This window comes from Cavia porcellus, unplaced genomic scaffold (assembly GCF_034190915.1).
Source record: "Cavia porcellus strain 051 isolate PalLab524CR breed Dunkin Hartley unplaced genomic scaffold, mCavPor4.1 scaffold_20, whole genome shotgun sequence".
NCBI lineage: Eukaryota > Metazoa > Chordata > Mammalia > Rodentia > Caviidae > Cavia > Cavia porcellus.
Genome location: NW_026947503.1, coordinates 4,900,589 through 4,972,677, shown reverse-complemented (window position 1 = coordinate 4,972,677; position 72,089 = coordinate 4,900,589).

The window sequence follows — 72,089 nt, the reverse complement described above, 5'->3', positions numbered from 1 at the left end:
CTCCTTTGAATTATTTATTCCCTCTACGCCAGCATTTTATAGTACTAGCTCTTTTAAAGTATCTGCTGGATCTGAAATCAGGCATTATTGGCTCACTAAGGGGCACATCCAACAGACAGCAGCACATACCCATGCGGACAGAGGCTGCATAGCTCTGTCTCCGGGTGCCTCTGTCCTCACAGATTTGGGCAAATCAGCTGGAAACTGATTATGAAATCCAAGATTTCTGTTGCTGTTATTATTGCTATAGTGGAAATTAACTGTAGAGTCTCACCCTGCTAGGTAAGTTCTCTATTACTGAGCTACACCCCAGTCCTTTTAAAACATTTTGAGAAAAGATCTCTCACTAAATTACCTAGGGTGGCCTCAAATTTGCGATTCTTGTGACTTAGACTTAGTTTTTTAGTGTTTTCATAAAGGGTGAGGACAAAGGGGAGCATCAGAATGAAGAAATCAAGAAGGGAAGGGGGTGCCAATGTCCAGCAAGATCCTGGTAGCTCCTCAAGGAACAGTGTTTCTGGTTCTGTGTCACTTAGAGAATCCCTTCCTCACACTCAGTCTTTAGATAACAGGCAAACTGATCCTTCAGTAACTAACTGTTTTTCAAAGTCTAAATTCAAAACAAAGAGGAAAACATAGAAAAGCAGATAGAAACAAAAGTATCAGGCTATGAAGACGATACAGAGTTATGTCACTGGGAACAACGTTCCATCGGCCGTGCGTCTGGATTTTGCAGGGTGTTTAACTGTTCTATCATAGCTGCTTTCAATTTACTTTCCAATATGTTAGTTTGATGGCATTTTGTATTTGTTGAGGCAGGATTCCTGCCAAGGAAAATGTGCAAAACACAAGAAAATCAATTTGACCTGTTTTTTTAATTAATATATTTATATGTGTATTTTTTTGGTTAGATAGATATCTTCAGAAAGTCTCAAAACAAAACCAACTATTTTGTACCATGGAAATACTATATAAACACATTTGACTCTCTCGTCAGATTGCCTAGTCCATTAAACTACAGAATGCCTCTAGTAGTAAATTTTGAGATATAAACAGAAAGAACTTGATGTTTTTCCAGTCTCTGGGATAGGCTTGTTGCTGGGTCTGGAGTAGACACTCAGATGCCTTGCAAAGCTTCATAGGAAATTACGCTGGACTCTCTGCCTTCTGCTGGAACCCACTACCCTGCCTGCCCACTCATCAGTGTGCAGATGTGCCGAGAAGTCTGCAAGCAGCCTTTCAGGTGCTCACCCTGGTCCTTGGGCTGCTAGCATCCACTGCTGGCCCAGCTGCCAAGCACATATCCCCCAGGTCCCAGCTCCAGGCAGCCCAAAGCTGATAATGTGAGCCAGGATAGAACACAACGAGCTGCACTAACCAGCGTTGATGGGAGATAAGTGGCTTCCCTTTGTGTAGCCAGTACCTAAATACAGAGGGTTGGGATCCAGGATCCAGGACACAGGATGCAGGCCCAGCCTGCCACTGCCAGCCTTCCATCCTTTAGTTGCCTTGAGGCCTGGCAAGGCAAAAAGAAATAGGGGAATCCAGAATGAAGAGCTCTGCCAGTTCTAGCATGTGGCAGGAGCAGCCTGAAGGAGGGAAAGATTGGGCAGGTCTCATAAAGCTTTCCTCCTTTCTCTTCCTAGCTTGCTATCATCAAGATTAAATGAAGAAGCAGTTATTGATCTGTGAAACATAATCTAATTTCAAAAGAAAAACTCTCTAGATGCCCTATTCATTCTCCAATGGCAACAGCAAGAATTTGGTCAATAGCCTAGACCCTAACTGATGCTTAGAAAATCCTTGTATCCTACAGACAGAGAAGAGGACAAAACGGTGAAACACAGGGCACCCTAGGATCTTTGCAAACAGGTTTCCCCGGGCACAGGTACTTGATGAGCTGGGCAGCCTCAGGGTAGCCATCTATGTGAAGGCGACTTCGGGAGTGTCCCCTGGAGTGACAGCTGACAGCATCAGATAATGGACAAGGGTTCAGCCTCTGCATTTGTGCTGATGTGGACATGGTCCCTTCCTGCCTCTGCTGATTGTGCTGCAGGAGCTCCTCACAAGCATATGCCAGCAACAAACTCAGTCTGGATGAACATGCACTTATCTCTCTGTGGCTAGACGGAGGCTCCCTCAGAAAATCAATGGCAGTAAAGGGTGTTGCCCAATTAAGGAGCAGCCCTGCCCTGGTTATCGCATCCCCGAGGCCCTCGGAGGTGAGGCTTAAGGGCTCCTTCACTGTTTGCAGCAGTAGAGGTGAAGTTCAAGAGCACTAGTAAGAAGCAGAAACAATTCCCAATTGCCCTGCTGGGATTTCCCTAGGCATATAAAGCAGGCAGGTGCAGGGTCTAGGGTGTGCTCCCTGGGGTTGCATTGAAGAGAGTTGGGACCTAGAGGAGCTTTAGATCAAGATTTCTGGAAGACTACGCAAGAGCACCCTAAGACCTAGAGCTTCCTCCAGTGTTTTCAAAGAAAATCACCATAGAATCTTCCTTAAGTATTTGCTAAGATTTCAGGCAAGTGTCTCTTGATACACCACCTAATTAATACCCACTAAGCTCCATGCATTTCATTTCCAACGAAGCTCTATTTCCTAAAGATCTCTTCAGCCTTGGAAGGAGAAGACTTTTGTATAGCAATATTCTTTCTGAGCAAACACTTATAAAGGCTTAGAATCTGGCCCAAAATGTGTTGTTTCTTGTGCAGATTGCTGGTAGCTCCTGCTGCCTAATGCTCTGAAAATTCTGCTTGAGAATCCTTGTAGATACTGTTCTGCTTCACAGACTGGGCACAATTTCAGGATTACATTACTCATTATCTAGATCCAAAACAGGGGGACTATTTGAACAAAATAATGCAAAGAAGAGGAAAGCAATGTATAATGGCTGTTGTGTGGGGGGAGTGTCACCTCTCATTTGTGTGAACCTATGAGCAAAGCAGGAACAGAATTCAGTGGACCTACAGGGCATTTCTGTGGTCAGCTTGTGAAAAAGCAGCTGCATTTCCAGCAGACTGGACAGGACTTTCTCTGCCAAATGTTTCTTTATAGAAAATAATGCTTGGCTATGTTTGTTATGTGAGAAATGTACATACAATTGTTTTCAAAAATTATGAGCTAATTAGAGCATATTTCTGTCAGAACTCCACTAATTCTACTATAGATGATCAGATCTATCAACACCACCACTGTCCTTTCGGTCAGCCCTCAGTCATCCTCAGGAAAGCTGGTGATGCTTTCACTCATGGTTCAAGTCATTGTGTTTCCCTGTAGCACAGTGCTGAGCTTGTCTTGCTGATGAACTCCCCACTGCCCCACCCCAAGAAGTAGGGGGAAAGGGAGGACACCAGTTTAAAGGATGTGGAAGAAGGAAAGAGTGTTTTTCTTGGATTATATGTGTTTAATCATATCAACTAACTGTAAATCTGGTCGGCTCACAGAGGGGTGTTTTTCCTTTGTGGCATGTGTGTCAATATGTCCCAATTCTTAAACACAAGTTTTCAGAAACGTTCAGGTTTATAGCCATCAGCATACTTTTTTTCTAAAGAGGGTAAAATTAAACAGAACAAAACAGGACAAAATAGATCATAAGGAAACTGTTTTAAGAAACACGGATTTCAAAGCAAGTCCACTGGAGATCTTCACTGTCTATCACATTGTATCTTGCTTTCTTCCAAATATTTGTCCACATCTTCACACATAGTGAATACATACTGAACATTATAGTACTAAACTAGGGATGACAAAAGCTTTTTAGGGCTTCAAGACCAGACAATAGGGAAGTCAACAATGGCTGCCATAATGCTTCTCGTTTTCTTCAAAATAGCTGTCCATATCTTTACGAATGTTGAAATTAAATGTAAGGGAATAGACTAATATCACTCTGAACAGTGAATAATAGTATTGCTAGATTTTATATCATAATGCTACATAATTAGCACTGGGGATCGTGTCTCTTCTTCTTCAGAGATCTGTTCATTATGGCGTGCATTATATAATCTGTTCCTGTAAACAGTTTAGAAATTCTCCACATCCTTTCAATCCAGGAAACTGCTGCTGACTGGGGTGAGTCCTGCGTGCCATCCCAAGATCCGGGAGAATTAAGATCATCACTTCCACTGGTCAAGACCTGCCCAGCTCCCAGCCACACTAGTTTGGGCTCTGCAGGTTTCAGGCCTGCCTGGGTCACACCCAGTGACCTTCTTTCAATCAGGAAAACTCAGCTGCTGGCTGGGGTGAGGGCTGCATGCCATCCTGAGCCTGAGAGACTTTAAGATCATCGCACCCAGTGGTCAAGGACTCTCCCAGCTTCCAGCCACACTAGACCAAGCTTGGGAGATTTTGCAGCCCAACTAGATTATACCCAGTGACCCTCTTCAATCAGGGGAGTTGAGAGCATGTGAAGTGAGTTCCAGGGCATTGGTCCTTGCCTGGGTAGAGCTTTAGACCATTATTCACAGTGGTTAGGTGCCCGCACAGCTTCCTGGAACACTGCAGGTGGCGTAGAAGGGCCTGAGGGCCTGATAGCCTGACTGGACCATGCTCAGCAATCTCCATTCAGTCCCAGGAGCCCAGGGCATAGGAGAGGATTTCCAACACACCCAGGGGAAGCCTTGGAACAACACTTCAAACACGGAAATATAGGAAAGTGACAAAACGAAAGACCAAATTACAATCTCAAACTTCCAGACCATCCCAAAAAAGCCTAGGACAATGTACATAGAAGAAACTATATGCCATACACCTGAAATACCTGAAATAATAGCAACTGAAGAAGCAACTCCAGGAAGCTTTAAAGGAATTCAAACAATAAATAATCTCCCAGGTAAAAGAAGCAATGATAAAAGTAATGAAAGAGATACTGAACAGATCTAAAGAAGACACAGTTAAAAAATTAGAGGAACAAACCAACAAGATAGATTCCCTGGATGAACATTATAAGAAACAAACAGGATACATGAAGCAGATTCAAAGAGATATACAGGAAATCAAAAATTCCATTGAAAGTTGTCAAAACCACCTCAACAAAAGTGAAGATAGAATTTCAGACCTCGAAGACAAGATTGTAGCCAGTGAAAGGAAAGATCTTTTAAAAATAACAAGGAATCAGGAAATAACAATTCAACAGCTTCAAGATGATGAAAAGAAAAACAATGTAAGATTGATTGGGATAAATGAAAAAGAAGGGGACAACACAAAAATATCAAGAGGCTATTTACAGAAGTCATACCTGAAAATTTCCCAAACATGAGAATGGAAACTGACATAGGATCAGTGAAGCATATAGAACTTCAAATAGCCATAACCAAAATAAAACTACACCCAGACATATAATAATCACCATTCCAGAAATCCAGCATAAGAATAGAATATTAAAAGCTGTTAGAGAGAAAAGACAGATCACCTATAAAGGAAAACTATAAGAATCAAAGCAGACTTCTCAACACAAACAATGAAGTGAAGAAGAGCATGGAGCGAGGTGTTTCAAATCCTAAAGGACAATGATTTCCACCCTAGACTGATGTACCCTGCAAAACTGTCCTTCAAAGTCAATGGAGAAATAAGATACTTCCATGACAAAGAACAGCGGAAGAACTTCATGATCACCAAGCAAACCCTGCAAAGAATACTGAAATACAGTCTAGATACAAATAGGAAAAAACCACTAAGCAAGACAGACAATTAAACAAAATGGAAAGATAAAGATGCAACAGCAAAAAGATAACATGTCAACAATAAACCAATATATAACAGTTACAACCATTAATGTAAATGGCCTCAATTCACCAATTAAACAAAACAGACTGGCAAAAAAGATCAAGAAACAACATCCAACCATATGCTGTCTGCAAGAAACCCATCTAACCCAAAAGGAAACACACAGACCGAAAGACAAAGGATGGAAATGAATACTTCATGCATCAGGAACCGAAACAAAGCAGGGGTTGCTATTCTGTTTGCAGACAATGTGAACTACAAACCAAGAATGATGAAAAGAGAGAAAGAAAGACTACACACTGGTTAGGGGAAAACTTCAAGAGGAAGAGATAATTATCTTAAATATATATGCACCAAATTCCAGAGCACCCAGTTATGCAGAGCAAGTATTAATAGAAATGAAAAATCATATTAACAATAACACAATTATAACAGGAGATCTTAACACACCATTGACACCAATGGACAGATCAACCAGACAGAAAATTAGGAAAGAAATTACAGAGCTGAATCACACTTGTGAACAAATGGACTTGATAGACATATACAGAGTGCTACATCCAACAACATCAGAATATACATTCTTCTCAGTAGCACATGGGACATTCTCTAAAGTAGACGATATACTAGCTCACAGAACATATTTAAATAAACGCAAAAGAATTGAAATTATCCCATGTATATTATCAGACCATAGTTCCATGAAACTAGAAATTAATAATAAAAGAAACTGCAAAACCCCCACAAATACATAGAAATTGAAAATATACTCTTGACCAATCAGTGGGTCACAGGAGAAATTAAAGAAGTTAAACAACACCTACCAGCAAAGGAAAATACAAACACTACTTACTGGAATCTGGGGGATGCAATGAAAGCCATTCTCAGAGGAAAATTTATTGCACTGAGTTCCCACATCAGGAAAACAGAACGAATACAAATAAACAACCTAATGCTACATCTCAAATATCTAGAAAAAGAAGCACAAGTCAAACCCAACACCAAAAGAAGGGAGGAAATTATAAAAATCAGAGCAGAAATTAATGTAATAGACATGAAGAAAATAATCCAAAGAATCAATGAATCAAAGAGTTGGTTCTTTGAAAGAATAAATAAAATTGATAAGACCCTAGCCAATCTTATTTTTAAAAGGAAAGAAAAAACTCAAATTCATGCAATAACGAATGAAAAAGGTGAAATCACTACAGACTCTATAGAAATACAGAAGATCATCAACATTTATTTTGAAAACTTCTACTCTCAAAGGTTTGACAGCACAGAAGAAATAGACAGATTCCTAGAAACATATGAAGTATCAAAGTTAGGTCATGAAGATGTAAAACTGCTGAGTAACCCAATTTCTATTAATAAAATTGAAAATGTAAGTTCTTACCTACAAAGAATAGCTCAGACCCAGATGGAATCACTGCAAAATTCTACAAGAAGTACAAAGAAGATTTAATGCGGACACTCCTCAAACTCTTCAATGAAATCAAAAGGGAAGCAATTCTCCCTAAGTCATTCCTGGAAGCAAATATTACTCTAGTATCAAAACCTGAGAAAGACTCAACTAAAAAAAGAGAACTACAGGCCAATCCCCCTAATGAACACAGGTGCAAAAATCCTCAAAAAATATTGGCAAACAGGATGCAGCAAATCATCAAGAAGATTATACACCACAACCAAGTGGGATTCATCCCAGACATGCAGGGATGGTTCAACATATGTTAATCAATAAATGTAATCCACCATATCAATAAATCCAAAAGTAAGAATCACATGATCATGTCTATAGATGCAGAAAAGGCTTTTGATAAAGTCCAACACTAATTCATCACAAGAACCTTACATAAAATTGGGATAGATGGTCTTTACCTCAATATGATAAAGGGCATCTATGCCAAACCAACAGCCAGCATCATATTAAATGGGCAAAACTGAAGGCCTTTACCTTAAAGGCATAAGACAAGGATGTCGCTTATCACTTCTTTTATTCAACATAGTACTGTAAATAATAGCCAGAGCAATTAGACAAAAGAGAGAAATAAAAGGGATAAAAATAGGATAAGAACAAGTTAAATTTTCTTTATTTGTGGATGACATGATACTCACATAGAAGACCCCCAAAACTCCATTGAAAGACTCCAAGATATAATAAATAAATTCAGCAATGTATCTGTATACCAAATCAATACTCAAAAATCAATAGCATTCCTATACACTAACAACAGAATCACTGAGATAAAAATAAGAGAAGCCACATACATTAGCATCCAAAAAGATGAAATACTTAGGAATTAAACTCATGAAAGAAGTAAAAGATCTATACAGAGAAAATTTTAATACCCTGAGAAAAGAAATTGAAGAGAATCTCAGAAAATGGAAAGACATCCCTTGTTCATGGATAGAAAGAATAAATATTGTGAAAATGGTCATCCTTCCAAATTTGTTATACAGATTCAATGCAATCCCAATGAAAATACCATCAACATACCTCATAGATCTAAAGAAATCACTCCTAAAATTCATCTGGAAGCACAAGAGAACTAGAATAGCAAAGGCAATTCTAAGCAGCAAAGGCAAGGCAGGATGCATCCCAATTCCTGACTTGAAGTTATACTACAAAGCTACTGTAATAAAATCAACATGGTACTGGAATAAAAACTGATCTGAAGATCAATGGAATAGATTAGAAGATACCCCAACAACTTACCAACACACTCAACCACCTTATCTTTGACAAAGGGGACAAAGAGGTTCACTGGAAAAATGACAGTCTCTTTAATATATGGTGCTGGAAAAACTGGCTCTTCACATGCCAAAAACTAAAACTAGATCCATGCCTATCGCCACATGCTAAACTAAAATCTTAATAGATTAGAGATCTGAATATTAAAATAGAAACACTAAATCTGTTGGAAGATAAATTAGTTAAAAATCTTGAAGACATAAGGGTAGATAGAGAATTCATGAACAGGAATCAAACCACATAGGAAATACTTCCCAGAATCAATAGCTGGGATCACATCTTATTAAAAAGTTTCTTCACATCAAAATAGATCTCCAGCATAGTGAAAAGAAAACCCGCAAACTGGGAAAAAGTCTTAGTAAACTGTCCCTCAGACAAAGGAATCCTGTCTAAAACATATAAAGAATTAAAAAAATTGGACCCCCAAAATTCAAAGATCCAATCCAAAAATGGGCATCTGAGATGAATACACAGTTCTCAGATGAGGAAATACAAATGGCAAATAAATACATGAAAAAATGTTCATCATAATTATTCATTAGAAAAATGCAAATTAAAACAACACTGACATTCCATCTCACTCCTGAAAGAATGGCCAGGGTCAGGAAAACCACCAACAACAAATGCTGGAGAGGCTGTGGGGAAAAAGGAACTCTTCTACACTGCTGGTGAGAGTGTAGACTGGTGCAATCACTGTGGAGATCAGTCTGGAGACTCCTCATAAAGCTGGGATTGGAAGCCCCATTTGTTCCAGGTATTCCACTTCTAGGCATATTCACAGAAGAACAGAGAACATCATACCATAGTGATATATGTTCACCCATGTTTATAGCAGCACAATTTGTAATAACCAGATCTTGGAAACAATGTAGGTGTCCATCAACTGAGGAATAGACAAAAAAGTTGTGGTATTTTTATACAATGGAGTACTACTTTATACAATGGCGTACTTATAAAGAATGATCACATTGATATATTTATAAATAAATGGATGCAACTTGAGACCATACTCATAATTGAAATAAATCATACTCACATGTATAAATATCACATAGTCTCCTGAGTGTAAGAAATGGTAAGAGTACATAAGAGTTTACGGTAATCATGATTCCCCATTGCATTGCTTTGAAGCCTTATAATGTTTGCATTCGTTAAGTTGGTATGGTTTTTTCCTGGTTTGTTTGATATTATTGTCTGTGATGGTATGAACAGGTATTTTGAAGAAAACAAGACGTTGTATAGCCAGTGCTGATTTAATATCATCTTACTCTGAAGTAATACCATGCTTTTGTTTTCCTGTTTTCACTGGTTCTATCATATTATATCTTATTGGATTTTATTATGTGTGATAGTATAAACAAATTTTCTATGGAGAAAGACATAATATAGTAGCCATTTTTTGTTCTCTGTTATTTGGTTCTGAATGCCCTGTAATGCTTTCATTCTTTTGAATGGTCTTACACTGTTTTGTTATGTTTGATACTACTGTATATGAAGTTATGCTCAACTATTTCAAAGAAAGAAACATTATGGTAGTTACTGTTAATTGTATGTTGTCTTGTGGTAAAATGTATGTTGCTCGCATTGTTCTGATCTCATCTGCTTTGTTGTGTCATCTTTTGTGTTAATCTCTTTAAAATAAAAATAAAAATATAAAAGAAATTCTCCACATGTGTGAAAATCTACATATATACCTATCCTTTCTGTATTATAGGGGAAAAAAGATCAAAACAGGACAACAAAACAAATTCCTAGAAACATATGAAATGAAAAAGAATATAAAACCACAATATTTGGTGATCTACAGTAGTTACTATGCTGTCTCTTGATATTTTCAATAGAATTGTCTACATCATCTGACTTAATATAATTGAATATAGCATTACATAGCAATTTTAATAAAACACAACATTGCAGACATTGTAGGACTTCAAAAGCAGTTAATAATCAAACCAGAATGGGTATCTTATTACATCTTGTCATCTTCAGAGCAGTTGCCTCTACTTTTAGACTTGATACTATCAAGCATACCAAATTCGAATAAAAACAGTCAAGACAAAACAGCCGTCTAACAAACCAGATTCAAATAAGATGAGTCATAGTAAGACAATGTAAGTAATACAGGGCTTCAGTTTAAGTTAAAAGGGAATTAAGGATATTTACCATAGTATATCCTGCCATTTTTTGGGATAGCTGTCTGTGTCCTCAAATCTAGTATGATTAGACAGACTGGAACAAAATAAAATCAAACTAAACAGAGCGATAAACTAATGTGGCTTTTAAATCCTGATACACTGTTAACAATGACTTCTGCCTTCCTTTTTTAGACAATTCCTCCCCATTCCCTTTCTCAAGGTGCTCTGTATATTTTGGGTCCCACTAACCAATTATCTATCTAAGTGGTGTTGAACCTTTTTACCCCTGAGCTTGATCTTGAGCTGTATTCCTTTACTTACTAAAGCCTCAAGGTTTTCCTTTCTTATAGTGGAGTAGTTCTCTACTGCACAAAAGTGTCATGACTTTCCAACCTATCTGCAGCTGCTGGATGAGTTGTCCCTATTTTTCTCTGATTTTTTGTCACATAGAGCATCATTTTCCATCCTTGACTTTTGGTTTATTAACTATCTTTCAAGTTGAGTATATTTCCTATTTAGAGCATCTCGATGGATCCTATCTCCTGACCTACTCTGTCTGTTTTTCTTTTTGTTAGTGTATCAAGGCCATCTATATTAGAGATTATAGCCCACCTTCTCTGCCTCATCTCTGCTATCCTATTATTCTGCTATTATTTGTCCACTTTTCTCCTTCATTCCACTGTCTGCCCCATTCATTGAAGTCTCTCTGCCACTGTTGCTGGAATCCTGGTATTTTTTCCTCTCCCTCTCTGGAATGTCCTTCAGTATTTTTTGTAGAGTTGGGTTGGTGGCTATGAACTCCCACAGTTCCTCCTTGTCTTGGAAACATCCTGTTTCTCCATTAATTTTGAGAGATTTTTTCAGGATATATCAATCTGGGTTGGAGGTTATTCTCTTTCAGGGCTTGGACTACTTCACTCCAGGCTCTTCTTGATTTGATAGTTTGTGTTGGAAAGTCTGTCCTTATTTTGATGGATTTTCCTGTATAGGTATCTGCTTCTTTTTCTGACTGCTTTTAATATTCTATTCTTGTGGTGAATTCTGGGATCTTTATTATTATATGTCTGGGTGTAGATCTGTTTTGGTTATAGTTGGTTGGAATCCTGTATGCCTCATTTATCTGGATATCATTCATTTTCCTGTGCTTGGGAAGTTTTCCTTAATTATTTCTGTGAATAGTCTTTGTAATTCATTTGTGGTTACTCCTGCTTCTTCGCTCATGTTTTTTATTCTTAAGTTATAGATCCTCTTGTCATCTTCTAGCCTTTGTATTGTTAGTTCCTGGTTCCTTGTTGTTTTTAAGAGGTTTTTTCTTTCATGTTCACACATTGCAAATCCATCTTCAAATTTTGAATGGCTAACTTTAGTTTCTGTCAAGATTTTCAATGATAATCTCTTTAGATATGTTTCATGTATTCTAGATTTTGTTTATATACTTCACCAAAGGTTTCTCTTCTTTTTCTGGGTTCCTCCATTCCTCTATTTATGTCTTCTTAGAGGGATTTAGCATTTCTTTTATTAATCTTTTTATATCTTGCCTCACTTGGATTAGAATTTCAGTTTTAAGTTTGTCTATGAGGGCATGAAGGTCTTTGTTTATGTCCATTGATGCTGTGGCTGATATTGCATGATTGCTGCACTGGATCTGTATTTGCCTCTCCTGGACTTATTCTCCCAGGGTCAGTGGCTGGAGGCTTTTTCTTATTTCTTTCTCTTGTCATGTTTCTGGTTTCTTTCAGACAGTTGTATGGTGGAGGTCTCAGGCCCTCTCTGTATTGCTTACAGTTTTTCTAAAGCATGCTGGCTGGGGGCTTGCTGCCTTCTCCAGTTTACTGTTATCTGAGGTGCACACGGGGATGATGTTGGCTGGCCCCTCTTCTCAGAGCCAGTGAGCTGGCGAGTGCCTTCAGCATCTTAGTCTGTGCTGTGTGAACATCACAGGTTTGGGACAGTTTTGTCCCTCACCATTGGGTCCTGACCAGGGACATGACTCAACTCAAGCAGATCCCAACAATCCTCTCTGGGCCAGGGGCAGCTGACTGATGCCATCATGATTCTGAGTTCAGGCCTTGTTCTGCCCAATTCCAATATGTCTTCTAGCTGGCCCCACCTGTATCAGAAAGCAGGTAAAAACCTGGGCAACAAAATATAATCCTACACTGTATTTTTTGGCTCCAGCTAACCAAAGAAATCAAGGTTTCCTACTCTCATCCCTGTGGACACACTGCCTTTGCCCTGCCATCACCATCTCAGGTCCAGATGACTTACCCAGCTCCCACTTCCTCTGCTGTCTCCCCATGCCAGTCCCTTCTATTCATAGCAGGCAGAAGCTTCTAGCCTGAGTTGCATCCTCTGATTTAGGCATCATTTACACACATATGTACACACACACACACAGACACACACACAAAAAAAAAAATATACATATCTGCACTTCATCATGATTCTGTGTAGAACTGAGTTCATTTTGCTTCCTTGCAAGATATGATCATCTCAATCACCACTGTAATTTTCTGAAAATTTTCTCATTTCTGGCCTGTTTTCCCTTACTTAATAAGTTCTGCTGAAACATCTCACAAGTCAGTGAATGGTGAAAATACATAAATAAAAATCCATCCAAGGTAGACTGTGGTAAGTGAGATTATGAATGAGAAAACATCCTACAAAATATATTTGAGAAAGTGAAACAAATGTAGACAAATTTGTCATCTTATTCATAATCCTACCTAACTGGCTTACATGCAGATGAAATAAGTACTAATTCTGCATTTTTAGGTTTATTGTTATATCATCAAAGACACAGTGGGAGAGCAAGAGTCACAGTCCACAATATTAGGTGACCCAGCATGACTGCCTGTGACTCTTTAAGCAGTATAAGTGACCATGAGAACAGAGGACCGTGCCAGAGTTCTGTGTGGGGCTCTTATCTCATCTAAGTGTCAGATGCTGAGCTGGAGTTTCATCTGCACGCAGCTGCAGTTTCACATAACATGTGAATGCTGGCACCAGTTTCTGACCCAAGATCCATGTTGTAAGATTGCAGCTTTGCTCACTGTGCTTTGAAAACTTAATGTGAGATTTTCATGAGAAGGGATGTGGCAAACGTCATGCAGAAGAACTGAATCCAAAGACATGAAAGAGGGGAGTGTAAAAACTCCATTCATTTGCTAAGACACTGTTACATTTATTTTAACCTTCCCAATCCCCTTTTTCCAAAGTTCCAGAAGTAAAGAGTCTTCATTAATTTTAAATAGATATGTGTCACTAAAAACCCATGTCTACTAGATAGCAAACTACCCAGCCTTCCAGTATACTGTAAGTTGAAAACAATCACTAGCATTATTTGCTACTATATTTGTGTGTGTGTGTGTGTGTGTGTGTGTGTGTGTGTGTGTGTGTGTGCAAAAAACAATAAAAACTTCATGGGAGAGAAAGACAACAGCTAACCATGAGGCAAAGGTGAATCCAAAATCACCAATAGAGAGAGAAAATCCCTAATCTCTTGTCCGTACAAAACGAAAGGAATCCTGAGAGGTCAGACACTCCAGAAAAGACTGCTAGATGCAGTGGGTCAGAGACAGCAGTCTTTAATGAGAGGATTGTTCCTAGGAGAAGAATTTACAAAGAAATGTGAGAACATTTTGGATAGTAGCCATAAAACTGAAAATAAAATGATGTGTTTATGGGCCTGTGAGAATACCTCCATGGATAAAAATTCTCCTAAGTAAAACAACCACAGTGCAAAATAAAACACCATACCCCAGATTGAGCATACATCCTAAGAAGAATGAGTATGTGGATGTCCCTTCAAATGAATGATCACCATTCAGCAGCCACCATGGCTACGATTCAGTTCTGAAAGATGCAACATGCAGAGAATGCCAAGACTTATGGGGAAAAGTTCAGTGAGTAAGAGGATCATTGCATGGTCTTGAAGGGTCTTCCATAGGAAGCTCATTACAAAGGATTAAAAAATAAGTAGGACCTTCAGAGTAACTGCTTTTAAAAAAAAATAGTAGCTTTGGATTGGAGAAACTTTCAAAGCTCCTGTGAGCCAGACAGTAAAGACAAGACAATCTACATGAGGTGCCATATAGTATGATACACTATAAAAATGCATCATGGTGTAGTATTAAATATATATAACCAGGATTTAATTGTGAGAAACATCAAGCATATTCAAATCAAGAGCCACTCTATCAAACGAATGACCTGTCCTCATTAAAAATATCAAAGTCATGAAAGACAAGGAAAACCTAATGAGCCTTCTGAGACTAAAGGAGGCTCAGAGCCATGATGGCTAAACACCATTTCTGGTTCCAATATTTTTCCCTTTTGTTTTACTTTAAAGGGAAATTACTAGAAAAATTGATAACACTTGAATAAAATTTGCAGATTAGCCAATAGTATAATATCAGCATTAAATTTTTTATTTTTATATTTGTCCTATATACTGGTAAAACAGAATGCTGTTGTTTTTAGTACTAATCCTGACATGACTAAAGGTAAAAGACAAAAATGTCTGTATTTACTCTCAAATAGTTCAAGAAAAAAGCATATATACAGGTAGAGAATATAACACAATGTGGTAAAATGTTAATAGTTGAAAACTCTGGTGGATAAATATTCTTTGAATTATTTGTATGGTTTTCCTAAAAGTCTAAAATTATGTCAAAATCAAATGAAAAGCAAAGCTATATAAATTAGATCTTGTCTATTCTTTGATAAACTTGTCCTGCCTAGTGATTTACCACTGATTTTCTATTAAAATGAATTTTGCACTGAAATAAAATTTGTGAGATTATTTCACATGTTTGTAGAAGGCCCTCTAATATATAACATTTTAGGTAAACTTTCATGTGTGAAGTTCATCTCACTGCTACAGCGTTTCAGAGCAACACCAAATTATCTACGCTTTCATTGTTGCTCTTCCTGCTAGTTCCACTTCTAAATCATCTTCGATTTTCTAATAAACAATTATCTGATTTTGTTTGATTGGATTTTTTATTTCTACAATGGTTCCCAACATCTTTAAATCCAAATGAATGCTTACTGGTTTTTGTTTAGGTTGGTAATGTCTCTTAATTAAGTACCATCTGCAAACTTCATGAATCTGTTGTTTTATCTCCTTATATTGGAGATAAATTAAGAAATAAATTAAAGCTTGTCTAAAAGGCAATCACAGAGGTCAAGTAGGAGCTCTTCTAGATGCTGGATACAAGGTTGCTCATGACATTCTCCATAGAGCCTCTATGAATTTTGATTCCAATTACTTACACAACAGGGCTTCAGTCAACACAGGGCTTGTTTTTATCTTCGTAAAAAAATATGCAGTGCTTCCCTGAAATGTCATATATATAATCACACCAAACCCCTTAATATCCTTGCTTTATAATCTGCTGCAAAAACAAAGCCATCATGTCAATATTTCATAATTGGCTAAATTCATGAAATTAAATTAGTGAATTTTAATAGATTATGATAAGTTCTATCTCTGCAACGTACATTCAATTATTGTAGCCACCCAAAATATTTATTTATTTATTTATGATATATGTACTAAGTTCAGGACATTTTGATTGATACAAGAATTGAAAGGGAAAAGAGTTATAAAGCATCACAGTTGTAAAGCATTACTCTTACCATATTCTTCTGTAATTTCTTGTGTCTCTTACTGACTTTGTTACTGGAAAGAGAAGTGAAGATTTTTTTTTATGTTCAAACCTAGTTAATGAGTACAATGTCTAACACTGGCACCTGTGTTTTAAAAATAGTTTAAAATCAACTGAAATAAACATACAGAAAGTCCAACATCAATGTACAAAAGACAAATAAGATACCAAAAGAGCCTGGAAAAAATGGGTGTTAGGATGAAGAGAAAGTGAACAGTCTGAAAGCGTGATTGCGTGTTGGGGTGGAAAGGTAAACATCCCCCAGGACAGCGCCCAGGCAGGACTGTCAACCATGCTCCCAGCAGCACACGGCGGGAACTTTGCCTCCTATTAGGAGACATAGGAAAAACACCCTTCTGGTGGTGGTGAAGCAGAGGCCAAGATTCACATTCAGTAAGGAGCCGACTGCAGACTCCTACTGTTCAGTATCCCTGGGATAGGGTGGGGGGTGGCTGGGGCAGGGTGGACAGTGGGTATTAGTATCACTGTTCTTCATTCTGCTCTTTTTCCATCCTCCATCGTCCTTTAATAAAACAGAAAGGCAGAGATGAGATGGCCTAAGAGAGGTGGAAAACATGCCAAATAAAAGGATTGGAGCCAGACTTGGTGATGCACGCCTGGGATCCCAGCATTGAGGAGGCTCAAGTAGGAGCAACACTACGCATTCAAGGCCAGCCTGGCTACAAAGTGAGTTCAAGGTCAGCCCGAGCTGGGTAGTAAAATCCTGTATCAAAAAAACAAAACAAAACAAAAACAAAAACAAGAAAAAGAAAAAGGGACTGGAAAATTTTGTGTCTGAGTTTTAAGGGAATGGCACAGATTACAGGTGCCAGGCAGGGATTAAGATACAGCACAAACAAGGCAAAACCAGGAAATTTTCTGACAAACTGCCATCATATACGGCCTTAGCGGTACGGGAATGCTAACAAGAGAGGCATTACCATGATGCGGGAGAGCCACAGGAAGGTATTTAGATAAGGCAGGACCTGAGATGCGCTGAGCCCTGAAGAATTTGCACCACAGTTACATTGGTACATACAAGAGAGGCATTGTTCTTAGTGCTGAGCAGTTGGAAAATGAGCCCCGGGCATATATTTGAGCCCAGATTCCTTCCAATTCCTTTCTTTCTTTTTTTCTTTCTCTGTCTTTATTTCTCTTTCTCTTTTTTTTCTTCCTTCTTTCCTCCTTCCTTTCTTTTAACAATTCCTTTCTTAAATTTCAAGATCAGAATAATTTCTTTTCAGCAAGACATTCTAGTACAATAGAGACAAGCAAATGGTACATAGTCTTATATCCCAAGTTCCACAGGAACTACTCAGGAACAATGATTAATGAGCCACATCTACATGAGCTTTAACTATATTAGTGCATTTATTCAGCAAACATTAATAAATGCTCAAAAAGCACTCAGATATACAAAATACTCTGCAGTTAGGAATACAGAATTGAATAAGAGCATAGAATTTAATCTATAGACTCATATTTGGGGGAATAAAAAAAGCTGTTGATTAAAATAAATTTCTACTAGTTTAAATATACATGTAAATAGAATATAAGTATATACTAGAGTGTGAGTAATCTGCCACAATATAAATCTGGTACAGAAAACTAGAAAGAGGAAAAAAGAAATATTAATTTTAGAAAACAGAAAGAAAGGAAGTGTAAACATTTAAATTTGTATGATAGAAATATATCTGAATATATCATAACTCAAGTCAGCATGAATGGACTAAACCCTTTGGGAAATGACAATGTGAAAGTATATTAAATTATCCCAACTCCATTCTTCTTACTAAGATTCACTTACCATAGAATGCTGAAAGAAATGAAAGAATCCAAATTATATACCAACAGCCAGGTGTGGTATGGTACATGCCTAGAATCCCAACATCCTAAAGACTGAGGCAAGAGGATTTTAAGTTTGAGCGCAACCTGCCTAACTGAGTGAATTAACAGCAATCTATCTCAAAATAAATGTTATCTTAAAACGACTAGTGTATACTCTATGTGACGGGCCTGGGTTCAACCCCCCGCACTACAAAAATACACTTATGTATATATTTATTTTATACATAATTATGTATAATCCATTATATATTTATATAATATAATATTTACTTTTAATATATAAATTTTTATATTTATTAATAAAATAAATACACATACAGAAACCAAGAAAATGACAAAACTGGTATCATTTGATTAATGTTCAATAAGTTAAATCATAAAACAAAAAACTTTACTTTCACTGCATATTGAAATTCACCAGGTAGATCGAAATATTTCTGAATCGATAATAAGAAAAATTTCTTCTAAAAACCTGTGATGCAAATGTGACAGCACTGCAAGGTGAGAGTTGAAAATTCCCCGTCGCAGAGGCAGTTCTGCTGTTCTTTGTATGTCCATCAGGCCAGGCCTTCAAGTTGTCAACCATCTGAACTGCAAAAGTAACAAGTTTAACCTAATGCATAGGTGTGTATGGCAGCAATCTCCTCCAGACTTGATATTCTTTTCCATGATAAACTAATGTTTAGAAAAATTAACTATATATTAATTTGTAGGACTTGTGCTCAAGGAATTTCCTTAAGCTCTTAAACAGAATATAAAAAATTTAAACCTCCTTAAAACAATGAAAAGTATTTGCAGAAATTTCTTTAAAACAAGAATAAAGCAGATATGCCTGCTTTTCCATTTAACATTGCTTTAGAGACTCTAGACTGCAAAATAAAGGAAGAAAAATAAGTTAAAAATGTAAGAAAAGTAAAAAAGAGTACCAAAAAATGGTTCTTATATAATATTACTGACCATGTAGAAGATGTCAAAAATCTCTAGGTTTACTTTCTGAATCCACGAGAAGTTTTAGTAAAAATTTTGGATTAAAAAAACCAATCTACAAAAATAAACTGAATTTTCATTGGGGAGCAAAGATCTCAATGTGTACTTTAAAGAGACAGCATTAAAATGTGAACAAAAAGTAAGAATTCTAAAAACAAATCAGTTATTAGATACTTAATGGAGAAAACTCAAAAACTGTATTGAAATGCTAGCAATTACCTATATGAATAGGTACATAAGTATCTGTATAAATTATAAGGTCAGTGATAATCTATACAGAGACATACCGTACACATGTGCAGGAAAATCACACACAGGCCTTCTTTTCTTTAAATGCTTCTCATACTGCTATGATTTGAGGTAAAATGTCTCCCCAAAGTCTCATGTATTTGGAAAGTGATTGGATTGTGGGGTGCTGCACTCATCAGGGGACTCATTTACTGGGGAGTTCTGTAGCGGGACGTGCTGCTGAGGAGTGGACCAGGTTGGAGGCGGGTCAGCGGGGTAATGGCCTGGGAAGGTGTGTTTTTGCATCACCACCCTCTTCTTCTCTTCCTTCTTCTTTCTCTTTCTCTTCCTCTTACCCTTCCCCTCCTCCACCTTCCTGTCTTTCTCTCCTTTTTCTATTTTCCTCCTCCTCCCTTTTCTCCTCCTCCTTCTCCTTCTCACCTTCTCTCCTTCTCTCCTGTTCCCTTTCTCTCTTTCTCTCTCTCTCTTCCCCCCTTTCTGAATAGCATCAGATGAACGGCATTCTTCCTCCTGTTCCCTTTCATCATGCATTTGTTCCTTGAGCCAGCCAACTTTAGACTGCATCTGCCAGAAACTGTGAGGGAAATACTCCTCTTCCCCTTTAGGTTTAGATGTTATATATTTGTCTCAGGAATGTAGAAACTTTAGTTATGATGTCCTAGTTAGATAACAATCATTCCCAACAGTATGTTTCAAATTTTAGTTCACACAGCACTTTTTCTGGGAGTAACTGAAGACAGTACAAACTTTGTGAGTGGATTTTCAGTCCACAGGTCACTACATAAATAACAGATTGCATAATGGGCAGTGACCAATCATGTCTGGTAGTGGTGAGCCATTGTGTATCTGTTCTCCAGCTCACACTGAAAGCAAATCATACAGTTATGTTGCTTCTTTGTCTTCCAGTAATAATCCCATGTGTTCTACAAAAATGGATAATGGAAGATGAAATTGGCCAACAAGGATGAAAGTGTAAGGTTTTCACTTTCTATTGCTGCTATAGCAAATCATATCAAACTTAGTGACCTAAGGCAAAAGGAATGTATTCACCTACAGCTCTGGGAGTCAGAATGAATTTTGTGAAGCTAAAATCAAGAGACTGGCAGGGTTGGTTATTTCTGGAAGATTCTGGGGACAATATGCTCTTTCCCTATTTCAGCCTCTGAAGGCTGCCAGTGACTCCTTGGTTTGTGGCTATGTCACTTTGATCTCTGCTTCTGTCTTCATATCACCTTATCTCCCTGATATCCTATGTCCTGCTTATAAGGAATCCATCCTTTGACAATCTGGAAAATTGCCTATTTTCAAGTCTTTAATTTAAACACATCTGCACAAGCCTTTTCTGTATAAGATAAAATTCACGGTTTCTGATGGTGGTGCCACACGTTGGTGGCAGATGGGCATTATTTAGTCTAGCATATGCAACCAAGAAGCAAAAAGCAGCTACACTAGGAGCACTCTTAGATGAAATTAGAGGGCAGCTGACGCAGACTGTTGACAGTGCTATCCTTGAAGAGGTTCTGGATGAGCCAGAGGAACAGGGAGCAGGAAATAATAGATCATCACGAATGGGGAGAGTTTATGATGACAAGCTGAGCACTTCCCAGATGATGTGGCGAGCTCTTCCATTTACAGACAACTCCTGAAGACATTCACCACAGTGAAGGTACAAAGAATGAGACTTTGGGAACTGATCCACACTTGGAAAGGAATACGATTCTCCAGGCTTGGCAAGTTGCTCCCTCTGTACGAGGAGTTCTACGATGATAACAAGGTAGTGCTGTCCAAACTACTCCTGGTGAGCTTTCTGCAAAGAAAAAGACCACTATGATTCTCAGTGTTTTTATGTCTTTAGTTACACTGTAGTAAGCAAGCATTAGTTTTACTATTTTTCACTTCCTGTACATTTATAGCTGATAAAAGAAGTTTTGATATTTTGACAAGGAATTTTAAAGGTCACAGGACCATCATAATTATTAAAATTGTTCTGCATGGCTTCAGTTCATACAGTCATTTTTACATTCCCCACAACCTTGCAGAGGGAGGGCTGCCCTTGGGCAAAATGTCATTTCACTCAAAACTGAGTTGCAGATTTAATGCAGATCTAACCAAGAAACTGATAGATGTTTCTCCTAGAAACCAAGCAATTGCTTCTAAACTGTGTGTTGGAAAAGCTTTGGAATAGTCATGGAAACTTGGCTCTTGTCAAAGGCAGAAGACTAAGGAAGAGATTGACTTTACCAGATGTCAGTCGTAAATTCAGCTACTGTAACCAGATAGTGCAGTGTTAGCTTATGGATACCTACACCACTTGAAGAGATCAGATTCCCACAAATATGGCACTGATATTGCATATCTATCAGGAAATGAGGGACAGTTTTCCATTATGCTACATGGAAAAAGTAACTGGACTTGAAAGGCAATCTTAAACATATCAGAAAATATAAAAAAGAAATTGTGGTGAGTAGAATAGGGAATTATTTATTCATAAACAATATTGTAAAGGAAAACATTGATACACTGGATTTTGTTAAAACTAAAACTTCTGTTCATCAATAAGGATAGTAAAAATCTACAGAACAGAACACATGGGGCTCTTATATAACAATAAAAGTTTTAGTGTATAGAATACATAAAGAATTTCCATGAAACAGAAAAAAGAATAATTGTTCAAAAGAAAATGGAACAAAAGGTATCAGCAGACAATTCACAGGAAAAGAAAAATGAGTGGACTCTAACTATGTGATTGATTCACCAAAACAGTAATTAAGACAATACATATTAAAACTACTATCTTAAGAATGACAAAAGCAATAAATTTGATAATGGCTATTAAGAAGATAAAACTCTCATATAATGGCTATGATAGTGTGAATAAGTACAAGGGTTTGGAAAAGAATTCAGCATTATTTAGGAAATCAATTACTCTATGACTTAGCAGTTTATCACTCTATGCCCTAAAGAATGTCACCCAGGTATAAACAAGAGGACAAACACAAAATGTACAGAGAGCACTGCTAATATGCATGAAGAGGAGCAACCTGAGTTGTCCATGCAAAGAGACAGAAAAAAGATGAACACTGATTTATCCATACAAGGCACTCACAAACACACAAGTGAACAGAGTCATAACTACAATTGCCAGCACAGATTAAACTCAAAACTAAAGTTGAATCTGTGCATAATGGCACATGATTGAAATCCTAGTACTCTGGAGGGCTAAAGGAGGAGGATCAGAAATTTAAGACAACCTGAGCAACTTAACAAGACTATATCTGAAAAAAAAATTTTTTTTGAGAAGAAGGCTAGGGATATACCTCAGTTCAAAGGGCTGGGATCCATCCCCAGTTCAAAAAAAATTCATTTTTTAAAATTTCATTTATGTAAGATCCAAAAGTAAGAAAAACTAAGCTATGTGTTTCTTAGGATAACACACACAGGATTATATTCAAGAAAAAGAAAATTAGCATAAAATTCAGTGTGGGGGCCATCCCTGTATGAAATTCACGAAAGAGCACTAAAATTCCAAAGTGGTTCACAGTGGTTTAAGGGGTACTGTTAATGTTCTATTTCTTAAGTTTAGCAGTGAGCTAAAGCACACTCAAAAGTCATGTACCACATAATGATGTTTCAGTCATGGGAGTCTTACGGGAGTCAGAGCTCCCAAAAGATTCCAACAAAACCGAAAAGTTCATCTTGCCTGGTAATGTCATTGCTGTCACAATGTCACAGGGAGGTGCTTTGCACATGCATTAGTGGTGATGCAGAATGCACTGCCATCATTAAGCAACACACCATGTATGTGTGTTTGAACTTTTCAGCTCAAAAAGTAATAAGGTTTGGAATGTTTTGTAAATGACTCTGTTTAAAAGTCTCCGCAAATATAATACTAAATCAATAATAATAATAATTAAGCTAAGGTTACATAGAGAGTAGTAAAACTAAGTCAGTGTAAAGTTTTCTTGATTTTTTCTCTTTGCCATATGACCAGAAGGGTACAATAGTAGGAACAACAGACATCACGGAAAGTCTAGAATGTTCTAAGGCCTTTAGAGATTGATCTATCATCTAGTAATGCCAGTGACAGATGTTTTTCACTAGAAAAAAGACAAATCTAGAAACATACTTCCAGCAAAAAAATCTGAGGTGCTTTTGTTTGTTGGTTTCTTTCTGAAGCTCAATTATGTGTAAAACTGTGCTGTGCAGTTAATCACATCTCACCCGTTCAAATTATAAAGTCCTAAAAGAGGGAGCTTGAAACTCCCAGGACAAATCTGAAGCAATTTCAGCAAAATACCAATTATAGTAATGAATCATAACATATAGCTTTTATTAATTTTTTATTTTCATTAGTGCATATTTGCAGTACATGCAATTTACAACCATCTTGGGGAGAGTGGGTACATAACACATTTTGTTTCTTGTTTTAATCTTCTCCCCCTCCCTACTCCAAATCTGCTTTCTCTGTTTTCATTCGTACTGTTATTATTTATCTTGGCCATGTTTATGGCATCTAATGTTTCCATTCATTGAGGCTGTTAGGTTCCTATACATGAAGTACCCTAACTTCACTTATTTTCCCTACCCTCCACCCGTGTTTTGTGGGACTCCTTCCCATTTCTAAGAGATCCCTTTCCTCCTTCTATCTATCCTTTATTATTCTCTTTGTACTTTATCCTGCTCAAGAGATACGATACAGTATTTCAACTTACATGTCTGGTGTTTTTCACTCAACATTATCTTTTCCAAGTGCATCTATTTTCCTATAGATGTCTCAAATTTATCCTCCTTTATAGCCAAGTAGTATTCCATTGTATATAGCTATCACATTTTCTTTCTCCAATCATCTGTTAGTGGGTAGACTGGTAATTCCAGGATTTAGCTACTATGCATTGTGCTGCTATAAACATTGGTATGTATGTGTCCCTGCAGTATGATGCCTTAACATCTTTGGGAAAGATACTCAGAAGGGAAACAGCTGGGTCATGTAAGATTTCCAGTTATAGTTCTTTAAGAAATCGCCACACTGATTTCCATGACGGTCGTACTAGTTTACATCCCCACCAACAATGTAAGAGGGCTCCTTTTTAAAATCATAGTCATGCCAGAATTTGTTATTTTTATTTTTTGATGATTTCCATTCCTGCTGGAGTAAAACAGAGTGTTAGTGTTGTTTTAATTTGCATTTCTCTAATTTCTAAAGACATTGAAGATTTCTTCACATATTTGTTTTCCATTTGCATTTCTTCCTCTGAGAAGTGTCTGTTCACCTCACTTGCCCATCTCTTGACTGAGTCTCTTATTTTAGTAGATCAATGCTTTTAGCTCTTTAAATAAATAGTAAATTACTCAGATGTTTAAATGTTATTCAAGTAATTGGTAAACAGAATTCCAGTTAATAAATGAAAAATGAATATGGTAAATAGAAAATCACTGTCAGGCAAAGAGCATGTTGCAGACACACAGAATTTAAAATTGTTGGATGAAAGTATAATAAGAAATAGAATACTGATATATTAAAATAGCCAATGATAGAGAGAAATGATACCTTTGTAGTAATATAAAATCTTAGTGGATATTGCCTTCCTCACATGATCAAAGTTCACATCAGCAGGGATGAGACCGACGTACGGCCTCTCCCTGAGGCTGTCCGAGGGGACACATCACCCTGGAGTCCCCCACTGCTGCACAGCCTCAATACCTCAGGACAAAACACCCAGTGAACCGAGATTGAGGGGTATTCTTCAGAAGAAATAATCACTTCTCTCAAGTTCTAGGGGCAAGAGTCATAGACTCTCTGAGTCGCTCTTGCAGATCAGAGAGTGCTGAGGAGAAATAAGGACTATGCTCAAAGTTGAGTTCTGAATTTGATTCTGGACCAGAAAATGGAAATTAACAAGAAAACTAGAAGAATTTGAACAAATATGAGGGTAGAATTAGATGAGCATTAACTCCCAGATTAACAGTTCTGCTGTGCCATGTGAGATGTCTGGTTTGAGGACCCTGGGGGAAGAGGACAGAACTCTCTGCAGCACTTTTTCAATGTGACAACTATTTTTTAAAAGCAAAATTACATGATACTGAAATTCTAGAAAAGACAGAACACAGTGAAGAAAGAGAGACCGGATGGGGTAGGGCTTTTCCTTGGCGAGAACCTAGGACAGAATAGATGCAGGAAAGATTCTTGCTGTCAGAGGAAATGGAGGACGGGCTCTGGTTCACATTTTCTCACCTTGCTTCTAGAGAGTGCTGCGGGTGGGGGCAGACAGGAGACAGAAAGACGGAGTCCTGGCTCCCCAGGAATCCAGGCTGGAAAAGAAAGCAGAGGGATCTGATCTCCTTAGGAGAGGGTGACAAGGATGTCAAGAGGGGTCTTGGCGGTCGCAGGGCTTGGTGACGAACTGGGTGAGGATAGCAGGGCAGATGAGAGCAAAGCTGACCAAATAAATTCCACACATATAGCATAGGAACTGGAGAAGTGAAGTGAAGTTTGGAGAGAAAGATTAAGAATTAACTTCCATGTGGAAAGAGACAGAGAGACAATTCATTTTCCTTTTACACATATTTCTCATCTTGAAATTATGGCTCTAGGATTGTCCTGTGTAGATGACTATATTTCCTGTCGTGCATACAGTTGTGCAGAAAACCGTCACACTATATCATCAGCAACTTGATCCCCTGTAGTCCAGGCAGTAGCTTCTCCTTGTAACTTCACCCTTAGGTTGTAGGCATCTGAGACCGCTCTGCCTTGGACCTCTCTCCCCTGTAGAATAGAGGGCTGTCTTCTGTGTAATTTAGAAATTTCTAACGTTGTCTATTTGATGTTTCTGTAACCCAACAAAGTCAGCTGCCTCAGGTGACTGCACTCATGGTTTCTGAGGGTTAATCCACTTAGAAAAGGTATTATTGATTTTTGAGTGAAATATGTAACAAAGACCACATTTGCTATTCCTGTGGCCTTTGTAAGCCATGTTACTTTGTTAGTCCTAGGCTTTCTTACCTGAGAAGTGAAGGAGATATTGCCTGTCTCATGGTAAAAAGTTTAAGAATTAATTAATAACATATTCTGAGCAAATAGTCTAGTATCTAGTGCTCAGAAAAAGTTCCCCTTGAACACTGATTATTACTTTTATGGTTTGAATTTTTGTGTCTGCACTAAATTCTGTGTTGGATCCTAACTCTCAATGTGATAGTATAAAGGGGCAGGGCCTTTAGGAGGTAAGTGGTTAGATGATAGGGCAAAACCCTTGGAAATGGGATTAGTGCTCAGATGCAGGAGGCCCAGGAGTTCCGCCCTGCCTCTTCCACCACATGAAGACACATAGGAGCCAACAGATGTATACCCTTATAGAAGGAGAATTTGCTTGAACCTGAATCTTGGGCTTCCAGCCCCCAGAACAATAAGAAATAAATTTATGTTGTTTATAAGCTACCAAGCCTATGGCATTTTGTTACAGCCCTCTGAACATTCAAACTCACCTGTATTCTGATCTCGTGACTTTACTTGCAATAGTCTTCTTACTCTAGCCATGGTAATGCATTCAATCATTGTAATCCTGTTCATTTGACAAGGGTGCTAGTACTCTTGAGTGAGTTATATTAGCAAACACAAGCTATCTGGAAGTTTAACACTTTACCACAAATACGAGTAGGATGTTAGGTACTAACAACATGAGAGTGGACATGCCAGCAAAGGACGCACTTGGAAAATTCTTGAGAAGTGTGAATTCTCAGAAACAAGTATAGCAGACAGTTGACTCTTCTTTCTGCATCTTAGAAGGAAAGAGAAGGGCTCTTTTCAGGGGCATTGCCAGCTCGGGAGAGCAAAGCTGAGGCTGAATAGGCACACCCTAAGGGTCCTGAACCTGGGAAAAAGCCTGAATGAACCCGTGTCCCCAGCCACCATTATTTAAAGCCACGGAGCAGAAGCAGTGTCTCCTAAAGCCAGGAGCACAGGGATCTAGATGTGGGGAGCTGAACTGACTCATCTGCAGAGCTCCTCAGAATCCGCGACAGGAGTGTGTGTGTGTGTGTGTGTGTGTATGTGTGTGTGTGTGGTATGTGAACAGGCAGAAAATGCACAGGCTCTCTGGCCTGTCTCAGACAGACCATAAAGAACTCCTTCCCAAAGAGCACCCACTGTTGCTTACCAAAGCTGATACCAGCCTATTTCAGAGGACCCTAAATGCAGAAAATCTGAGCCACAGAAAAGGAAACAGATCAAAGAAGACTATACATTGTGTGCGTGTGTGGGGATTGTAAAGTTATATTCTACTGTTATCTGCCCTGTCCCTTTGAATTTTATGCAAGGATTAACATACCTGAATTGTCTGAAAATCCATGCTCTGAACAAAACATTTAAATCTGTACTTTTGTTTTATATGTTCCTTTTCCATGGCCATAGTAGGGCTAATATGTAAGAGTCCCTTAATAAATGTGTTTGACTGAAAGGATGTCTTTACATTCAAATGACATGAAAACAAATAGACAAAAACATGCATACATAGGAGCTCAAGTCATTCTAAAAATGGACAATGTTATGCGTGAAACTGCAAAGAACAATTAGATTCCCCACCCGTGGACCACAGAATATCACTGAAAACACTCTAGCCCCGTTTCCAACACACAGATTTCCATAGATTTTCTGTTTGAGGAATTATGAATGTGGGTCAGATAAAAAATTTGTCCTCACTTCTGAGCATCACTGGTTTATCTACTGCAAAAGAAGGTGTTTATGCTTTTTACCTTTCCATTCTCCAAATCTGCATCATTTATCAAATATTTGTTTTGGCTGACGAGCACAGAGGCCACCCTCTTTACTTGGTGTCCTTTCCCCATTACTGTTTTGTGCTGCCTTTTAATTAAAAGAAGTTTAAGATATAATTCAATGTGTCAGGGAACAAAAGGGAGAAGAGATTTGTAAGCTAGGAAAAGAAAGTCACATATTTGCAGATTTTTAATGAAGAGGTTTTTAAAATATTTTCTTACATACACAAAGTTAATGCTTCGGTAGGTGAGTTGTAAACCCTCCTTTTCGTTCCATAATTATAAGTGAAATGTTCTTTAATGTGCAATAATAATGTTCAAGCTCTGCTATTTTGCAGCTAATAATTATACACAACAGCGTGGGGCATGATAGCTAGCAGAAAGATTTCCCTCTTAATGTGTTTTCCACTCTCTCCTCTCCCTGCTACCTGCCTGATTTGCAGTGACTATACTTTTTAATCCCCTCTTTATTCTCAGAATAGAAGCATTAGTTAGTTACTTTCTTAAGAAAAGAATGTGAGGCAAGACTGCTGACTGGATAAAATTGCTCCCATACAAAGTGAAGTCTATAATAGGCTGGTTTTAAAGAAGAAAAGAAATACACACTCAAACTACAGCTAAGCTTAAAATGTGCTCACTGAAATCCTCGGGCTTAAAATGTCAGAAGTCGACTGTACATTTTAACACAGTGTTACTGAAACAAGACCAGAAGTTGGCAATAAAAGCATAGGTCATCAAGCTTGGCACCAGGTGCCAATTTCTCTACAGATGGAGGAATAAATTTATCAGGAAACAACCCCATTTGTTATTATGGACATGCACCATTTCCGAGGTGTCTTGGGGTTAGCCAGCTATGTATCCATGTCAGCTCCTTGACTGCCTTCTCAAACACAGTGCTGCCTTGAAATCACTTAATATATCATGTCATTTTCTTTGACTCAAAATAAAGAAGAAGCCATGCCTATTAAATGAACCCATGCCAGAAAAACCTACATGTGGTTGAAGTTATTTGAGAAAACCAACTCACCTGAAATTGAATATTCTAAATGATTGAAGTGAATTAACCTCTCCATAAATTTGAATAAGTATAAAAGAAATGTAACCTGGACGCAGCAATTGATTCAGCACAAATAAGCACCCCTGCTTTTCACATACCTAATGCTAGTTTGGACAGCTGCCTGGACTGCTTCCGCTAACATGGAGCTCGTGTCCAGCTGCTCAGAACACGCTTCCTTCCTAATGGTTCACAATAACCTGACCATATGGGTTAATACCCAGTCAATCCTTTATTTTCCTAGCTGTTACTGAACAATAAAATATTTCTTGGCATCAAGTTGTGGTGTATATTCAGCCAGATCCCAAGTAGAATATTAGAAAAAGTAAGAATCTAATTTGGTACTCAGGGCAGCTAGGAGTAGACGTAGGAAAGCCAGCTGTGTTGCACAGTGTTGCTCCCAAACTAGGGAGTGTTTTATTCCATGTGAACATGTACTGTGAGGCTGGGACCATGTACTGCATCATGTTACAAAATGAGAAATTGTTTCTGCTTCTCACTGGCAGAAACATCCTGCGTTCTCCTGAAGCTTTCATATGTTTATAGTAGACTAAAATAGCAAAATAATATGAAGTCACAACTTTATGTCACATTAATTATCATATCATCTCTCCATTCATATCACAGATGCAGGGTATGATGATTCAGAAGGTATTTTGCCCAAGGCTCATACAAGGCCAATGGTGCTATGACATCTGTCAACCCAGGTATCACCAAAATCAACTCAAATGGTTAGACACTGACTTCTCTCTGAGTGTGCCTGGCTTAGTGCATAGAAATCACTGCAGAGTAGGACTGGACTTCTATCTCAGGTAGTGGAGAAATAGTAGATTTGGATCCTTCTTGAAGTAGAATGCAAAAACAGCAGACTATATACATAATAACGAAATAACAAAGAGAGACTCCTTGGATATAGCAAGAAAAGGAGTGAATTTATACCCTGGGAGTGTGTACTGAGCTGGAAAATATATCTGAGAATGTGAGGTGAGTTTTTGGTGACTAATTATTCTCATAGAACACAACTTAGAGCCTGGGGCATCTCGATGATAGGGACCCTCATCTGGTTCTAGAGCTCCAGAGAACAGCTCCCTAAGAAATAGAATACATCAGAAGGAAATCATGCCATCCATAGTCTGCAGGTTAAATTCTAATTACACAAAATATGGAAAAAATGGTAACTTCAGGTTGGTAGTGGATCCTAACACCTGCTAGAAGTAAACAATGTCTCCATAGGAAAAAACATTAATATATTCCTCATAATATTCCAGTGAGCAATTTCTAAACAAAAATGTACTATCTACAGTCAAAGATAACTGGGCTCCTCATGAGATAAGCTATCATGAAAATGAGTCAACAGAAACAGTAGGCAATAAAATAAGACCCAGGAGAAACGTGGAGAGGACTTATCAAAGGCTCCATAGCAACTGTGCTTCAAGCATTCCTAAAGATAAGGCTTAAACTATAAACTTGGAATACAAAACTGGCAAAAATAAGAAATACCATCATACCGTGAAAGAACCTAGTATAAGTTTTCAACATGGAAGACACTGAAATGAAGAAGTTGATGGGTGAATTTAGAAGCAGATTAGACAGGGCTAGCATACAGTTAAAAGAAACATCCATGATAAAAGTAGTTCAGAAAAAAAGATAAAAGAAAGAAATTTCTGGCAACAAAGAAAATTACTTTTATCATTCTTTTCTAAAGAATCTAGTGTAGGAAATTATTTACACAGTGAGGGACAGCTGAGAATCTAAACAGGAGATGATGAGACCCCAAGAGATTAGCAAAGGGAAGCCACTAGACAGAAAAAAAAGAGTTACATGAGACTAATATAAAGTGAAAATGTCTGCAGTGCTTGATTAACCAACAGAAGGAGGCACAAAATGTAGTAGGAGCAGTCCTTGATGTGCCAAGGGCCAAAATATACCAAAATCATGCTTTTAAAAAACTCTCTGTTCATAGATTCTACATATCCAATTAACTCAAAGCTGAATAAATTAAAGAGGGATCTCTATCTAGATTTAATACATACAAAACACAGAAACCCAAATTGAAAGTCCTGAGGTAAATACTACTTTCGAAAGACTGACAGTTGGATGCTATCTTGTATCCCACTAAACAAAATAAGAAAAGGCATTTTCCAAGATTCTTTAAGCCTTTCTCCTGTGGCCCAGCAGAACTGAGAGCTGTGTTTCTCAGCTCTGAGTGCGTACAGAACCTACCATGAAGCTTTGGAAACTGTGTCATGGCATACACCTGACCAATTACACAGAATCTGTGAAGAAAATGCCTATGCACAGGTTTGCCTGGTCTATTTGTGTTAATTCTCTAAAGTTGATTAGTATGTGAATATTAAATTTTAGCGCTACAATAACAGAGAAATTCTCATGCAGGCCAAGCAAAAGATGAGCTTAGCATGAATAAAGACGTGGCTATGAAGAAATCAAGAGCACCAGAGGGACTTTTGCTTATTTCTCCACCAAATTCTTTTGCATCAGGTACACTGATGTTGCCTCAGTGTGGAAGAGTGCCCCTCAGTAAAATTACCTGAGTAGATGTTTAACAATCTCTTATAGCATCACAGAAATGTGAAAGGTAGACAAAGAGATCCCATGAGCATTTCACACAGATTCTCCCAAAGGTGAAACATTAAAAGGCCACACCAAAAGCAGCAAACGACCTAGTACAGTGTGTATGAACTCAGCACCAGTAGAGTTCAATGCTGGAGAACCTGCACATTTCTGGACTTGCCACCACAATCAGGATGCAGAACTATTGTGCCATCACAAAATTTCTACCATGCTGTCTCTGTATACATACATATCCGTAACCCCGACAGACACTGATGTGTTTTGTTCATAGTCCCCTGAACATTATATAAGAGGCATTATTCCTACGTTGCCTTTTGAGTTTGGATTTTTTCACTCGAATGTAGTTGGGTCTTTGGTTTCAGTCAGCTCTGTGACTGTCTTCCAGTACACAGATACTATCAGTATTCAATGTAATTACTGACATGCTGGGACTAAAGGACTAACATTTTTGCTTTTTAGGGGTTTTTTTTGTCTCCTCTACTTTGGTAGGTTCTTTGTTTTATTTTTGCTGTTTCTTGTGGGTTACTTCAACAATTTTTAGAATTCTATTTTTAATTTATCTGTAGGATATTTTAACGTGTCTTTTGAGTTTCTTGGTCTAGCTTTTATACTTAGTATACCTACGTGACACCATAGTTTAAAAATCATCATTTTATCAGGTAAAGAAAAATGTAATAAATATACTTCCCTGTAATCTCTTTAACCTCCTTCATTTCTAATATAGTATAATTATCTTAACTATTTCCTCTATATACATTAAAACCCACATTCATGTTATAATGTCTGGTTCACTTACCAAACATCATTTAGTAATTTAAAATTTAAAAGGAGAAGCAAATCTATTACTTTTATTTGTAATTTTGCTCATTCTGTTGTTCTACTTATCTTCTGGGTGTTTTAGGATCGTTGTTTATTATTCCCTTTCTGTTCTAAGAACTTTAGCCATTCTTTTGGGGAAGGTATGCTACAATGAATGAACTCTTTTACAATCCTTCATACAAGAGTTTTGATTTCTTTGTTTCTGAAGGATGTTTTTGTTGGATGTAGAATTCTTATTTGAGAGTTCTTTAATCCAGTTCCTAAAAAAATAGTGCTCCATTATTTTCCATTCTCCGTGGTTAGTGATGAGAAAGTTACAGTTGCTAACATCGCTTGCCTTCAGGTAAGATGTTCCTTGCTGTCTCGTGGTTTTTCCTTTAGTTTTCAGAAAGTATGCCTTGCCACACATTTTTTGCAGCTATCTGATTTAACATTCCCTTAGCTTTTTGAATCTGTAGTTTGATGTTTTTGTTAGATTTGGGAAATATTAGGCATTATTTCTTAAAGTTCTTTTGGGAGGGCACCGATCTCTTCCTCCGCTCCTTCCAGGACTCTGATAACACAAATGTTAGGATTTTTAGTTTTGCTTCATATGCACTGTTCATTTCTTGCCCACTTTCTGTCTATTGGGTTAACTAGGTTACACCTATTTTATTTTAAATCTCCCCGATTCTTCTTCTATCCCTTCCACTCTGTATTGAACACATCTACTGTGGCTTTTGTTGCGGTGATTACAGTTTTCAGGTCAAAGTTTCCCTGATCCCTTGTATTTCTTTGCTGAGGTTTTCTCTTTCACATTGCTAAGACTTCTTATTGCTTCATTTGCTTCAAGTGTGTGCATTTCTCCTCGGAGCATTTTTATGGTGGCTCTTCTTAAGCTCTTTCCTATCATTTTAACAGCTAAGTGTTGGTATCTGTTTTTACCAGCTAAGTGTTGGTATCTGTTTTTCTCATTCAGTTTTAAGATTCCCTTCATTCTTGATACTATGAGTGATTTTTTTTTTTTTTTTTTTTTGCAATCTGGACTGATAACACACTATGTTATGAGATCTTGTATCTTAAATATTCTACATTAGCAGAGACCTGTTAACTCATCCCTCTAGGTGGGATGGGAATCCAGGCACCCCACTTGGCTTTGGTAGACCCTAGAGTATGGTTCCTCAATTTCACTAGGGGGAATTAGTATTGCTACCCACTAACCTCTCCTCGAATCATCTGGCTAGAAAAAGAAGGGGCTATTTCTATCCACCTGACCTTTGCTGGGGGTAAGAGGATGGATTGTCATGGCTGAGCTGTGATAAAATTCTAAATCTCCTTTGAGTCCCCTTTCCTGATACCGATCACCCAGGAGGGAGGGTGATCTTGTAGCAGCCTGGCAGGAATCTAGGCCTCTCTAGCCCTGGTTGAGCATACCATGAGGTGGAGCCCCATTTTTTTCTGTTACATGTATGTCAAGTAGAATATTAAATGTTTTCTGTCCTTCTAGGTGGCCCATTCCACGGCTCTTTGGAGCAAAGTTTAGGTTCTTGCTAAGAGTTCGTGTGTAATGATGCCATGGCAGGGATTTAGCTCAGTGGCACAGCACCTGTCTGGCAAGCATGAGATCCTGCATTTGATTTCCAGTATCCCCCCCAAAAAAGAGTTCATATGTCAGCACCCACAAGTACTTCTGAGATTCCATCTTTTCTAGTACCCGGTTTGAGAAATAAGATGCCCCCTGTCAAAAACTAAGCACCCAGGACTCGCATCATGCCATTCCTTGGGCTCCGAGGTGCTTTGCTGCTCTGATTGTACTCCTCATCTCTTAGAGTCTGTTTTTACTTGCTGTATATATGATGTCTTCGTTTTAGCTTTGTTTAGTGGGAAGAAAAGAAAAACTATGCTTATTCCATTTCACTATAAAGAGCTGGCTTAGTGTGTTTGGGCAGCTATAACATAAAATACAATTGAATAACTTATAAAGGACAGATTTACTTATTAGTATTCTGGACATGGGATGTCTAAGATCAGATACAAGAGAGTAGATGTCTGGGGAGAGCCACTTCCTGTTTATTAGAAGATTATCTTCCAGTGTCTACACTTTGTGGAAGGACATGAATCTGATTCATGAAAGTTCCAGCCTTATGGCCTAATCCTTTCCCAATCTCAAGTTGATACTGAGTATCTCAACATATGAACATGAGGGAAGCATAAACATTCAAACTATTGCAAGAACTTCTGATAAGTTTCAGAAATTTCATTGAATTGCCCTATAGTAAAGCTGACACCAAGTGATTCTCTAGCAAAGGTTTAGAATCAATGATGTGTCTCAAATTTCAATTAATGGAAGAGTTAAGGATACAAACAGTTCTAGTTAAGTGAATGCATCCATTTACTCTGATGAGATTTTTTATAATTTCACGTTCTGTTGTTGAAAAGCCTTTCTAAAAGGTGTGTACCTCTGAACCTTTTTAAATGAGCATAATTTAATCCTGTAGATCAGGCACTGCTAGTGTCATTATATGTGAACAATCCTTTGGGGACAAAATTCAATATAGGAGACAGCTAAATGTAATTTTAAAACACCTCTAGAAGCTTAGTATTGCTTTTCTACAAATATCAAAATAATTTCCTTTCTTTTGTTGTATTTCTCCTCATAATTCAGATATAAAATCCATTTAATTCCTGCCTCTTATTTGTGTGACTGAAACTAATTGAAGTGTTACTCTCAGAACAATAGCATGGTGATTTCTCAATAATGAAAGGCTAGACGGTATAACTTATTTGCTAAAAGTTAGTAGGGTTGGAAAATACTTATAGCATTTTCTCCTTCTTGAAGGAATACTAGGAGACCATAAAGTGATTAGTACTAAGTGTTTTTTTCTTAAAATTCTCCCTGTGCTTAGGGTACGTATAGTGGGAGAGACAGGAAAGAGAGGTCTCTATAATATGGGATACCCTATGCAAACAAAGCAATGGACAATGATGCCACAGTGCAAAAGAACAGGCACCTTAAGAATTAGGAAACTAGAGAAGGCTGTTACAAAGAAATAGTTTCCTGTTGAGAGAGAGAGAGAGGGAGAGAGATGTCTGTGATCAAAACTGTATGAAAAGTTGTCTGGAGAAAATAAATTTCAGCAACCAAATCACTCAGCATCCAGAAATGCACACGATGGAAGATGGTTATCCTCCCCACGGCAGGGCACATGGAGAAAACTCAGAGTTATGATGGTACGGAGACTGATAGGATAAATACCAAAAAGTAGAGTGCTCAACTGTCTGTCTGGACTTCTTGTAGTTCACTGACATTTCTTAATCACTCTCTCTTCAGGGTTAACAAAAGATCACTCTTTCTTCAGGGTTAACAAAAAAAAAATATTTCATTCTTCATTTCTTAAAATCTAAAGACTGGATTCCAGAGTGGTCCCCAGAATTGGCTCTATTCCTTTCTAGAAGCTCTGGCACTGAATTGTTTATGCAGACACCTCCAGAATGTTAAATGGAATTCTATAAATTCCTTGGCACATCTCTCTGAAACTTACAAAATAGAGAGTGTTCCTGATAGCACTCAATAAGACCATCTATGATACTTAACTATTTTAAAACAATAATATATTAGCATCTCTCACAAGCCTGTGCCAAAGGAATCCAGTGAGGGTTTATTGCCCTCTCAGCAGTGGGAGCAGGACCAACAGGGCTGAGCCAGACCTCTCTCTTCCCATTTTGGTGCAGATTGTCATGTAGGTAGACTATATGGCAGATTCACAGAGCTGCATAGAAATCCAAGTATGGACTATACACCCAGTATGCTAGGAGATGATAGGGAAGCTGCTCCCTCCTGATCCAGCATCACCCCTGATACATCCCATCAGTGACACAGTGCAGACCTGATTCAATATCAGTGAGAACTCAGAAGGCCTGAGTATGGGTGGCTTAGCAAGTGGTCATCTTGGAGACTCTTCTTCTGTACCTAGCAAAATACTCCAAAGAACTGCAACGTATTTCACATCAATCATATGACTTTATAAGACATTTTATATTATAGTACTCCTGAAGTCCTCCAGATGTGACTTGGGCAGCATTGAAAATTCTGCCTATCTCTGAAGTGACTATTTATAAAGACTCTTCCTTTCTCCAAGGCCAGAGAGCCTCTGTGGCAGTCAGTAATGTGTGTCCAGCTGGTGAGGCTATAGCAACTCACTTATTCAAATACTGACCTGGATGCTGCTGTGAAGGTATTCCATAGATGTGATAACATCTACAATCAGCTAACACTAAATGAAGGTAAGTAATTCAGATGGACCCACGTGACTTAGTTACTTTTCTCATTGCTGAGACAAAATACCTGACACCCCAAATTAAAGGGGAAAAGTTTTATTTTGGTTTACAGTTTGTAGAGGTTTCAATCCATAGCCAGCTGGCCCCATGCAGGGTGACATGGCAAAGGGGCACCACAGAAGAGAAGCAGTCCATCAAACAAGGGCAGGCACAAGACAGTGAACAGCACAGCAGCACAGCCTTCTCTCTGTTTCTTCTATTTCAACCAGACTGCCCAACCCTTGAGTGGTACTGTCACACCCAGGGAGGAGTACCCTTAACCCCAGCATCCCACACATGATCACAGTGTCAAACTCACCCTAGATCTCAATATCACACCCTAGATCCAGTCAGCTTCCAAAAGACCCACATATGAATGCACAAAGCTTTGGGAGGACATTTAGATACAAACCATAACATCACCCAGTTCACTAGAGGGCAGCAAGAACAGAACGCAGGTTTCTGGAGTAAGAAGAGATTCTCTGTAGAGACTACAAGGTAAGCTTTGCAGTGATGTGGCCAGCAATAGCGTCCAGACTTACAGACTTTTACAGAATTACCTAGCTGGAACCGCAATTGTGTAAGCCAAGTCTCTGAGATCATAAACTGTATTTCTCATTCTCTCTCTCTCTCTCTCTCTCTCTCTCTCTCTCTCTCTCTCTATCTCTATCTCTCTCTCTGTGTCTGTCTGTCTATCTCAAACACACACAAACACACACACACACACACACACACACACACACACACACACACACACAGAGGAATCCAGTCTTTATACACTGGTAAAGTGCTTACAACTTATCTGAGATGTTAAGTATGATGTTTGGGAAATCTAGACTTCTCCAAAAAAGATTTGAATACGTATTAGATTATTTATTAGATTGTTAAATTATGACCTGCTTTTAAAAAGATGAGTTTTTGGAGATAATCATATTTTGTCAGGAAATATGGTGAGTGTTATGTCTGTGTCTAGATGCCCCCCCCAAGCCTCATGCAATCATAGGTAGTAGTTTCTTAGAAGTGACTGGGTCTAGAGTGTGTGATGCTGAATTGATTCATGGTGTAGTGCTAAGGTCAAGGGCACTAGGAGTAAGAGTGTGTGTCCTACCACCCCTAAGTAGCCTGGAGAAGACACAAGGGATGAAAAGAGCTCCAGTCATCCTTATTTTTTTGCGACCTTCCCCTTGCTGTGTACTGTTTCTCCTTTTCAATTCCTCTATTACTTTGGACCAGTGAGCTATGAACTGAAACTTCTAAATTGTGAGTTAAATAAACCTTTCTCCCTTTAACTTTGGCTATCAGGCATTTTTATCTCAGTAATAAGAAAAGTCACTAAGTGAATCATGGCACAAACAAGTTATCAGTGACACAACAGATGGAGTTTGGAGGCCAAATCAAGTAGAGATATCCCTAGGTGGACCTGAACTGGCAGAGACCTGGGGTATGGATCTTAGATTATGGGGTAACAAGGAGTTTTTGAAGGAAGCAGTGTGGGCAGCCCCCTGGGTGGAGGCAGACTCAGATGCTGACCACTTTGCCTGGATACTTTTGTTCCCAGTGAGCCATCTTTCCACAGGGTTGGCGTTCTTCTCTACCACTTTCAATGCAATCTTGGCGATGGGACGGGCTTTCAACTGTCTCATGTGGCGTGAGCAGATTCACACAGGCTAAGCAGCAGCCTAGAACTGACTGAGTTCTGTGACTGCTACTCTTCCTCCTCCGCTCTGCCATGAGGAAACAAGAAAACAGATCTGGGATGCTCAGGGTCCACCATGAGAGATCACAGCTACCCAGAGCCATTTACGTGGGACCAGCAATCATTAGATGCGATACGAGGTTGGCACACAAACCTTGCCACTGTGTCACTGAGATCTGGGGCAGTGTCTTTGGCAGTATCACAACACAAAACACTACATCTGTCTCATCCTTTGTCCACAGGGACTCTTCTTGCAAAAGTTTACTCCTTGTAACTGTTCAAATTAAAGCTACTTTGAAAGTTTCATGTGTATCCACAAACCTAGCAGTAATGTCTTTATTATTGTAAAGCCTCCAAGATAAGATAATCTTACATTGGAGGAATCCAGAGAGTCCCTTGTTTAAGAACAGCTGTGTTAAACATATTGGCCCAAGTCTTCTCCAGCAATCATAATATGTGCAGCATTAATATTTTAAATTGCTTCTGCTGAAAGGTTAGTTCTCCAACACCCTTCTAGCTTACCAATATCCTGTAGGGAAATTAAAGGAAGGTTAGACTTAGCAGAACTCAGACTCAATGAAATATCTTTGAAATATTTTTAGGAGATATGACAGACAATATGCAGCTGAGGAGTTAAAACAATAAGGCCGTTCATAATACAATAAAAGAGCTGGAAAACGAAACTCTTACAACAAGGTTTTATGGCAAGAACTTTACGATTAAAGAAGTCATTTGATCTGATCCTCATGGCTTTGAATAACCCCAGTTTGATTTTCGAAACTAAAAACTCAAATTTGGCTTCATTTGTACTGTCAAGAGGGGTAAACCAAAGAACAGGTGTGTCTGGGGGAAGCCAGTAACTGTGAGTGTGCACTGCCGCATCAGGCAACGTTAGAATGCTCTGCAGAATACAGTGTTTAATTTCAAAATAACTAAAAGACCAGAATATTCAATATATGTCTTAGTGTCTCTTCTGATGCAAATCTTACTTTAGAAAATATTTTCAGAAGCAACACAAAGAGCTTCCACATAACCTGTAGCCTGATTTCACTCATTGTTTGTTTATTTTTAGTTATAAATATTTTTATAAAAATCTTGAGAGACACTTTATTCTTGCATTTAAATACCTGTGTATAGTTCCTAAGACCAAAAACCATTTTACCAAGACTGCAGTAAAATTGTCAAAATTAGAAACCTTAATATTGGTGTAATATTATAGTCTAGTCCACAGTGCACACTCAGATTTTTATGGTTTCTTCTGTTGTGTCTTGCCCAGCCACCCTTTCTCCCTTTCTGGACACAGTTGCTTTTGGTTACTGTATCTCTTTAGCTCCTTTTAGCCATGAAGGCCTTCTTAGCTTTTCTTTGTCTTTCTTGACCTTGGAAAATTTTTAACACTATAAGCTACTAATTTTGTGTAGAATCTGTCAATGTGAGGGGTTTTTTTTTTTTTTTTTGGTTGTTTTGCTTTGTTTTCAAATCCATTTTATTCAAAAATAAAAAGAAAGAAAAAAAGACTACAAAATTTCAAAGCACATCAGTCAGGGCACAACAATGGTACATGCATTGCACATTGTCATCTCCAAGATGTCTGCATTCAATTGTCTGAAAAGTATCCTCCCAAATCTTTCTCTTCAGAGAACTCAGAGAGATCAATACTATAAACATCTTATTTTATGTACATGTACATATATACATACATATAGTTTTTCTTTCAGCTTGTCACACTAATGAAGCAATATGATGTTTACACATATGCTTATTTATGTTCTCAAGGTGTATCCATTTACCCATAAAAGAGTTCAGTTTATCATTCTTTATGGCTGAATAGTACTCCACTGTATAAAAATATCACATAATTTTATCCGTTCCTCAGTCAATGAGCCTTTAGGTTGCTTCTAAAATCTGGCTATTATAAACTGTGCTGCGATTAACATGAGTGCACATATATCACTGTAGTATGGTGTTTTTAATTGTTTTGGGAAGATACCCAGAAGGGGAATAGCTAGGTTGAATAGTACCTCCAATCCTAGTTTTCTTAGGGATCTCCATCTTGATTTCCACAGTGGTTGCACCAGTCTACATTCCCACGAACAATAGAAAAGGGTTCCTTTTTCCCCACAGCCCCTCCAGCATGTGTTATTGCTTCATTTCTGGATAATAGCCATTCTTTCAGGTGAGATGAAATCTCAGTATTGTTTAATTTGCATCTTTTGAGTGACCAGTGATGTTAATCATTTTTTCACATTTTTATTTGCTGTTTGTATTTCTTCATCTAAGAAATATGATCCCCATTTTTGGATTGGATCTTTAAAATTGGGAGGACTGACTTTTTTTGAGCTCTTTATATGTTCTTAATAGTAATCCTTCATCTGAAGAACTGCTGGAAAATATTTTCTCCCAGGCTAAGAGGTGTTTTTTCACTCTATTGGTGGTTTCTCTTACTGTGCAAAAGCTTTTCAGTACAATAAGATCTCAATGGTTGACTCTTGGTGAGATATTTCCTGTGAAATCTGGGTTTTGTCCATAAAGTCTTTGGCTACACCAGTATCTTCAAGAGTTTTACCTACTGTGTCTTCCAGCAGATTTAATGTTTCTTTTTTAACATTAACATCTTTGATCCATTCTGATTTTAGCTTAGTACCTGGTAAAATATCTGGCTCCAGTTTTAATCTTCAGCATGTGTAGAGCTATTTTCTCCAGTACCATTTAATAAAGAGACTATCTTCTTTCCAGTGAATGTGTTTGGCATCTTTGTCAAAGATAAGGTACTTTAGTGTGCCTCCAATTGTTGCTGCATCTTCTAATCTATTCCACTGATCTTTGGGTCATTTTTTTTTTTTGCCAGTACAACACCATTTTTATCACAGTAGCTTTATAGTATAATTTCAAGTCAGGGATTGCCACGCCACCATCTTATCTTTGTTGCCCAGGATTGCCTTGCTATTCTAGGTCTCTTCTGATTCCAGATGAATTTTAGGGTTATTTTCTCTAATTCTGTGAGGTACGCTATTGGAATTTTGATTGGGATTGCATTGAATCTGTATAACAATTTTGTAACATTGACATTTTCATGATTTCTTCCATCTGAGGAACATCTGGCAAAAATGCTTTCTCATTCTGTAGATTATGTCCTTTGTTTCTTTTACTGTGCAGAAAATTTTTAATTTGATATAAAATCATTGACTACCCTATGACTCCAAGAATTTTTATCTTCTAGTATATATTTCTGTTTATATCTGTTTAATATTTAGATGTTTGATCTACCTTTGATTTTAGTTTGCCACATGCTTAGAGAAACCGGTTCAGCTTTAATCTTCTGTATATGCCAGTTTCCCCAGAGCTATTTTCTAAAGATGTTATCTTTCCTCCAATACATGTTTTGGGGCACTTTGTCAAAGATCAAATAGCTGAATGTATCCAGGATTATTTATGTTCCCTGTATTCTGTTCCATAGATCCACATGCATGTTTTTGTGCCAATGCCACGCCATTCTTATCACTATAGCTTTGTAGTATAACTTAAAGTCAACTGTTATGATGCCTCCTACTTAGTTCTTCCTGCCTTGGACTCCTTTTGCTACTGTGGCACTCTTCTGATTTTACTTGAATTTTTTTTCTGTGGGACTCTTCCCATTTCACCTGGATTTTAGTATTGTTTTCTCTAGTGATGTGAAGTATGCTGTTGAAATTTTGATTGGGATGTCATTGGCATGTTCTTGCCAGCTTAAACCACCAGTGGCATATGCATAAGTGTCCTGTCAGATAACTTGAACCACCGCCGGTTACCTATTAACATCAGACAATGAAATTCAAATCAGAACCTCCAGATAGCAAGATATACAAATTATGACACAATCATGATGTTGTTAAATCTGTATATCAGTTTTGAAAGTACGGACATTTCAACAATATTGTTTCTGTCTATCCAGGAACAGGGAATATTTTTCCATTTTCTGGTATTCTCTTCAATTTCCTTTTAAGAGTACAGTCGTTTTCATTATAGAGGACTTTCATTTTCTTAGTTAATTCCTAAGTATTTAATTTATCTTGATACTGTTATGAATGGTAGTTTTTCCTAATTTCTTTCTCACTGTGCTCATTATTGGCATACAAGCACTCTACAGATTTTTGTGTGTTGATTTTGTATCCTACTATATTGATGAAATTGGTTAAGAACACTTTTGCTATATTTTTAGGGCTAAGTAGAAGATCACGTTATCTGCAAATAGTAATAATTTCACTTCTTCCTTTCTTAAATGTATCTCTTTTACTTCTTACCTGATTGCTCTGGCTAATATTTTGAGTACTATATTAAACAAAAGTGGTGATGGCAAGCATCCTGCTTTTAGAGGAAAAGCATTTCAGCTCGCCCCCCATTCAATGTGATGTTGGTCACTGGTTTGTCACAAATGGCTTTTATCAGATTCAGACAAGGTCCTTCTATACCTACTTTGTTCAGTGATTTTATCATGAATGGGTATTGCATTTTGTCAAAGCTTTTTCTGTTTCTATTCATATTACCATGTAGTTTCTGTCCTTTATTCTCATTATGTGGTGTATAAGATTTATTGATTTGCATAGGCTGAACCATCCTTGCAAGCCTAGGATGAAATCTACTCAATCTTGACATATAATCTTTTTGGTGATTTGTTCCGTTCTATTTGCCAATATCTTATTGCGGATTTTTAAATGTGTTTTCACTAGGTGCATCATGGTAATATTTTTAGAAAAGGAACATTATGAGGGTATGTAACGCTCAGATTTACTTTTTGATGATGAATTATTGATTTTAATTTTATGAGTTCTATCGCATTAAACAATGTGTACTTAACAGGAAAATAAAATAAGTTTTTAGTGTGTAATGAGTGTGTAGAAAAAATCTACATTTTCCACATCAACTGTTTAACTGGTTAAAAGATCTGAAAAATAGCAGAAATAAACTCTTACATGAAAAAAAGTGAAAATGCAAACAAAACTCTACCTTTGACATAATCTTGGCTTCAATTATCACACCTACGGCAGGCTTCACACATTACAGCAGCGTGTTCCGTGCACAAGTCTTCCTTGCAATAACAACACGCGCCCTGAGCCTCCTTCTCCTGTTTGGCAGCCCACAGTTATCACTTCTCTTGCCTCCTATTATATTATACAATGTGAGTTTACCAGGAAAATCAAATATCAAGAAAATAAAATAGCAACTATATAATGAGTGTTTAGAAGAAATAGCAACATTTTTTACATCATCCATGTATTTGCTCACTAAATCTAAAAAAAAAAGAACAGAAACAAAGTCAGTTCTATGCGAACTACAATGAGAATACAAGAACTCCTCCACAAAAATAGACTTCAGTGATCATATCTAAAGCATTTTACACAGCAGCACAGCATGTCCATATACAAGAATCTCGTTCACTGACAACACACGTGGTTTTTTTTCCGTCTTCTTTAGTAGAACATACTTGACATCTTGCTAGTCTTCCTGGTTTCTTAGAAGGTTCTTGTGTTATTTTACCTGTCTGTTTACTGGTCTGTTTCAGAACTCTTTGGCAGAGGTCTTTAAGTAGATACATATTGTTCTCTCTCTATTGTAATTGGTCATTCATCAATTCCAGTCCCAATCGCCTAAGAAAATTTATCTGGATATTGTGTTGTTGTTTTCTTGTAAATTGAAACTATTTATGTGTAGCATGCTTAGGATCCAGTAAAACACAACCGTTGACTTCATGGCTGCTGCATAACACAAGAGCGACTCCACCTTTCATTTTGGGGTAAAGTGTGACTACATCTGGCTTCATTCGTGTTGAGGACTCACTAAGTCTTTCTCTACTGTTCTCTGAGTTTTTGATACAAGGTCTCTCTACATCTGCAGGCTAACCTTGAATTCACTATGTACCTCTGGCTGACCTTGAACTCACAGATCACTTGAACTCACTCAGCCTCCTGAATGCTGAAATTATAGGCATACAGTACTGCCCCCAGCTTCACTATCAATCTTATCATCATGGTGTAATGTTGACAGTATTAATACTAATTGATTTTTCTTCACCACATAGGAGGCCAATGTTGTGTCTTTCTAAATCCCAAGACTGCACAGTATGTTTCTTTATTGTGAACTTGCAATACTTTTCTAGAAATCTCCACTTTGTTCTTTCAAATATTTCTTATGCTGGTCAGCAGGATTTTCCTGTTTGTTTGTTTGTTTGTTTTAACAAACATACCATCAATGAGCAATTTGTGAGCCAATTATCAAATGTCACATTCCTGGTTACTTTTTGAAATATGTGCAGTAAGTCTGTTCACAATTCATAGGTTTTATTACTGCACAAATAAATATCTGGTGGCTGAATTCCAAGATAATTTTTTAAATTTAAGGTGTAAAATGTCTTCGCATCCACTATATATTTTTTGGAAGATTTATTTGGCATATAGTATCATAAATTATAATGCAAGTTGTTTGTCAATCGTCAGGTATTCAGATGGTGAATAAATTGCTTGACAGTTCAAAACAAAACTTTCAAAACATGATCATATAGCAGCCAAATTTCAACATTTTTTCTTTTTTCTTTCTTGGTGAATCTTTTTGTCCTCAAAAAATAGGTAATTTTGGAAGAAACCAAATCTCTTTCTGGTCATTATTGCTCTAAAAGTCTCAATACCATGTCTGTTACTTCTCTATAAATCTTTTAGATTGTGATAACTGGAATAAATCTATGATATTGTGAACAGACTATGCTATGAAGGCTTTTAGTTAGATGATGAAATGTCATGATAGATATGTTTCTGAGTATTCCTATTAAAGTATATATAGTGTTTTACTTGTGTTTTATTTAGTGTATTTCAAAACATTTTATAGCATATGTTCTGTTGCAAACAATGTCCAACATTGAATTAATACTCCATCCAACAGGCTCCACCCCTGGCAAGAACCCAATAACATTTTCTGACTAGTTCGAGCATTGGCTAGTTCAGGTATAAGTTTTGTAGCATTTGACTATTCAAATATTTATCTACATTACTATTTTCTTCCTCATATGAATCAAAGTCTTCATTCTGTACTCTTTTCTGTCATATCTTGCTAACTTCTTGGGCTCACATAATATGAGTCACCAGTAGCTGATCACCCGATGACTTTCAACCTCCTCCCAAAGTTGTAAAAGTTGATTTTCATGCAGCATTGTACTGAATTAGGTTAATTCTATAAGAATAAAAAATCAAAATAAAATATAATAAAAATTCCAAGTACACAAAATGGAATATGGCACATAACATGAGTAAAGCTCACCCATTTATACTTTGTACCAAGTAGGTAAATACAAAGATTGCTTTCTGTATTCCCCTAGTGCACATACAGTTTCCATTATGCTAAAGTACATATATTCATTAGAAAAATATGATTGATGTGTATTGTAACCACTGACATGCCCCATACGGAGATTGACCTGTAAGTTCTTTTTTATTTGAGTCTCTGATTTTGAATCAGAGTGATACTGGATTCCAGAAATAAGTTGGAAAGACTACCTCTATCTCAATTTCATTGGAGAATCTGAAGATTTTTGGTGTTATAACATCTCCTTAAAGGGCTTGGATAATTCAGCAGTAAAACTATTGAGTCCTGGGATTTTCTTAGTTGGTACAATTTTTATTAATGTCTGAATTTCATTGTTTGTTTTTTAATTGCTCAGAATTTTTATACCTTCTTGGTTTACCTTAGTTAATTTGTGTGTATGTAGGAATCTGTCTACTTCTTCAAGATTGTTTGGTTTTTTGGAATATATTTTTCATAGTAGTTACCATCTCCTGGATTTCACTAGTGTCCACTGTGATTTTACCTTTTTCATTTCTAATTGCATTGATGTGCATCTTTTCTCTCTTTCTTTCTTTTGTTAAGCCTGGCTAAAGGTTTGTCATGTTTTTGGTTTTTGTTTTTTTGGCTTTTTGAGATAGGGTCTCGCTATTCAGATTAGGCTGGCCTTGAGTTCATTTTGTAGCTCACACTGGCCTCAAACTCAAGATGCTCCTCCTGCCTCAGCCTCCCAAGTGCTGGGATTAGAGTCATACCCCTATACCTGGATGTTTACCTATTTTTTTGTATTCTTTCAAAGAGCCAGATTTTGATTTGTTGAATCTTTGTGTTATTTTGTTCATCTCAATTTCATTGATTAATCCTCTGATGTTTATAATTTTGTTCCTTAAATGTGATTTGGGATTGGACTGCAGTTTTTGAGAACTTCAGGTTCATTATTAGGCTATTTATTTGAGCTCTCTTTCTGCTATTCTAACTTAAGGACTGATTTCAGTAAGCTCCCTTCTCAGGACTACTTTAACTATGTACAATAGGTTCTGGAGTGCTATCATCTGATTCCAGAAGTTGTTTAATTTCTTTGTTTGTTCTGTGATCCACTGGCTATTCAGAAATGTGTTACTAAGCTTCTGGGTGTTTATACTTTCACTGCATAATAGTCTGATAGAATGAACAGAGTGATTTTCATTGTTTTGTATTTATTTAAACTGACTTTGTGGATTAGTATGAGATCTGTTTTGGAGAATGTTTTATGTACTACTAAGAAAATGTGTATTTTATTTTATTTAGTAGGGTAGAACACTCTGTAGATGTTAAGTCCATTTGCTCAAAGATACAATTTAACTCTGATTTTACCAATCTTGTCTTTTAATTGGAGAGGTGATGCCATTAATATTAAGAATTATTAATATTAAGAATTATTACTTAAAGGTATTGGCTTACTACTAAGATTGTGTTCTTTTTCTCCTGGTAAGGCATTTGTTTTTTTTTTATATATTTATCTTGTTTGATGTACACTTTCACCTGGATTTTTGGTTTGATAAGCTCTTTCTTTTGCCTAGGGTATGGAGTGCGGTTTTTGGAGTGCTGGTCTGGTGTTTGCATATCACCCAAGTTGTTGGTTTTATCTGCAATGTCTTTATTTCTCCATCTACTTTGAAAAAAAGTTTTGCCAACATGCTAATCTGAGTTGGAAATTGTTTTTTATTTACAGCTTGAAATATTTCACTCCAGTCTCCCTTTACCTTTAAAGTGTGTGCTAAGAAGTCTTCTGCCATTCTAATGGGTTTACATTTCTAAGTGATGTTTTGCTTTTCTCTGGCACATTTTTTAAAAATATTTTTGGTGGACATCTGAACTTTTGATAAAAATTTATCTCGAGGAATTTCTTTTCTCGTTGTTGTTGGCTGATGATCTGTAAACCTCACTTAGCTATACATTGAACTATCCTCATACTTGTGAAGTTTTCTACTGATACCTCAAACAAAATTTTTATTACATGTTTGCTATCTTCTAGTTAAATCCTAGTTCCAGTTAGCCTTAGAATGTTCTTAGTGACATCTAGTAGATGGTAGATAAATTTTTCTCATTCTCTTATCATTTTAAGGCCTCTAATTTCTTGCAATTTTGCCCTTGATTTCAGAAACTCTGTAATTCCTTTAATTTATGAATTCTTCATAATTTTACAAGCACTATTGTTGTCTAATACCTTTTTGTGGCATCTATATGTGTGGTAAATTTGTCATTCATGTTTTGAACTGCTTTGGTTAGCACTTTCAAATTTTGTTGCTGTCATATCCACACTGATTATTTTGTATGATCATTTCATGAACTTTTGGGTCAGATCTTTGAACTTGTCTTTCTGTATCTCTGTTTGAATCAGTTTGTAATGTCCTACTGTCGGTACCCCCTAGGTTTGCATTAGGAGAATTAGGGGGTATTCAGGGGTATTGTGTTGCCTTGGTTTCCCATGTTCCCATGTGGGGTGTGTGTGTGTGTGTGTGTGCGCGTGTCTGTATTTGGTACTGAGGGCTGGGGGTCAGGTAGGGTAAAGAAAGATTATAGTTGCTGTGAGAATCTTCTTAGTTAGATACTGCCTTCCAGGAATGTGTTTTCAGTTTTATCTGTCCAAAGGTAGTATTTACTTTTTCAGCTGTTTAATTTAAATAATTTTGATGTCCATAATTAAATTTAAAGGAAATTTTTACTGCTGATTATAACAGCACCAAAGATCTGCATATACACTGCTTTTACATGATACACCTTGTGTTTACACTTTTGTGCTTTATCAATACTCTTTGCACCATATTCTGTATTGTTATAGCAGGTAATCTATGATATGGGAGAAGTGAAGGGGGGAGATGAAGGATGGATAAAAGAGGAATGTAAATCAGTAGGAAGAGAGTAGGTAGGAGAAACAGGTAAAAAAATGGGCCAGATTCTGTTGGAGATCTGTTAGTTGAACACAGGCATTATTGGATGTTTTGTTTTTGTTTTGTTTTGTTTTGTTTTGTTTTGTTTTGTTTTGTTTTGTTTTATGGAATCAAAGTCACAACATCATGCTTGCCAGGCAGGCACTGTGCTGCTGAGTTATTCCCTGAATAACACTATTGAACTGTTGAGCTTTGACAGTGTTGAAGGCTTTTGGAAGCTCCTCATCATCATCAACATTTGATAGCATCTTGTATTTTTTAACAAAATTTCTTAGTGGGTGATAAATTTTATCCAACTGCAGTCTAAGTTGCACTGTTCTGCTGAATCGTAATGTTGAGGGGCAGTCACATCTGTAATTGTATCCTTATTGATCATCAATATCATGCTAGTTTATTTATTGTAGATTTATAGTAAATCTTGAATTTGGAAAATAAAAATCTACCAACACTTATTTTTATTTTAAAGATACTTTCTCTACTATAGGTTTTGACGTTTAATAAAGATTTAAAATCATCTTGTCAGAAATGAGATTTTAATTTATATTGTGCCAAACGCATATATTGCTTTGGAAGAATTGACATTTCAACAATACTGAGTCTGTCAATCCTTAAATATGGTATAGTTTTCAATATATTTAGGCATTAGTTTTTCGAACAGTATTTGGCAACTTTACATATAAAGGAGTTGGAATTCTTTAAATTGATTCTTCAGTACTTGATATTTTGGGATAGTGCTATACCTGTATTGTATTGTGTCTTTCAAATTACAATTTTGATGGTCAATCTGAGACTTAGAAATGAATTTGATTTCTGCATATTGAGTTTCTGCTTGTGACTTAACTTCATTTTCTTATCAGCTGTAGTAGTTGCTGGTGATTCCTCAGTATTTATTACATGTTCAATGTGACCAACTTCAATCCCTCGAATATTTATGCCTTTATGAGTCTTCCCTGTCTTACTGCACTGCCAGAACCTCTAGTGCACAGATGAAACAGACGAGGAAAGCATTCCCCCTCAATACTATACTGGGTAAAATGTTCCTATATTTCACCATTGGACAGGATGTTAACTCTGGGTGGAATGTAGATACTTTTTATCAAATTAAGGAATTATTTTTCTACTTTTACTTTGCAGAAATTTCTCAATGTAGATTGGTGTTATTTTTTAAATGGCAATCTAACCTGGAATTCCCTGGGTGAATTCTATTACATCCTAATATACTAAAATCTATTTGTTAATACCTGCTCACTGCTGGAATCAATTGGGTAATATGCTGTTAAGTAGAGCCAATTTGCCCTTTCCATGGGCCAGTAGAAGCCATGCTGGGCCTCGGAGCTATAACACAAAGACAGTTCTCCCTTTCCGGGAGCCAGTGGGAAGAGAAACAAGCCAATGTGCCCTTCCCGAAAGCCAACTGACACATAGGTTGGGAGACAAGGACACTCCCACCACCACTACCACACCACCCCACAAGCAACCAGATGATTTGAAGGACAGGCTGAGTTAGCAAACAAGGTTCAAATACAACTTACTGCTTGTATTGCTTGATTGACTTTGCAGTCCAAACACTGGTAGTCTGAGCATCTATAAGAGGATAGCAATATGCAACAAAGAAAATACAGGGATTTCTTTTTGTCTTGTTTTTGATATCCAATATTATTCTCACTGTTTCATTTTGTTCTATTTTTTGTTTTCTTCAACATCCTATTTTGATTGGTTCTGTTCTGTTCTGTTTGATTTTACCATGTCTGATGGCATGGGCAGCAATTTGGAAGACAACAAGAGGCATTACGATAGCTATTGCTGACTTCCTATTATCCTGTCTTGAAGTCCTATGTCATTTTCCGTTTTGTTTGATTGGCTTTATTCTGTTTTATTTTGTTTGGTTTTATGCTCTTTGAAGAAAGTTTTTTTTAAATGTTGCTATTTGTTTCTAAATTCAGAAGTTATGGTTGCATCTCCTTTGTTTTCCTTTTTTAATATCCAGGTCGAGTTTTATTTTACAGTTATTCTTTTGTTCTCTGTTCTCTGAATTTGCTTCAACATGATTGGTATTATTTTATCCTTGACTGTTTTAGGCACTGCACTACACAAAAAATGGTAGAATGTGCATATGCTCACATGCCCACACACGTGTGTGTAAGTTTACAAACTCAGTCAGGAGTTTTCCATAACATTCAAGTTGCCTAATTTATTGACATAAAGTTATTTGTAATGTCTTTATATTTTAATAACCATAGAATAGATTTCCTTTTTAATCTTTGATACTGATAATTTTCTTTTTCTCTTGCTCAAAGCATGCACTCACAAATTTTATGAAGCTTCTCAAAGACTGCAAGTTTTCTATGTTTTTTAAATTATCTTATTGATTTCTGTTCTTTGTGATTTTCTTTGTCCTTGTCTCTTTAGATTTAATGCACTGTCTGTTGTAGTTTGAGTTGGCAACTTCTAACATTGTTTTAAAAAATTTTTCCTTAAACAAATACTTAGAACCATACGTTTTCCTCTGCACGTGCTTTAACCACGACCCTCAAATGCGGATGCCTCACCGTCATTTTCAACTACTTCAAGCATAGCGAGATTTCTTCTTGGATTACTTAGACATATTTGCCTGCTTTTCAGTATTTTGCATATTTTAGGTATCTTAATGTGAATTGATTTATAATTAAGTCAACTTCAGCTTAAAAAAAAATCCTCCATAAAATTCGAATAGCTCTAATATTTTGAGGCTCCCCTACAGCTCAGGATTTGGGCTCCCTTGGTGAGCACCCACAAATTCTAGAAAAGTAAAGATCTTCTTCTGCTTTTGGGGATGTTCCTCTAGCACTCTTTGGTTGATAAGATCTTCAAATCTTCGGCATTGTTTTTTCTCTGTTGTTTTTCCAATACCAGAGACAGGTGTGCTAAACTGTAGATTTCAACCCTGGGATTTATATTTTAAAGTGATAAATGAATGCTGGGCAAACAATGTGTCCTTGTATGTCAGAAGATGTCAAAATAACATATTTGATAAAAAGATGATCAAAGATTTTTTTCCTGAAAAAGGAAAGAAATAGTTTACACACTATCAAGAAGTAAGGTAAACCAATAGTCATTTACTTTCAATGTTCAGATAAGTATCTTCAAGCTCAAGACTCAAACCTCAAACATTTCAAAATAATAAAAACACTGAGATGAGAATTCTAACCACAGAACCATCATAAGAGATGGAGACTCTGTCAGAGGGACTCAGAAAAACACAAAAAGAAGGGCAGGGTAAATATACCAACTGCATAACTGATGAGGTTAACAAATTGTTGGCATGTACAACACTTGGGGGAAAACACACAAGCCCTAGAATTATTAGAAAGACAGATTCATGCAGACCAGTTAATTCAAACTAATTTCCTTCCCGGGTATGCTTAGCATGTAGAACAATGGCTCACATGGTGCAGAATTCCTCATTTTCCACAAAGTATCATGTTAAACCCAGGAAAATTATCCTGGCTTAATAGTACTGCTGTTTTATCTCTTCACCACCAATTAATAACATATATTAATGACAAAGAAAATACTTTATTAATGAGTGCTAGGAATCTTGTGCAATATTCCATTTTTCTTATGTGTGCTCCCATATTAAAGCAGTTAGGTATGTTTTACAAAAATGTAGATGAAGATTTAAATCAAACATTTCAAAGATCTAATTTTTGTAAGGATTTTTAGTTGTAATGGCACAACATTGTGGCAAAAATATAAGTGCAAATTTTGCAGTTTTATTAGTGGGCTAGTAAACCAAACTGAATTTTTACATGAAATAAATTTTTAAAACATCAAATTTTCTATATAAAAGTTGAATAATCTGATTTTAATGATGACAAATCAACCGAAACATATTAGTTCAACTGTGACAATGTGCCAGTGAAGGAAGAAATAGTTTCCTGCTGCGCCTTCTGCTGGGTTGGGAGAATCTGTTTAATTCTGGGAATACACCTTAATTTATTCTACTGACTGAAAGAGTACCTAGAGCAGACCAAGCAAGTAGAGAAGGGTTGGTGGACTGCTCTGTGCAAAACGCTTAAAACAATTGAGAGGGTTTGCTCCAGAGAAGAGGGAGGTAGAGGGACTAATAATGAGTTCAAATGTGTTCAGGACTTTGTTTTAGGTAAATGCATCGATTTCTGCATTATTCAGTGAGTTCTCGAGTTAATCATGTTTCCTCTTAACTATTTGGAAATACATCACTTCACCAGCATAAGGACTCTCAAAAGAAAATAGAAAGTGATCTCTAGACAATCCAGTCCCTCAGTGGGGACACGGATGTACCTGACCCTTGTTAGTCAGTCGTTTTTGGCTGTCAGTAGGGTTAAACAATTCCTATGATCTCTCCCAACTTCAGGACTTCAAATCTCACATCTCCTATGGTATATATTCCAGAGCCCTGATTCTAGGAAAGAACAGATTGATTATCTGTGTCTATGCCTTCCATCTACAGAGCAAGGGCATGGCTGTGGTTCTGGCCCAAGGTCACAGTCTGTTGGTGATTACACATTTTCTATTCTTGTCAATTTTTTACTGCTGATAAGGCTAACAGCTGAACTCAGAATTCCAAATAAAATATAAAAGTCTTTGGCGTCATCTCACTTTTTGCGTTAATGACTAGCCTACAGTATCACACATATAGTAGCACTTCCTAACATGAACCAAGCTAGTACATTTTATTCAAAAATTCTGGATAGTTTTGTCCATGTCACTATAGAAATCCATAACCACAACTTTGAATTTAAGTACATCATTACATGCTCCATATTTGTTTGGTTAAAACTGTGCCATTTCCCTTATTTGGGAAATTTTATTCTGCTATAAGAAACTGCAGGAATAAGGTTTCTATTTTGTGTGCAACTCGCCCATGGTTGGTGTGTTGTAGCCTTGTGCCGCTTTCTTTCTGAAGCACAGGCTGATGGGCAGCCTCCCAGAACATGCCTTGGCAGAAGGAATGGCATGTGACAAAGCAAACACTGATTCTGAAACCGGCTACCTAGAAGTCACATTTCACAGGTCACATAAAATGACATGACCAGCCCTAGGAGTAGCCCAGAGAAGTATGATCTCCTGCAGGGAGAGAGTGCCATTGTGTACCAATGAGCATTTCTATACTCTCAGCAGCGCACAGCTTTGTCCAATGGTTGTCATTCCAAGGAGCCACATACTGCCCTTCTGATCCTCTTTTCTCATAGTGAGGTCAGGTTGCAGACAAACTGAACAGTTGCTTTTCCACTGGATAGTTTAGGGCACTGATAGAGTTCCTTCCACGTTACCCACACAGCTACTGTCTTTTTCAGAGTAATAGAGTGGAAATACTATAGAATACTGTCAAGAATCAAGTTACACATTCTACCAAACTGAGTTCAGTGGAAGCCCTGTTTGTTAGCCTAAGTTCTCCCAAGAAGTAAATCACATGTATTCCTCATATAGTGTAGAGATGTGCAGGTATGTATATAAACACAAATGATCCTCAAACTTAAGGATCTCTACAGAGAAGGAAATATGTTTATTATACAGAATTTCTCAGATGACCATGGAGACTGTCTAGTCCCAGATCACTAACCTGGGCTGGCAGGCAGAGACCCAGAATTCATGGTGCATATTGAGCCCAAAAGTAGTTTGTTGTACAGTTCCACTTTGCTCAAGGAGGTCTTTCTTTCTGTTCTAGTCAGACCTTCCACAGATTAGATGAGGCCCACTCAGATTGTGAAAGCCAATTTGCTTTCCCTAAAGTTCATCAGTTTAAATGTTAATCTTTATCGGAATCATCCTCTCAGTTAATATATAAACTTAACCAATACACCTTGTTACAGACAAGAAACCTATCATGATAGAATAGTCATTGGGATGCCTAACAGTAAATACTTGCTTAATGGGGAAAGAATTTTAAAGCTCAAAGGGAGATGTTTCACTCTCTACTTTCTTTAATAAATGGAGAGACATTAACATGGCTGACCTAGCTGGAGAGGTGAGAATGGGAACATCAAAGGACCTCTGTCAAAATTTAAAGGCCTTGATGAAATAGGAGATTAGTATGGCTTACACACAAACTGACAACTAGCATTCACACAGGGCATAAGAAGGAGATTTGGGATGACACATGAGGTAATGCTACTCTTTCCTCATGGTCCCAACTTCAAAAAAGGGAAGGAGAATGTCAAAGTTGAGAATGGTAACTTTTCGGAAATCAGGCATGAAGAACAAAAGCTCCCTTATCTATTCACCATGGAAGGAGGAGGAAGCCATACTAGGACATAGTCAACAAGCAGATCCCCCGTGTATGCAGAGTAGCTAATGACTGATTCCCCCATCCTCTGGTCTTTTTAAGGGCATTCTTCATTCTTAGGACTCATGGACAATGAACTAGCTGAAAGAGGTGACTACAAACAGATGACAGGACCCTCACCATGGCTATGGAAAAAGCCACAGTGGCCTCGGGAATAGTATGTCCTTTATTCTCCTCCACTAATTAATTTTCTAGGACTGCTATAACAAAGCACCACAGATTGGATGGCTTAAAACAAGAACAATTTTTTCTCTCCCACTTCTGGAGGCAAAAGTCTAAGATCAAAGTGTGTCAGTCAGAGGACCACGCACACCCAAAGGTTCAAAGATCTGGCTCATGGCTTTCTCTTCAAGTCCGAGGTCTCCAAGAGTCACTGCTGCTCATTGACCTGAGCTACCTAACTCATGATCCCTGCTTTGTCTTCACAGGGCTGTCTCCTCTCTGGCTATCTCTTGTCAAATATGTTCTCATCAAAGCCATCAATTAAAGTCCATTGTGTTATAGTCCACTCTGATGACTGCATCTCAGCTTGATCACATCTACAGAGACTATTTCTAGGTAAGCTCACAGTCACAGGTGCCAGGGGTTAGCGTAGCAACATATCTTTTGAGGGTATCATTGTCAATGGGTACAACACTGGATGGCTAGAAATAGGTAAGAAAGGGGGCGGTGGCATGTCCTGTATGATTGAAAGCTCTTAAAAAGACAAAAGATTTATTCAATCTGAAGAGAAACCATAGTACTGTTTTATCCTTGGTAAAAAAAATTACACACACACACACACACACACACACACACACACACATATATATACACTTTAAAAATACCCAGCTCACATAAAGTATGGCACCATGAAATCTGCCACGTTGTAGTACAATCTTCAATCTGGGGAGAGGGTTAAAGTCTAAAGAACCATAGCTTCCACTTTTCAGTCTAGTTCTAATCTCGGTCACAGACAAGCAGCTGTCCCCTCTCAAGGGCCACATTTAGGCAGTTGAACTCATAATCAGGTTGCTGCTCCTGCAGGTTTAAGGGCTGAAATTTTGTGACTTTAAAGAAGGATATATTCTTACCGTGAAAGTCAAGGATAATTTAAGATGTTCTCTAAATATTTGAAGAGGACAATGTTTTTATAATATTTTCATACATTGCAGTATAATAAATAATCACTTCTATTTCATTCTTAATTTACCAGTTTGGAAGCCATAGGAGGACAAATCAAGACCTAGCATGATGTGATATTCTAAAGTTTCATTTCTAGAAGCTCAGAATAAAATTTAAAAGGTGCTAAACAGGAGAGAGAAATCACTGCTGACAACAAATTTTACCTAGCAGTCCAAAATTGTTTATCAGGCTAATAAAATGTGCCAATACTTACCACCACTCTAAAATATGCACTAATAATAAGGAGAGATATAAGGCATAATATGGTCATTGATGAGATATAAATTTATAGCTCCTGGAGGAAGAAAATCATGGGATATCTCACAAAGGGCAAAGTTGGCTTTGTATGCAACTAATGGCTTTTCTCCTTTGATAAGCATCAGATGAAAATAACATTGATTTTTTTGGTTATAAAATACTAATACCTATTTTATATAATCAAGAAATAAAATATTTTCAGGAAATTATCTTTCAGTTCTCATATATTTGTGTGTGTATGTGTATATCTCAATGATAGTTAAAAATTAACAGCTTTATATGGAGAATAGAGATAAGTGTTATCCTTGCTGATTCTTGACCTGGTAAGCTATCAATCATAATAGCTTTTTTCTGCATTTCTTAAACCAAAAGACAAATAGAGATCTTCAAAGTAAATGTTCTGTTGCAGCTATCTGTAATACATGGATTTTCTGCATTTTCCTCAACTAAATGCTCACCTTTATCTGAAGAAACCACAATTTAAATGTTGCTTAATAGCCTATAAGGACAGCCAATGGTCCTCCCTTCATTTATGGCTGAAAGTCAGAGACCCTATGTGATATAAACAGTTCTCTAACCATAGCTTCCTTTTTCTGAAACATTCAAGTGTGTTTATTTTATTTTAGTTTTTATTATGTTCTCCACTGGATATAATATGTAAACATTAGAGTCACATCATCTTTTCTTAATCACCCTTAAACTCGATTTTGAACTTCTAGATCACTGTAGTTGTGTGTTTCTTTTCCAAATTACACAAGAATGAAGATACCATATTTTATATCTTATTTATTATCTTGTTACATATGAGTTAAGTTATATTTGTGTCACTGAACTTTGACTTGCTAAATTTTCAGTTTGTTTTGTAAATATTATTTTGGAATTCATTATTTCATCTATATCCTTTCATCCTAATGTGGTGTAAAATTCTAAACAGATAATGTTCAATTGGCAATTTGCACTTTGATAGTTTTCACATACAGATTTATGACTATTAGTAAAGAGATAAAATCATTCCCAAACCACAACTGACCATTACAGAACCAATTCCCATCTAGTCTGAGTTCTAATTATGTTAAATTAATTATATTTAATTATATTACATTATTAATTCTTTATATTTTTATTCCTCCAAAGCTAAAATAGTGGCAAGTTCCATGGATAATAAACATAAGCAAGAAAAATAGCCAACTTTTATTGAGCACTGAACATACAGGGATAGTATTCTGTTAAGAATCATCTCATGTGCATCTTGTGTAGTGAACCTGAAGGATCCGTGCCTGTCACTTTTTGCTCAGTGAGATTCTGCAATGACCAGATGCTAGTCACAGGAATGTTATAGGCCCCCAGGACATGGAGCCCCAGATCTTCTAGTGAAGTTTCTGGCCCATGTATTATATCTTGATCTTTGATGTCAGAGATGCTGCAGGTCAGCATCACAAACTTTACATATGGAGGGAAGGAGGGAAGTACCTGAGAGCGGGGACAGACAGTCATCTACAAAGGAAGGCATTAAAAAATCACCCAAGAGCACCCACTGCCAGAGGAAAAGTGGGGTTGCCATGGAAATTCCTTGAGACATGATGGGCATCACAGAGCTCTCAGCTCAGAATGATGTGAACAGGTTCCCCTGGGAGGAAGAAAGGGAGTGTCCCCTCCATGCCACTTGCCTCATCATCCACATACAAAGCATGGGTTCAAGTCCCTAATTTGAAAAGTTTAGTAGCAAAGCAAATACCTGGTCCATGTCCTGGGAGCTCAAGAAGGGTGTGGAGTGGGCTTCTGGCCCCACAGTAGAGTACACATGGTCTCTCCTTTCTTGAATAGAGCCCAGAAGTGTAGCTGTGTTTCATAATAAAAATTGCTTATCTCAATCCTTTATCAGAAGGACAATTGATATAAATCTTTTCCCAATCCATCAGTTTTCTTTTCACTCTGTTGATAATTTCCTTTGATGTGCAAAACTTTTTTGATATGGGCTGAGAAGGTGGAGCAAAGATGGCAGATAGATAACAGCTGGCTACAGAGGCTCCCTGAGATAGTCAACTTTGAATTCAACATAATACAGCATGGGGAGTCCCGAACAGAGGGAAATGAATTCTCTCATCCCAAGAAGAAACTAAGGTGAGAAGAACCAATCAAACATACAATGCAGGTGATATTATTGGAACAGCTAAAGGTTCAGTGCTCCTGCCTCAGTGGGCGACTTGCTGAGCTGTCCAAGGTCCTGCCGCTTCAACTCACTGGAGGCACAGTCACACAGAGCTTAGGGGTTGGCCAGCCGAACAGAGAGCTGAGCTGGTGGGGAGCCTGCATTGACTTGTGATGAGTGACAGGAGTGGAGCCATTACACAGAATGGGAGGCTCTGGTGGACAACATTCTGGGACTGGGAAGAACTGGAAAGTACAGGAGGCAGCAGTGACTTCAGTCAGTTGTTCCCTTCCCAAATGGGACTGGTGGAGTGAGCTAGGCTGGGGTCACACGAACTGGCTGAGACCCAATAGGTTATTTGAAACCAATTCCCTATGGTAGTGTGCACACTAATTCAGTGAAGCCTCAGAAGTTTGACTGACCCGGAGGGGAGACGGGACAAAGTAATATAGTGCAGGCCTCAGCAGCTTGACTGATCCAGAGGAGAGGGGCCAGCATACACTGCCACTGTTTGCAACTCACTAGCACACGGCAGTGGGAAGGGTCACCTAGCCAGCACACTTCAGAATAATTGTAACCAACAAAGAAAGAAACTGGGGCCTCCTGGAAGAAATAAAAATGATGGGAAGAGGAAGCAACAACAAAAAAGTCCCCAGGTCTCAACCCTGAGAACATTGACCCAGCACAGGTAAGTACAAAGGAGAATGAAAACAGCAAACATGCAATATCACACACAGCACCAGTAGACATAAAGAGACGTCTTTGGGACCTCATAGACAAGTTCAAAAGTGAAATATTTAGCCAAGAAAAGCAAGATATAAGAAGATTAATGAAAGAAATGCTAAGCACCCCTCAAGCAGACACAGACAGAAGAAGGGAGGAACTCAAACAAAGGAGAGAACCATTTGATGCAGAATATAAACAAAATATAGAATACATGAAGCAGATTCAAAGAGATCACCAGGAAATTAAAAACTCTATGGAAAGATGGCAAATCTGCTTGAAAGAAAATAAGGATAGATTATCCAAACTGGAGAACAGTTTTGCAATGTGGGAGTATGAAAGGGAAAACTTTTTAAAAATAACAAGGAAACAAGCAGTAACAATATGAAGGCTAGAAGATGACAAGAGGATCTATAACTTGAGAATAAAGAATGTGAATGAAGAATCAGGGATACAAACAAAGGAACTACAAAGGCTATTCACAGAAATAATTAAGGAAAACTTCCCAAACATAGGAAAAGGAAATATTTTGATGTATGAGGCATACAGAACTCCAGCCACCTACAACCAAATACAGAGCTATACCCAGGCATATAATAATCAAGATCCCAGAAATTCAACATAAGAACAGAATATTAAAAGCTGTTAGAGATAACAAACAGATAACCTACAAAGGAAGGCCCATCAGAATAACGGCAGACTTCTCGACACAAACCATCAAGTCAAGAAGAGCCTGGAGTGAAATATTCCAAACCCTAAAAAAAAATAACTTCCACCCATATTCATATACCCTGCTAAACTGTCTCTAGAAATTAATGGAGAAACAAGATGCTTCCAAGACAAAGAGGAACTTGGGAAATTCGCAACCACCAATCAAACTCTTTGGAGAATGCTGCAGGGCATTCAAGAGAGAGAGAGAAAAGTATTAGGATTCCAGGGACAGTGGCAGAGAGGCCTCAATGAATGGAGTAGAAAACAGAATGAAGAAGATAAGCAGACAACTGATAGCAAAAAAAAAAAAAGAGCATAACAGAAATGAGGCAGAGAAGGTTGGTTATAATTTCTAATATGTATGGCCTTGATACACTAAATTAAAAGAAAAAGAACCACAAGTGGAGTATCTCAGGAGGCAGGGTCCACCAAGATGCTATTTATAAAAAATATAATTAACATGAAAAAGAGTACATAGACTGAACTCAAATATGAGAAAACAATGCTCTATGTTACAGAGAACCAGAGAGTAATAGGGGCAACTAAACCAGTATTTGTGGATAGGTTGGAAAGACAGGCATTAATAGATAAAGAAATACAGTTAGAGATCAAGTCCAGGAAAGAGAAGGTTCAGAACCACTTAGGTAAATAGCAGGTCCCCCCTCCCCCGCTGCCCAGTTTAAAACCAAGGGTCTTGGTCAGACCCAAAAATGCACAGTGTACCCTGGGGAAATGAAAGGAGAGGGAGAGTCTTAAAAAAGATGGCAGAAGATATTGTTTATAGTGTATCAGGATTTAAAACCAACATCACTCGTACCACTCTGCTTAGATTTACTTTATTCTTTTTTTGATAGATTTTATTCTGTCCCAGTTTGTCTACTTGCATTAGATTTGAGGGCACAGACGTGATCCCAAAAACATAAGAATATAGCACAGTAATAATCTTTAATTTCTTATTATCTTAATCTAGAGCCGTGTATGACTTACACTGTTTTATCATGACTGATCTGAGTTAAATCTGGTTTGTTTGATTGCTGTTTGGTATTGACGTATTTTATTCAAAACTAATATGATTGATAGTATCAAGTCTGAGAGTATATAGGCAACTACACTGAAGATGACAAGACTCTACAATAGACATTCTGATTTGATAATTGCCTGTTTTTGAAGTTTTATACTATATACAAAGTTGTTTTTATTAATACTGTTATGTACTGATATATTCAATTATACTATGTCTGATGATAAAGCCAATTTTATTGAAGATAGCAAGAGACAGCATAGGAACTATGATAGAACTCCTTGTACAATGATCTTATATGTCTTTTTCATTTCATGTGTTTATAAGTTTGTTTTGTCTGGCTTTGTTTGGGTTCTCCTTCTAATACAGAAAGGATAGAAATACATATTAAGACTCATGCAAGTGTAGAATCTATAAAGAGTTTATGAAAACTAATCTTATGACACCTGATGAAGTGAACAGATACTTTGAAGAAAAAGAGACACCAAAATACCTAGTGATGATACTGGGATGTCATAATGTGAAACCCAGAAATAATATTATTTTTTGTTCAGAGTGATATTACCTGCTTGGGTTTGTTCAATCTCAACGTAATTGCAGACATGGATAACTGCATGTATGTTTAAGTGTTTAGGATTGAAAACCATATTTCTAAGTTTTTGTTGGATAGTTGAACAGAACTGGTTTCAGTCTCACTGTTTGAATCCCCACTTTATATGCTCCACTTTAGTATCTTGAGTAACTATTTGTAAGAGGACAATCTATAATCATCAACTAGTGATTTCTTACTGTTTATTTTTTTCTTTGAAATTATTTATTATTTCTATTTTTCTGTTTTGTTTAGTCTTTCTTTAAATAAAAAAAAATTTTTAAAAAGACACTACAGTACCCAGTGCTGATGCCAGAGTGTCATGATGTGAAATCCAGCAATAGTATTATTCTTTGTTCAAAATGACTTTAGCCTTCTTTAGTTTGTTTAATCCCAACATAAATGAAAATATGGATAACTGCATGTATATTTAAGTATATAGGATTGACAATCATATTACTAAGTTTTTGTTAGATAGTTGAACAGAACTGTTTGCAGTCTCGCTATTGAATTCCCACTTTATATGTTCCACTTTTGTGTCTTGAACAACTATTTGTAAAATGACAGTATGTAAACATTAACTAGTGATATTTACTGTTTATTTTTTCTCTGAATGTATGTATTATTTCCACCCATTTTCTGTTTTGTTTAGTCTTCCTTTAAATAAAAATGTTTTAAAAATCCTTTTTGATATGACAAGGTCTCAGCTGTTGATTCTTTGAGGTACTTCCCATGCAGTTTGGTTTTTGCTCATAAACTCTCAGCCTATCTCTATGTCCTTCAGATATCTACTATTTCTCTTTCAGTAGATTTAGTGCTTCTGCTTCAATATTTAGACCTTTGATCCATTTTGACTTAATTTTAGTGCATGGTGATAGACATGGATCTAGTTTCAGTCTTTAACATGTGGAATGCCATTTTTTCCAGCACTACTTATTAAAGAGGCTCTCTGTCTTCCAAGGAATGTTTGGCCCCTTTCTCAAAGATTAGGTGTCTGAGTGTCTTTGTAGTTGTGTCTGCATTTCTAATCTGTTCCAATGATCCTCAGGTCTGTTTTGTTTGCCGGTACCATGTTGATTTTATTTCAGTAGCTTTGTCATATAATTTCAAGCCAGAGACTGTGATGCCTCCTGCCTTGCCTTTGTTGCCCATAATTGCCTTTGCTATTATGTGTTTCTTCTGTTTCCAAATGAATTTTAAGAGTGTTTTCTCTAGATCTGTGAAGTATGTTAACAGTATTTTGTTCAGGATTGCATTAAATTTGTATAACAGTTTTGGGATATCTTTCCACTTTCTGAATTCCTCTTCAGTTTCTTTTTTCTTTTTTTTTAATTTTTTTTTATCTTTTTCTTTTTTTATTGGTACCAGGGATCAAACTCATGACCAAGCACTTGCAAGGTAGGTGCTTATGCCGCTGAGTTAAATCCCCAGGCCCTAATTTCTTTTTTCAAAGTACTATGATTTTCATTGAATAGATCTTTTACTTCTTTTAGTAGACTGATGCCTAAGTATTTCATTTTTTTTGGCTATTATTTTGAAGGGTATGGTTTCCCTAATTTCTCTCTCAGTGAGTTTGTTGTTTGTGTACAGAAATGTTACGGACTTTTGAGTGCTGATTTTGTACCCAGCTACACTGCTGAATTTGCTTATTAAGTCTAGAAGTCTGTTGATAGAGATTTGGAGTCTTCCATGTAGAGTATCATGTCATCTACAAATAATGATAATTTAGCTTCTTCCTTTTCTATCCTTATTCCTTTTATTTTTCTCTCTTGACTAATTTCTTTGGCTAATGTTTCAAGAACTATATTGAATGGAGTGGGTGATAGTGGACATTCTTTTCTTGTTCCTGATTTTAGAATGACAGCCTTCAGCTTTTGTCCATTTAGTATGATGTTGGCTGTTGGTTAATGGCCAACAAAATGGCTTTTATCAGATTAAGGCTAAAAAACCCTCTATTTTGATTTTCTCTAAGGTTTTTACAATAAATGAGTGTTGGATTTTAGAACTGAAAAAATCATGCCCCTCATATTCAAAAATCCAACCCAAAAATGGGCATCTGAGATGACTACACAAATCTCATAGGAATAAATACAAATAGCAAATAAATATATGAAAAAAATGTTCAACATCACTGGTAATTAGAGAATTGCAAATTAAAACAACACTGAGATATCACCGCACTCCATAAAAGTGGCTATCATCAAGAAATCAATGAATAACAAATGAAGGGAAACAAGAATCTTTCCACTGTTGGTAGGAATGTAGACTGGTAAAGTCACTCTAGAAATCAGTGTGGAGATTCCTCAAAAACTAGGAATAGAGGCCCTATTTTACCCATGTACTTCCCTTCTAGACATTTTCCCAGAAGAACTGAAAATATTATACCACAGCTATATGTGTGCACTCGTGTTTATAGGAGCAAAATTTGTAATAATCTTGGAAACAACTCAACTGCCCATCAACTAAGGAATGGATTTTTTTTAAATGTGGTATTTTTATACATCGGAGTACTACTCACCAATAAGGATGGATAAGCTAGATTTTTATACATAAATGAACACAACTCGAGACCATACTCATAAGTGAAATAAATCAGACTCACATGTGCAAACACCATATTGCTCACTAGTGTAAGAAACTGAAAGCAAATAAGATCCAAAAGTTATAATAGACACAGTGAAAGGAAAAGAAACTGCTCAAAGGGAAATCATAATTTTTGATCAATTTTGCACACCTGAATCTGGTAACCTGAGCAACTATTTTGAAAATAACAATATAAAATATTACAACCATTGTTAAATTCCTACCATCTCTATTTTAAATCTTGTATCACTATTTTGTTGTTGTAGTCATCATAATTTGGCTTTTGTTGTTGTTTGGGGGGGTTGTTCATTTTTTCTATTGCTTTCTAATTTTTCTGTGCTTTTTTTTTTCTCTTTACAATAAAAAAAAAAATTGCTTAGCTCAGAGGTCTGCAGCATAGGGAGCCAAACAAGGAGCTGAGCTGAGTCCTGAGAGCAGGAACCATCCTCCTCCAGAAAGACACAGTACTGGCATGATTGTGGGTGAAAGGGAGTCTTTCATCTAGAAACAGCCTCAGCCTGAAAAGAGGGGCCTGAGCATACTTGGGGGTGCAATGTGGCAGAAGGTATGAATGGGTGGAGTTACCAGGTTTTTCTTTTAACAGAATGTGCCATTATATGCTGCTATGGGGTCCTTCTGCACTCATTTGTAATACAAAAATGCACAACTATATTTACATGGTAGGTGCATGGAAAGATTTACAAATGCTTCCTTTAAGTTGACAGAACTGCAGAAACATTCCCCACAATTAAGGAACTTTAGAGGACTGAGAATAAACAAACTGGTAGTCAAGAATAAGTGCCAATAAGGTCAAAGAAGTTATCTTTCATAACACAAACATTAGGATAGAACATCATGACACGATGACAGTGCCGGAAAAGAGTGTGAAAATCAATGCATCCTGCTGCTCTATGATGAAGACCCCGTGTGAGATTATCAGGACTCAAGGTCAAGAAAAACATCAGGATAAAATTCTGTTATTTTTACTGCTCCATTCCATCAAGAGAATCCCTGCACTCTGAAGCATTACACATCACGTAACTTACTGGTGGGTTCTAATTCTTGTTTTACCTGTGCTCCAATAGTAGGTAATTCTAGTAGTCCAGTTGTATTTAAATTTCAGGAAAGACTGCTTTAGTAAATAGATTCAAAGACTTCGGTGAGATCCTGAAGAAATTCCTGGACAGCAGACATCCATTGTTTCATACTTTTTGAATTACCAGAGCAGGACACTGAAGACAATGTCACTTATTTTACCCCCCACCCAAAAAAAAATCTATACACTGCTTCAGTCACTATAGGGGAACACTCATGCTACAAAGAATGGGCTCTTTTCCAGGGACCCAGAGATTCTAGAAAGACACACACCTACTAAATTCAGAACAGAGTTGTAAGTGTGTGGGAACCTGTCCTTCATTTGAGGAGAGGATTGCAGCTTTCATTGTTTTCAAAGGAATCTGTAACAACAGTAACAACAAAATGAGACTGATAGCCACAGCTCTGAAAAATTTGTCTAGTAACTGCCAGAATATTGTTTCTGTTCATCTCTAGAAGGAATATAAGCTCCCATTTTGACATGCCCCCTGTTTATTCTATTATACTATTTTTTAAATCAACAACAACTAAAGAAGACAATTTTGTGTGAATATAACAATTTTTAATACAAAGACTAAGGCTGTTCCTAGGGCTACAAGGAAAGTGCCAGTTTAAGGGGAAAAAAGATTAGGGAATAAAAGCCAACACTGTATGCCTTATCTCTTCAGGTACAAATACCTTATGAATAATATAATCATTGTCTCTGGTTATTGGGTATGAGAAAGATAAGTATGCCCAACACAGCGAGATAGAGGAGCATTAGCACCTCTACGCTGGCCAGATATGAACTCAAAAGTGAGTTAAGAATCCCTTGGTCATCTAAGAGGAGGATTATTCCACACATAGGCCCCTAGGTCAATTTAAATTATTAAATTTATCTCAGCAACCTAAGGCCACAACATCTTTGTGCATGCTTTTTATCTTTTGGTCCTGTTAGCATGAGCTTAGTGAAATGGGTCAGAGATGACAGAAAAAAGAAAAAATTTTAAAAAGGGGGAAGAAGAATCTAATCCCTCATGAGTGTTTAGACGGTTAATGACTGACTCAGAAGGGAGTCAGCCTAGATCACTTCAGAAGTATTTTCCTCCCGACTTGCTGTCTGCATTAGCTATTATTTTTATTTATTTTGACATTGACACAGTGATGCCTTTGGGCCCCACCCATGAGGAGGGGGAGACTCACTCCCAGGGTAGCGGTCACCTTCTGCCAGGGCTTGGCACTCTCCCCAGCCTCATTTGCCTTCTTCGGGCATCAGATAGCCTCTCCTGTTCTGATGTCTGTGTCCCTGGCCAAGATGCCTTCCAAATTCTGAATATTTGATATTCTTTTTCAAAAGAAAGGTAAAAATCCATCCAGAGCTCTGCCAGCTCTGGCCCTACCTGCCTCTCCAGCCTCATCCCAGTCCCCTTCATCCCCCTGCATGAAACTAGGGCCACTCACCTTCCCCCGACTCCGTCTTCGTCTGAACCCCTCCCCAGCCGTGTGCCTTGAGCTTCACTGTTATTCTTTCTCTGGCTGGGACAGTGGCCCTGTTCCCCACTCATTAATGTCCACATCGTCCAGTCTCAGGAACACATTTAATCCTTGTCTCTCCACACGGAAACGGCAATCTCTTACACCACTTTACTCTTCTGTAGTTTTTCTAAATAGTTTATCAGGATTCTGAGGCAGTCTCAGATCTAGTTATCTCTACTTAGATATAGTTATCTCTACAGTTATTTGGCTGACACCCCTGACCCTACGAGGCTGTATTTCCAGGACCCTTCCCTCCCATATCCAACACCCAGCACGCTGCCTAGAAAAGTGGCTGCCTTTGCAAACAAAAGTGAAACACTAAGTCTTTTGCCGCTTTCACCGTTTTACTGCTTTAACAACCTGTCACCTACCCTAAGTGTCAGAAGGAAAACTATGTTCTGTGTGTCTCCTTTACTTTTTCCTGGTATCTGAAGTCTCCAACACTAACCCAGGCCTTCTACCCTCATCTCCAAAGTTGGCAGAGCATCCTTGAACTTGTGTAGTATGCAGTGCCACCAGTGACTAGCTAGATCTACCAGTGATGACAGCTGATGTTCTTCAGCTTAGTTTATGTAGGATGGTGTGGTTACAAAGGCTCATGTTACCAAAACCAAATGTGGGAGATAATATTTTTCAAATTCCACAGGAGACGAATCAGCACACATACAAGTGATATGCTAAACAATCAACTGAAATCACACTGCCACGTCAACCTATCCCACTTCAAGAATGTCACATAGCATCTTTGATTTGGATGGTTCAAAATGGCAAAGGAAAAACATCCTATAATATCCTACCACTGAGCAGAAGTGAGCACCACATAATGACTGCAAGGTCTCCATAATTATCAGTCCTATGACACTGCACACCAAGCATCATCACTAAGGAATTGTAGCTTAGAGTGACTCATCCAGCAATGTTTAACACTCATCTAACGTGATTCAGGCATGTAAATGGTGTAGGGATCTGTAAAAGGCCAGTTCTCCCTTCACACCGAGCTTCTATTCAAGAGAAGAAAGGAGATGGAAGGAAAAATGAAGTATTTAGTAATTCTGCTGGTATGAGGGCATGCTACTTCAGGAAGGATAGTCATGACAATGTTGTCTGGAGAGATGATAATTGATCTGAAACCCAAGAAAGAGAGGAAACTACCAACAAGACCAAGTGCATTTCAGCCAGTCATGAGCAAGGCCTGAATCAGAAGAATTTCTGTCCACAAGAGCATGAAGACAGTGTACCTCATTTGTAATAAAGAAAAGAGGAACCAGAAAGGCAGCTGGGGTCCATAGCATTAAGGCTCCTTGTGCTTTCCTGAGAACTTTGGGCTATTACCATGAGTAGCATGGAAAGAATCACTGGACCTGATTTCCATGCTGAAAGAGTCCCATTTGCTACTACAGAGAGTAAACCACAAGAAACAGTTGTGATGTAGGGAACTAGATCCGCCACTTGCATTCAAATGAGACACTCAGGAATGGACAGCAGAGGGTATGAGGGGTGATGTGGTTTTTGCTCTTTGAATGCATATAATGACTGCGCTGAAGCTGTTGTCTACAAAGCCAGCGTTGGGGCCCCTGAGGGATGCTTTCTTTTGGTTTCCTTTTTTCTATAATCACAAGCTTCTGTTCCTTCAGGTATCCCATGGTATTTGCTAAAAACAGGACACCGTAGATGATAGAATGAATTAGCTTTGAAAATCTGATCCTGTCACCTCCCCAGGATTTGTTTCTGTATTTTGTTTTGTTAGTCAGCTAATAATTGGTCACAGGGTTTCTTTCTTTCTTTCTTTTTAGACAGGCTCTTGCTATGTAGCCCAGGTTGGCCTCAAAATTATGGCAAATCTACTGTCTTAGCCTCTGGAGTGCTTTGATTACAGGCAAGAGCCACCATCTCTGACTCTGATCACAGGGTTTCTGAAATTCTGAACTCATAAGTCTTCCTGGCATCATGTAACACCCTGTACGTTTTGGGGCACACCTTCAATGTTCAGGCCACTTACAGTCTTCCTCAGCCTTCACCCCTTGCTTATGCAAGGGCTCAAGAGCTATCAAGGGTGAGTCACTGGGGACTTCCTTGGGTTTATACCGCAAATATATGGGTTTTAAAACTCCAAGAATATGCCAGAGTTTTTCAAAGCCCCCTGTGGACATCTTGACCACAGAGTTTTTAAAAAATAACTTTCTTGGCCAAGATATTGTCTGCTCTAAGTAATACTGCAGATTTAGGCAGATATGAGGTTTTTTTTAAAAAGTAGTTAATTATGTCTAGCAAATGCCCCACTGATAGGATTTTTCCTATGTAGCTCTGAGTCAGGTCAAATAATGGCGGTAGCCTGGCAACTGAGCTTTTTCCAGAGAACTGTGAGACAGAACAAACAGTGATAACACACTGGGATGGGCCTGATTGAGACGTGCCACACATGCTCTGCTCCACCAGCTGTTAGCTGCTGGTCTTTGGGATACTATGATCTTAGTGTGCTAATTGTCCACGATATTGGAGGGATGAGAGAGGGATGCAAACAGACCAAGTGAAAACCCGCAACTCTGCTGTTTACCAAAGTTTAGCAGTTTGTTATGTCAATGATACTCAGATTCCTGCAAGTCTTCAGTCAACTCCAGAGTTTTTGACAATGTTTGAAAAAAGATAATATTGACAATTTTGCCAATATTGTCATTATTTTACAGAGGAATGGACTTATGGAAATCTTCACTCCATCATTCTAAAACTCCCTCCTCTAAGGGAGGATCAGATTTTAAAGATGCTTGGAACAGAATAAATCAGATTTGCCCTTGGATGTTGGGGATGGAAGAAGCAAGAGAGTTAAGGGTAATTTCAAAGTGTGAGTCATAGGTAACTAGAAAAATTAAGTTTCTACTTACTGAGATGGTTAAAAAGAGGATAAGTAAGTTCCTGAAGGAGATAAAGAGAACCGTTTGAACGTACCAAATTTGGAGCATGTATTAGGCATAGAGGTCCATTAACTGTCAAGATGTTTAAGCCTGGCACAGAGATAGTACAGCAGGAGGTGTCAACTATAACCAATATTGAAGCAATGAAATACCGACCTACATCACATGAATACATCCACACAGAAGTCCTAGGAGTATGATCAGAGACTTTACAGGGCTCAGAAAACAGGAAGTGTTCCCAGAGAAGAGCAAGAAGGCAGGAGGTAGAAAATGCAGCAAGAGGAGGTGATTCCCAAAGACTAAGAAGCTGGAACAAAGAGAAATCATGTTAAAATTTTCAAGGGCTGGAGTATGAAAAAAGCCCAAACACTGACCTTTGGACTTATGGTTGTCTTAAAAGAAGCATTTTCAACAGAGCAAAGGTGGAAATTGTGTACACAGTTTCCAAAAAGAGGTGGAGAAGAAGTGGGGACACACATGCAGAAAGCTTTTCTAGGACTTGTTCTATCCAGGACAGCAGAAAAACGCGGTCACACCACGGCCGTGAGATGGGGTCACTCATAGCTTTGTGCATGCAGACTGTTATGGAAGGTCCTAAGATCCTGCGGCCCACAACCACACAGGGTGTAAAGGTTCTGTTCAGGAGGAGGAGGAGCTGCATAGGCTTCCATTTCCACTCACACAGCAGTCAGAAGCAGCGATTCCTGCGGGGAGGAGACTGTGGCCTGCCACTGTGTTAGTTTGACAGCAGGCACCTGAACTCTGCCACTGGAAAGTGGGGCAGGAAGGCTGGAGGGACCATGGAAACCAGCTGGTGTGGCCTACTCCCAAAGCGGGTTAGGGTGAGCCACGTGATCAGGAAGAGGCCACAGTCTCTGAGGAACACAGAAGAGAGATGCCCTGAGGAGAGAGCCCTGACATGGCACAGCCTATTCCCAAGGCTGGTCTGAGAAACACAGAGGCACAGCAACTGGCAACCAATCCACCATGCAGGATTGGGGGTGTGGGGGTAGCTATGTTTATTTCTATGCCTTCATTTATTCACCCATTCACTTATATTTTGGGGGTCCAGTTCTTTAGTAAAAAGAAGCGGGGTTTAGATCAGACCTCATCGCTGCTCCCTCCTTAGAGTGAGCATGCATTTGTGATTAAGGTCACAAATAATAACACAGAAATTGTCCCTGCTAGAAAGAAATGTACAGTTCTTCTAACCAAGTATCAAGGTCATCCCAAAATACTGAAGTTACCACACACAACACCCCAAAATTGAGCCCCATCACAACAGTCGAACTCCAGCTTGTAAATTATGCACATCAGGAAAACAATTACTGCTTAGCTGCATTTTTTCCATCTGGATATGCCACATGCTACAGTGTCTTACAGTTTCCTCTTCATATCTGTCTGCTAAAAGTAAATTGCTAAGCCTTTTGCAAAATTTACCATCCCCTAAAATGCGTTTGATATGACAAACCTTAAATATTTTTTAACTGCAGCTATTCTTAAAGATGCTTTTACTCTGTCATCTCTGAAAATTGAGTGTCTCCTGACACCCTGTGAACGTTTCCCTCTTTCTCTCCTCCTCACTCACACAGGCAGACAGAACTGAGGACTCTGGCAACAACCGCGGCCCGACCCTGGGTTCCTGACCCCCCTGGTGCACCTCATTTACCACCCAATCAAACTCAGCGGTTGCAGCAGTTAGGTAGGCAGCCCTTACCCTGGAGTTTAAAATTCCCCTCCTACAATATATATAGTTAGTCTTAATAAATAAATGACTTGGACCATGCATTATATATCACTCAAATCCACGAGGACACAAATTATGTATAATACATTGGCTGTGTAATTTATTTATTAAGCAAAACGTGAATTTTCCATGCTGGTGTGTGGAGCACAGTTTGTCACACACTGCTAAATGATGTATTCTTATTAGTCCCACTCAATTACCAAGTCATCCCTCTGCGCATGGTGTATTTGTTAATGATAGTGCCACAACGCTGCATCTACAATACCTGTGATTTTAGTGATTCATAACCGCTCACTAAAACTGTGAAAATGATAAATTGACTGCTGTTGATTAAATGCCGCCAACAGTATGTTTCATATGTGTTTGTCGCAGTTAGGAGTTAAAGAAACAGCATTGCTCAAAATCATTTAAATATCTAATTAAGCCCAGCCCTGGCTAGAAAAAACTCATCAGCATACAAGGATGAAAAAATAAAAGAAATCTCCAAGGGGAAGAGGG